This window comes from Protopterus annectens, chromosome 5.part0 (assembly GCF_019279795.1).
Source record: "Protopterus annectens isolate FY-2018-M chromosome 5.part0, PAN1.0, whole genome shotgun sequence".
NCBI lineage: Eukaryota > Metazoa > Chordata > Ceratodontiformes > Protopteridae > Protopterus > Protopterus annectens.
The window spans coordinates 1,046,082,060-1,046,154,148 of record NC_056735.1 but is presented as its reverse complement, the minus strand read 5'-3'; positions in this window follow the sequence as shown (position 1 = coordinate 1,046,154,148).

The window sequence follows — 72,089 nt, the reverse complement described above, 5'->3', positions numbered from 1 at the left end:
AAAGAAGTTTATCAGTTCACAAGGCAAGACTTGCCCTTCACAAAGCCAAACTGAGTGGAGTCTAAATTAGTTAAAGTGACTCCAGAGTTTAACATCAGTTCAGTTGCTTACACTTATGACTCTTCTTAAATGATATCTGCAATAATACCTCCATGAAATAAAATGAAAAAATATACAGTGCTCGCTGGTAAAAGCGGGTATATTGAAAGCAAACTACAACTTTATTGTTAACTCAGTATCGAATTGTAGAATTGGTTTTGGTTTCTATGCAGACTGCAAAAAAGGAAATGTGATTTATTTTGCTCAATGTATGGTATTTGATGTTTATTACATTGAGAAAACAAACCATATTTTGAAGAAGATGGCACATGAACATATAGGTTATATTATGAATAGGATGGAGACTAGCACTTCAGCTAAAATGTTATTCAGTGTGGCTTTGATCATAGATTTAGGTTTACTGTGCTAGAGATTATGAGTGAGAGTATTAGGGACTGGGATTTATGCAATAGGAAAGATTATAATGAACTGAAATGGATCGTGACTTTACAAGCTGAGAGATATCCAGAAGTAATTGTCAACATATCCATTAAGCCAGTACTTAGAGCACGTGGCTTAGTTCACTGAAATGATTAGCTAGATTTTTGTCAATGGATGTATGACTACATCCAGGAGGATGGTCTCTGTAGCATGTAGTGTAAAGCAAGTACTGTGATTTGTTGTTTTTAATTTTATGAATGGATTGTTTCTTGTACTTTTTAAATGATCTGAGGAAGCTGTGTTATGTAGTGAAAGTGCTTACCATTATTGTTTTTAGAGTTTTATATGTATATATGGGGTTATTGAAGTTTATTATAATTCACCCATGGTGGCCGGTTATTTGTTTTTGTTTTATGTCATGACTTTGCATATAAGACTGGTGAGACTGATAGGTTTATAGTTACCTGAATTTGTAGTGGGGCCAATCTTGTATAGGTGAATCATAGCTACTGTCTGCAAGGCATCAGGTACAAACCTTGAGGATAAGCTGAGGCTAAAGTTTAAGTACATACTCAGATAGAACATAAGTGGCAATGATGAGAACACAGCAGGTAAGTTATGTGGTCCCATAGAGGTAAAAGGTTAGTGCTGGACAGAAATTCTAAGACTTGTTCCAAGGTGACTTCATGGGAAAATACGTTTTCATGGCTAGTGTGCACATCAATATGGGTAGGAGGCATAAGGTTAGTACCTTAGAGTTTGTCTGCTAATATCTTATATCCTTGAGGTCAGAATGTATAATGTTTATAGATTAACTCTGTGCTTTGCTGTTCATTATTCCTTACTTTCCTGACCTAACTAAAGAATAATTAATTTTGGTAAACATTGCAACCTTAAGTTCTGCCTCTGTTTTACAATTTCTAATAGTTCTTTGCTGGCATGTTTCAGTATGTGGTGGGGGTAGCAGTTTCTAGCAATATTTCATTATTTTCCAAGAGAAATGCATTCCTGAGTTTACCATTAGATTTTGATTGAGTAGGCGTTGCCTCTTCTATGCAGTTATTTAGGTGATGAGAAACACTGGAGGTAAATTCAGCAGCCCTCTCCGTTAGGCCATTTCTGGGGTATTGTTGGGAGTTTTGCATATCTCTTCTACAAGCTAAAGTAGGTTTATCTCTGGAGAAGTCTAAAGATAGTGTCATTTGGTGGTGTTGTTGTACCACTAGGTCTGACATAGAAGGTGATTGATTTGTGGTCAGATATAACCAGAGATTAGAAGAAGCAGGATGGGCATAGGCAGGGGATAACTTGGCGAGGACCAGCTTAAAGACATTATTGCCTCTAGTGGGTAATTTTACATTTTGCTCAAGTGCATTAGCATTAGCAAAGTCAAGGAAACATCGAGCATATCCATTTTTTGAGGTATAAGTGTGTCAATCAATGCTTATGTAATCAAAGTCCTCTATCATGGAGGTATTTGGTTTGATATTCAACCCTTCAGTGATATTAAAGTAATTTCCATGATCAGTGGGGGACATTGATGGGGATATGTAATTAGCAATGAAGTAATAGCTAGACCTTTTAATAGGAGGGTGGATCACCAGAAGATCCAAATTAGGGTAATGGATAATTTGACTTGAGATGATTATGTTTCTGACAAATACAGATACTTTTTCTACAGATACCTAAGGGCCTGTAAGCATGATAGTCACTAAACCCTGGAAAAGATGGAGTACTGTCATTGCATTGAAACCATGTCTCTGAAACTACACAGTTATTCATGTGTTCAGGTTGTAGGAGGCCAGAGCTGTCGATGCTCATCTGGCACCAGTGCCATTCACTTATCTGGAACAAAAATATCTAGAAATCTCAGTTTCTGGAGAAAAGCCAGTTCCATTCTTCTCAATCTGTACCCACGAACTCTAAAAATTAATTTTACTCTTAAAAACGATATCGTAAATAAATACATTTGTAACAAGAAACTTGCTTAGCCTTATACCACACACAAAGTGGTGAAGGCCTTGACTGCAAAAGCAATATAAGCATTAACTTTAGTACCAGTATTCAAAAGTATTCAGAAGTATTCAGAAGTTCCAGTACAAACAGTACAGCACTACCAATTGTCATCTGCTGATCACATCACCTAACACCTTGCACCTAGGGCTTCCTACCCCATTTACCCACCCTAGTTATACCTCTACATTCAGGCATCCTTTTATTTAGACTCCCAGCATTGAGTAGTACCACCATGATGTTGTATGAATATAGGTTGAGTTTACTATGTTGGAATCCCTAGTATGGGGATCTGCCTAAAAAAGGTACTGTGTAGGCAGCAAATGCTTCAACTAATATATAAAAGCCCTGCTATGACAGATATAAGTCATCCCTGTCAAAACAGGAAGTTTTATAGATCATAAAATCCTATCATGACATAAACTGTATCCCAAAAGAATTACATGAAATACTTAGCCAATTATTAAGTCCTATTATCTTGTCTTGGTATCTAGGCATACTTTTGGTGAACGTAAGATGCTACCCAAGACCAGTGTCTATTCTGCCTGTAACATGTGCATAGTATGTTTCATTATGTCTGCCTGCATATCCATTTGCATGGAGCACCTCAGGTCATTCAGTTCCACATGGGCCACCACTAGGTCCTAGTAAATTTTCACTGGATTAAAGGAATTTATGACACCTTGTGACATCATGGATCATGGAATTTACAGTCAACATGGTGACATCCATTCTGGTGAGTGTGGAGTCTGTATGTTTAACTATATAGTCAGCTATGACTAAAACATTTCCCAAAGTTGAAGCAGGCTTGGTGGACTTTATGGGCTTAGGCCTGCATTTCTGGTGACTCCCTGGTGAGCTGTGTGGATTTTCAGTATATGAATGGAGAATGAATAGGTGTTGCCATCTTTCAGAGTGTGTTCCTGGATGTTTTAGCAAATGTTTCTTTATGTTCTCAGCATGCCTCTCAATTGTCCAGATTTTCTGAGAATGTTTAGATTTTTGCTCACATTTTTTAAATATGTGCTTAGTGGTGTGTTAGGATTGATGTGGTGCTGCAGAGATATGACTCCTACTGATAGTGGAATGAAAAGGTTTTTCTCCTTTTTCTTAAATATAGTTGTACTACCAACTGTTAGAAGCAGTGAACAGTCAGTATGTGTAAGGAAGTACCACACTGCTTTAGAACACTTAATACAGTCAGACTAGCCACATATAGGGGTCAGAACAGATTGCTGAACCATGTTGCCAGATATTGGAAAAATAGGGCTGGCCATAGTGCTCAGGGTTTGAAGTTTGACTGCTATAGAAAACCTTTAAGATTTATGGGTGATGTATAGATGGTAGCTTATCTACCAGTATTTAGTGAAAAGACAGAATTAGGTTTGTCAAGCATGATGAATAGTGGTGATTCTCCTATTGGCTACAGCTATTGCTATGTTATTACTGTTGCTACACCTAGTCTCAGCACATTTATTCTCAGCTACGAATACATGTACGTTGCTCCTTCTTTCATCAGAAGCAAAACAGTAGCATTAATCCAAAGTTGGCTCCTGAGAAAGAAATGTTCTATTTGAGGACTCTCCCTGATCTCAGTTCTGGAGCAACTGCTCTTTGAATTCTATATAAATTCATTTTCAAGCACTGTGGGGACCTCAAAGTAGTCCGACATCCAAACAATATAGCCCTTCTATGTGTAGCCAAAACCAGTGGCTGAAAAGAAGCTTGAAGCTAATTTCTCTGTACTAGAAACATGCCTTCATAACTCACATCTCACACTAGATGCAAAACGGTAAACATTACTGTTCTGACCTAAAAAAAAAAAAAGCGGTAAATAAACTACTCTGTATAAACCATGTTTTCACCCTCCATGTCTCTTCCAAACAAAAATAAACACCTGTGGAAATATAGGATGAAACATTTTCCTTAGTCAGTGAAGAGGTGTGCATTACTTTGCTATTATTACTAGATCTAGACTTGTGTTCCCTCAGTTACTGTCTATGTTACAGTTTGGATAAATACTCAAAACTGGCCTAACATTTGGACTTTTACTAAACCTCAGGATATTTTGTTTTTATTAATCTGCAAATTCATCTGGAACACTTATTATAGCACCCATCACAGTGATATTCAGGTATATTTTTTACATCTTGATTAAGGCATAATATTTTTTATTGTGCATTAAGGTCTACTTAATAGCCTTGCATCCCCGGCTCTCTGTGTCACCTTGTTGGTTTATAGGATGTTATGATTCTACAGGATATTTCATATCTGCAGACCACCTCATTGTTAAAAGAAACAGAAGCCCTGCATCCTTTGGAAACTCGGTTCAAAAACTCTGCAGGTGATACTTTGAACCATTTCACCTCCTTGTAAAGCATTCTAGTTGCTAATACTCTTATAAAAATAATTCACTCCTATGTCAGTGGGTCAGTGAAATGCACTTGAGCAAAAATCAATCAATAAATAAATCACTAACTCCGTTTATTTAGTATCTGTATTACTGCAGTCTGAAGCTGGTTTATTGCCTCTCCATACTTAACTTTCTCTGTACTGTGGACAAGGGTAATAGGGTAAGTCTCTATATATATTTTGTATCTTGATCTGTATAGCTATTTCATGTTAGTAACATCATGATGTTCCCTTTCTCTCCAAATTATTTCCTTGTGGATGGAATCAAACAGAACTTATAACATCATATTAACTAGAATGTATTGCTGCTTTATTTTAAATTATCCTTTCTTACTGTACCATTATCAAGGAAACTGATCTACTGTTCTCAAAAATGGAATTCCATTTCATGGAATGTGATTCCTGGATTTTAAGAGAACAGATCTACTCACCAAATAACTTCCCTCCTTACAAACCCAAATGCAGACATCTAAAAAAAAATAAGGATGTCGATGCCAAGTCCAGATCAATCCGAGGTACCACTGAATATTTCTTGTATGAGGTGTGGCCAAAGGAATCACAAGAATCATAGATGCCATGTATCAAGGAATCCTGAGAAAATCCTTGGAATATACCACATTTTGACTGGAAAAATCTCAAGAAGATCTTTTGGTACATCTCTGCTTGGTCTGGAGGAAGAAAAGCTCTCCCAGATTTGAATCTGACATACATTCCAGGAAAACTATTCCATGATATAGGATAAGAGATAAGAAGAGAGAAGATTTCTGTGTGTTCACTTGAAAACTCAGACAGAGTAGGATATTCTGAACTGTTGCTGAAGACTCCAGACAACTGGAGAAAGAGTCTGCAAATATAAGACAACCATCCAAATATGGAAATGTGAATGCCTGGGAGTCTGCAATAAACAATTACTAGAACCAGACACTTTGTAAATACTCATGGAGCAGTAGATAGTCTAAAGGATGGAACAGAGAACTATTATCGTAAGCCAGATTCAGAAAATTTTAAGAAACTTAGGAAACTTTTGCCAGTGGGAATGTGATAGTAGGCATCTTTTAAAACTAACTTTACCATGAAAGCTAGGGAGGAACAAGAGGGTATGAAGGGATAACATTTGAACTTTGGGACCCACACAAAAAAAATGAGAAAGGAAAGGTCTATCTCAGACTCCCAAGTCTCTTCTTTCATTGGCACCACAAAAGCAAAAAAAAAAAACTTAAATAAAATCTTGTGCCCATCTAAGAGGCAGATACAGGTTCTGTCACTACCTGAGATAATTGTTTTTTCAAAACTGGAGGAAATAGAAATATTTGGTTTACAGGGAAAATCAGAATTCCCTGGAAGGGAGGGATTCCCATTGCCAAATGTACTCTGTTGATTGAATTTCAGAATTAATTTGTCTGAAACCATCTGGTGCCACAGAGGAAGCTGTAAACTCTCTGAGATGGAAATATTGCTAGAATGCGGAGGTGAGGAAGCTTGAGGAGGCAAATTGTCATTCTGACATTTTGGACTGTCTTTGATTTTGAAATACTTTCTTTTCTTTTGGGAGCCTCCTTGTCATTGCATTTTAAAATCCTGTTTATTGGCACTTTGCTTCTTGAATTGCATTTTCACAAATGGAGCTGAGGTGGAAGAAAAATGTTTATTCTCCATAGAAAGGAAGTTTGGAATATTTGGATCTCCACTTGAATCAACGTTCCCCCTCTCAACAAACCTGTTAAGTACCTCAGGTGCAAAAAAGCCAGACAAAACTTGTGTCCGGGGAAAAACTTCAAATTTCACTTTAAACATCTTCAAGAAGATTTTAGAAATGTAGCCCAGTAAATCTTTTTATGACTGACCCCAAAGAAGCGGCCCCTGAGACAGTGTCAGTAATGTCACGTTAAGGCAAGTTTAATTACATGAGAAGCAGATACAAAAGAGGCATTCAAAAATCTTATTTAACTCAGACGAGTGGAAGTTACCAGTTTATTTTTATGTCCTCAAAAGATAGAAGTACAAACTTTAGCATGTGAACCTGGCAATTTAAAAAATTGAATGTTAAAGTGGCTGAAGAGTAAACTTTCTCAAATTTATCATAAACTTTCCCACCCTTGTCAGACAAAATGGAACTAGACAAATTAGCCATTTATCTAGCAGAAGTTTTGGATAAGGAAATCACTACAGTGTCTGCTTTTGGGTAAGAAAACAAGTATTTATGAGTCTGGGGTACCTTATATAACCTATCAGACCTATTCCATAAGAAAAACTTATTTTATTTTAGATTTAGGTTTCAAAAAAGTCATCTGTAGCAAAATCTAAAGTCACACTTTCCTGAGAATCTGACTCTTTAGCTTGTGAAGGTATCCCTGAACCATAAGATTCTCCCTCCTATCCCTGCTCTTCTGACTGAAAATTGATGTCAAAAAGAGAGGGCACTCCTCAGAAGAGGAAGCAGGTAAACTGAAAGTAGAAATCAATTTCCTGTTCATCTACAGTGTAATGTTCTCATGAGGACATTAAGAATGAGAGCATTAAGAACGTTAAGAATGAGGAACTTTGTGTTTTTGGATATCAAAGAACAAGAATGATTGTGAAATTTGTTGAATCCACAGACATGCTAGCAGCTCTTGTTATTCAAGCATACAAAGATGACAGACCAGTGGGGTGTGACATAGTTATTATAATAAGTTAGTATTAATAGTGAATGAGACTTTAATCTGTGTGCTTCATATCTGAGTTGACTTTAGAGCAACCAGTGACTGAGGTCTCTAGCCATAAATCTCAGCATAGTGGCACTGCTACCTTGCCAGGAAGAAAGCTGTGGGGAATTGAAGAATTCTGTGTAAATACCCTATGAAGTATGTGAAGTAGATGTGTGTGTGTGTGTGTGTGTGTGTGTGTGTGTGTGTGTGTGTGTGTGTGTGTGTGTGTGTGTGTGTGTGTGTGTGTGTGTGTGTGTGTGTGTGTGTGTGTGTGTGTGTGTGTGCGTGTGTGTGCGTGTGTGTGTGTGTGTGTGTGTGTGTGTGTGTGTGTGTGTGTGTGTGTGTGTGTGCATATGTATGCTTGTCAAAATAATACTTCATATGAAAGCAGTTACCATGGATAAAGGGAGTGCTGGAAGGCATTGGTGTACAGAGAAAGATGCAGACAGGAACTTGAAAGTATATGGCTAAAGACTTCACTCTGTAAGTGACAGTGTGCAGTTTAATCTGGGCGTGGAGGTTGCAAGTCCATACCAAGGATATCAGCACATATTTTATCACTGCTCTCGAAGAAAGTTGTACTTCGTGGATTTATTATCAAAACAAACTTGTGATTAACTTTTGAAAGCAACCTGTGTGCAATTTTTTATCCTTACTTCATCCTTTGTTGGCAGTGTTGGGATTCAAAGTTCATTGGTTGCAGTAGTGGTGTCATGTCACCTTTACATTTGATGTCCACTATTGAAGATACAAGAAATTATGTCATTCAGCCTAAAACAGTGTTTGTTTCCAAAGGTGTGTGTGTGTGTGTGTGTGTGTGTGTGTGTGTGTGTGTGTGTGTGTGTGTGTGTGTGTGTGTGTGTGTGTGCACGCTAACCATTGTAGCCACAAGATAACTGCACAACAGTTATTTTATGTTTTACACAGCTTAGTTTATAAACAGGTAGAAAGTGAACTCTGCTGACAAGTCTGCTTGAAAATCAGTACGTCATCTGACAAAGGAATGCAAATCCAGGGGAATGCAGCAGGCTAACATCTCCAGAGAAGAGATGGTGACAGCTATTTGCACAAAGGAATCATGCACAGAATCTGTAGGAGACTAAATAGGAATAGTCAGATTCACCCCAAAAGGACTTTACAGTCCAGCTGGAATTGCACAGAATGGCAATGTAAATAATGCACATGGTACTCAAGTTAGCTGAGGAAATGTAAAAACTGGAAGCACAGGAGAAAAGCAATGCCAGCATAAAAGCAGATGATCATCCTATATCAGAGACATGTTTGTTATGAAGAAGAGAAAATTACAACCAGGAAACCAAAGTCAATACAAAACCTTTTCCTTAATATAAGGAAGAGGAGGATGTGAATTTTTTGTAAGCGTGTGCACTCAGCATTAAATTAACCAAGAGCAGTGGGTGAGGTTTTAACTCACTTGTTCACATATAAAGCAATGTGTGCAGCTTCTAAAGTCAGTGACATTGACTGTTTAAATTATGTCTAAGTTAAATAATGTTTGCTTGCTTATTATAAGCTGACATCAGAGCTGAATAGAAAGAAGTTTAGAGAATACAGGAGAAAGACAAATGAAGGTATGATAGTATGTTTCTCAAATTACCACTTATTTTCTCAGATGGGTGAGTGGATATATCTTCACCACATTTAAAGTGCTTGCATATCTTTTGGCCATATCTTTAGGTCAGGGGATGGGTAGGTATGGTATTATGCAAAGGAATGCAGAAGGTCAGATGGTAGTGGATTTTGCGAAAAGGATGGACATGGCTGTGATGAATACATATTTTAAAAGAGGGAGGAGCATAGGGTGACATACAAGAGTGGAGGAAGATGCACACAGGTGGATTATATCTTATGTAGAAGGGCCAGTCTGAAAGAGATTGGAGACTGTAAAGTGGTGGCAGGGGAAAGTGTAGTTAGGCAGCATAGGATGGTGGTTTGTAGGAGGACATTGGTGATCAAGAAGATTAGGAGGAGTTTGAGGTCAGCACCAAGGATTAAATGGTGGAAACTGAAAAAGGGTAATTGTGAGGCGGAGTTCAGGGAAGAGTTAAGACAGGCACTGGGTGGCAGTGAAGAGTTACCGAATAGCTGGGTAACTACAGCAGAGGTGGTAAGAGAGACAGCTAGAAAGGTGCTTGGTGTGACATCTGGAAAGAGGAAGGAGGACAAGAAGACATGGTGGTGGAATGAGGAAGTACAGGAGAGCATACAGAGAAAGAGGTTGGTGAAGAAGAAGTAGGATTGTCAGAGAGATGAAGAAAGTAGACAGGAGTATAAGGAGATGAGGTGCATAGCAAAGAGAGAGGTGGTGAAGGCTAAGAATAAGGCGTATGAAGAGTTGTATGAAAGGTTGGACACTAAGGAGGGAGAAAAGGACCTGTACCGATTGACTAGACAGAGGGACCGAGCTAGGAAAGATGTGCAGCAGGTAAAGGTGATAAAGCATAATGAGGGAAATGTACTCACAAGCGAGGTGAGTGTGTTGAGCAGATGGAAAGAGTACTTTGAGGGGCTGATGAAGAAAGAGAATGAAAGGGAGAGAAGGTTGGATGATATGTGGATAGTGAATCATGAAGTGCAGTGGATTAGCAAGGAGGAAGTAAGGATAGTTATGAAGAGGATGAAGAATGGAAAGGCTGTTGGTCCAGATGACATACCTGTGGAAGCATGGAGGTGTTTAGGTGAAATGGCAGTGGAGTTTTTAACTAGATAAATTGTGTGGACTATCAGTGTTCTGCTTTGTTGAACTTTACGCTGATTCAGTTTAACTAGATTGTTTAATGAACTCTTGGAATGTGAGAGGATTCTTGAGGAATGGAGAAAAAGTGTGTTGGTACCGATTTTTAAGAATAAGGGTGATATGCAGAGCTGTAGTAACTACAGATGGATTAAAATGATCAGTCACAGCATGAAGTAATGGGAAAGAGTAGTGGAAGCTAGATTAAGAAGGGAGGTGATGATTAGTGATCAGCAGTATGGTTTTATGCCAGGAAAGAGCACTACAGATGCAATGTTTGCTCTGAGGGTGCTGATGGAGAAGTACAGAGAAGGTCAGAAGGAGTTGCATTGTGTCTTTGTGGACTTAGAGAAAGCATATGACAGAGTGCCTAGAGAAGAGTTGTGGTATTGTATGAAGAAGTCAGGAGCATCAGAGAAGTATGTAAGAGTGGTACAGGATATGTACGAGGTAGTGTGACAGCGGTGAGGTCTGCAGTGGGAGTGACGGATACATTTAAGGTGAAGGTGGGATTACATCAAGGATCAGCTCTGAGCCCTTTCTTATTTGCAATGGTGATGGACAGGTTGACAGACGAGGTCAGACAGTAGTCCCCATGGACTATGATGTTTATAGATGACATTGTGATCTGTAGTGAGAGTAAGGAACAGGTGGAGGAGACCCTGAAGAGGTGAAGATATGCTCTAGAGAGAAGAGGAATGAAGGTCATCAGGACTAAGATAGAATATATGTGTGTGAATGAGAGGGAGGATAGAGGAATGGTGAGGATGCAGGGAGTAGAGGTGGTGAAGGTAGATGAGTTTAAATACTTGGGATCAACAGTTCAGAGTAATATGTGGAAGAGAGGTGAAGAAGAGAGTACAGGCAGGATGGAGTGGGTGGAGAAGAGTGTTAGGAGTGATTTGTGACAGACAAGTACCAGTAAGACTGAAAGGGAAGGTCTACAAGAGGGTAGTGAGATCAGCTATGTTATATGGGTTGGAGACAGTGGCATTGACAAAAAGGCAGGAGTGAGAGCTGTACGTGGCAGAGTTAGAGATGTTAAGATTTGCATTGGATGTGACGAGGGTAGACAAGATTAGGAATAAGTATATTAGAGGGTCAGCCCAGATTGGAAGGTTTGGAGACAAAGCCAGAGAAGCAAGATTATGTTGGTTTGGACATCATATGCTGAGGAGGGATGCAGAGTATATTGGGAAAAATTTGCTAAGGATAAAGCTGCCAGGTAACAGGAAAAGAGGAAGGCCTAAGATAAGGTTTATGGATGTGATGAGAGAGGTCATGCAGGTGGTTGGTGTGAAAGAGTAAGATGCATAGGACAGGAAGAAATGGAAACAGATTATCCGCTGTGGCGACCCCTAACGGGAACAGCCAAAAAAAGAAGACTTTCTTTTGGTCAGGAAGTAAGCCTTTAGCACTATGCATGAGGATATGTGCATTTGAGTGACAAACCAAGAATGTACCTAGTTACCAGGTTGATTCTGCATAGGAGGGGAGGACCCAGCACTGTACATGGGTATTGGGGAACCAATGGTGAGCAGCCTAAGCCATCCAGAAGGTTGCACAGGATAAGGAGGAAACCATGGGTTTGAGTAAATGCCCAGATTTTATGGTTAGATGTTTGAAATGTAAAAAATAGAGCACTGATAATCTCATTGTCCACTTAACCTGGAAAGTACCTGTGACTATCAGAAAGGTCTGCATCCTGTTCTGCTTGAAATGGAGGATTCCATTTTCAAAAAGGACACAGCCTCAGACATAACCCTAATCAAGATTGCAGTCATCAGACAGAAGCAATACTTGCCTGGACGGACCACTCCCTTAAGTGCCTTTAGTGGGAAACCTTTTCAGGCATGATTGTCCAGGATCTATCTAGACTGGGAAGGAGGCAAGGAGGAAAGCAAGTGGCGGTGCTTTTTGGACATTCCTGATGATGCCCTAATAAGGAATGACTTTACCAGTCCAGTACCTGGATTCTGTGACATGCATCGAGGCAAAAAGACAAACCCATAGGGAATGCAGTAGAGGAAGTGAGCAAGCCAGAGCCCACACCTCTATTTTCAGCTGGTGGTATGGCTACTTCAGAGGTGGGGCCTAGTCACTAGCTTTAACCCAACATCTGAGTCAGGGTAAGGGAAAGTTAATAGGCTTCTCTTCAAAGCTGATAATTCTAGGGGAGAGGTAAATGATAGTAGTTAACCAAAACTTAAGGCTCCACTGTACAATGGTACCAGACATTGGAGAGGAGTTGATATTTATTTATTTATTTATTTGCCAGGGAATGTCTGACTGGGCAAGAACCCATATTCAGCAGAGGCCTGGGGAGAAAAGCTCCTCAGAATACAAATTATAATGTAGATCAATATCACTGCCAATAAATATAAAAGTGTAAGAGAAGAATATAGATAAGCAAATGTATAGAAAATATATAAGATAAATCAATTTGAGATAAATAAATAAGAATTAATAAAAAGAAAAAAAATACAAGATAAATGTAAAATAACTATGAAAAGAAAGGGAAAAAATGGTAGTAATTGTGACAGAAGGTTAAAGTTTCCCTCTGTTGAGTAACACAAGAGAGGACATATTCAGTTGAGTCTGTTGACCAGTAGTGTGGTGAAGTAGAAGAGAGATGCAAACCAATACAGGCCAATATGGGAATCAGAAATATGGTTTGAGACTGATTAAATAAGGGAGTTAATAATAAAGAATGTGAGAACATTGAGAAAAGAGCAACTTTGGATTTGCCCATGTGATACAGGAGCAGAGCCAAGAGCTGGAAATATAAACTTTTTAGTAAAGGCTTAAATAAACGAATGCTAGGTGATGACCTGATAGCAAATGGGATAGAGTTCCCAAATTTGGATACACTGTTGGAATATGAACTGCGCCCTGTAGATTTCTTTGGTTTACAAATGCCAAGTAGTTGTTTGTCAGTTGAACAAAGGGGCCAATATGGAAGATAGTTGCGGAGGATGTTTTTGATAGCTTGGCAGGAAGAAGGGATGTATGTTATTTGTTATGCTAGCAGTAGTAGTATGAATGCTAGGTGATTGGGTAATTTAAGACAGTTTATTGATTTAAGTACAGAGCAGTGTTGGGTATGGTAGCACTGATTGGTTGCAACTTTATTATAGCATTGTTCTAGTTTTGATTTTGAAATTGACTGTAGATTGGTCAAGATGGGAGAGTCATTAAGGAGAAAAGTTTAAAGATACATGTTGGCTAGAGTTGTTCTAATTCGGTTTGTAAGAATTATTTTAGCGTTTCAATGCATACCTAGTTTTTGCTTAGTTTTTATATATTTTTTTATATGGAGATCCAAGATTAGATTATCATCTGTTGTCTCACCATAGACTTTGGAATGATAAACAACTTCAATGTCAGTATTGTTTAGAGAGGAGATATTGGAGCTGTTCTTTCTGGGTATGAGATTTACGGGGTGTAGATTGTTTTTTGGGGGACTCAGCAGATGTTGGTTGTCTGGAAGCCAGCTTTACACTGAGTAAAAGAAATCTTGAGTAATAGTCTGTAGCTGAAGTAGGCTCAATGGAGCAGATCTGAGTGAAATAATCAGCATACTGAATAACTGATGCTTGCTGAGAACATGTGCAAAGATTGTTTATGAAAAAGTTATAAAAGAGATGACCAAAGATGGCGCCATGTCAGACAACAGTATTTACTGGAAAAGAAGGAAATATCACTTCAGAGCTATTTCGCTGACTGATATCAGTTTGACAAGTAGCTGTAAAACTATTTAGTAAGAGTGACAGAGAGGACAATGGAAGTCATCTTTGACAGACTTTGTTGAGGGAGACTGTACTGAAAACTTTGGATAAGTCTAAAAAAAGAGAGCGAGAGAAATTTGTCATTGTCTCTGCCCTTGCTGATGTTGTCTATAAAGATTACTAGGGCAGTCATACTATAAGCTGGACAAAAATGATGCTCTGTATGGATAAACACTTGCTGTTGGAGAAGAATTTGGAGAAGTTGTCTATGTACACATTTTTCCAATATTTTTGGAGAGAGGGTGCTAAATTACAATGGGTCTAAAAGTGGTGATTTTGTTGGTGTGCTCACCCTTGTGAAGGGGAATTAAATGGAATTTGAAGTACTGATTCTGAGCAGACTTATGAGGAGATGAGGCATGCCTGGCTGTCAGACTCTAGTTTACTGTAATTAATGGAGGTAATCCAGGAGTCTACAGATACTCAAGGGCAGAAGGAGTTCCTATAGTTGGGCAAAGGATTGTTGTACAGGGAATGGACCCCTAAAAGAAGTCTATATGGAGTAGTATTCAGGACCTAGAATGCCTGACCATGGCCCATGATATTACTTTTGCAGGCCATATGGGCATATGGGTACTAAAAGATGGATTATGCACAATGTTTATTGGCCTTGGATTGTAAATTATGTAACAGGGAACTTTGGGATCTTTGTGCAAAACCAGGAGGCTTGCAAGGCTGGAGACAAAGCCTAGGTTGCTTTGATGCCTTTGCCTGTTATTTAGGAACTATTTCAGAGGGTATGTAAAGATATTGTGGAGGAAATTGGTGTACCTTTAGTGCCACAGGTAAGCAATATATTCTGGAATTGGTGGATTATTTGAGTAGCTACCCAGAAGCAGTGGCTCTGTTTTTCACTGAAGCAGAAAAGATAGATAATGCCTTGCTAGATATTTTTAGTAGGGTAGGCTTTCCCTAGTGAAGTACTAATGGATAGAAATACCAAACTTATATCAGACCTGCTGGCATGTTTGTGAAAGTGCTATAGGGTAAGGCTCCTAAAAGGTAACTTCATACCACTCACAAAGAAATGGTCTAGAGGAGAGGTTTAACTCTGAATTGAAAACCATGTTGAGGGCAGGTTCATACCAAATCAAAGATATGTAACATGTGTCTGCCCCATCTTCTCTTTGCATACAATGCTACCTTACTAAGCTGGGCATAAATCTCTACATCACTTGATGGGTTGCCAGCTAGCTTACTGACAGAATCCAGACTGTAAAAGTAGCCAACTCCAAATCCAGCTCCAGACAAGTGACAAGTGGAGTACCTCACGGTTCAGTCCTGGGACCACTCTTGTTTGACATTTACTTTTCTGAAGTACAGGCCAACACTAGGACTCTGGCTAACAAAGTTCACAGATGACTGCAAACTGGGAGCCATTATTGAATCCCCAAATGATGTGGATATTCTACAAAAGGGCCTTACAGAAACAGATGCTTGGTGCCAGAGTCATGGGCTCAAGCTTAATGCCAAGAAATGTATAGTTATCCCCTTTGGGAAAAAACATGTACCCATGAATTACCACATAGGTGGCAGTACACTAAACACCAAAAGTGTGATAAGAGACTTAGGGATACAGGTGGACAGTGGTCTCACCTTTGATAACAACATCACCACAACAGTCAGGATATCTTTCTATGTGGCACACCTCATCACTAAGGGATTTTCATCCAGAAAAAAAGAGGTCATTGTCCCACTGTGCTCATCCTTCATTAGACCCATTATAGAATACAATGCCCCATTTGGTATGTACTTCACAAAACATCTGCAACAGCTGGAAAGGCCGCAAAAATACCTCACTTAAAAAATCACAGGCCTAAAGAAAAATGTCCTATGCTGACCATCTAAAAAAAAATCCAGCTATACTCTGTGGCATATCATCTACTCAGAGGTGATTTCTGCTTAACATACAAGGCCATGTCAAACCCTGAACTGTTGGACATGCTCCACTTAAATAAATCCCAATCCCCAAACCACAAACGAAAAAACTGTTGAACCAAAAGAGCGTAACAATGAACAAGAACACTATGAGAGACTACTTCGTAAAATAAACAGACGTTTAATGACTCCGAATTAATGTTAGCGCTTTCGGCTAAATCAAATATTTAGCCTTCCTCAGACAAACAGCAGAACAGGAAATGATAAACTAAAAAATATTTGTGTATATTTTAAATTGTTACCAAAAATATTTCCACAATTTGGAACATTATTTCCACATTTAAACATTAAAAATACTGATTAGTTTTGCCCGCAGAATTATCATTCACTGTTTTTATAACATTTTTAACACATCACATAAGTATGAAGCAAGTTGTATGATTAAATAATCCAGTAATTATAGAGTTTAACATCTGTGTAAATATTTTGATGAATGGAGTTACTTGCAACAAAGTATCACTTGCTGTTCCGTTGCAATGCCTATAGAGGCACTCTATCTTTACCTTTATTCAAGGCTTATGTTTGCAATGGATTATACTACTTTAAGGTAACCTTAGTTACAACTAATTACTAAATGCACTTTATTTCAATTGGTTCTATACATATATTTTAAGAAATGTCATTTCCTGTTCTGCTGTTTGTCTGAGGAAGGCTAAATATTTGATTTAAACATTAATTCGAGTCATTAAACGCCTGTTTATTTTACTCTCATAGTGTTCTTGTTCGTTGTTACGCCTTTTGGTTCAACAGTTTTTTCGCTTGTGGTTTGGTGTTTGATATGGCCCGAACCGAGATACTTCCACGGCTTTAGGAACGCAGCGGAGCAGTCCTGAAAGGGTTGTGAACAGTTCCAGCAATAATTTGACCACTCTTGTGGAACTGCTTTTGGGCAGGGTTGATGCCCTAACACAAAAAGTTGACGCCATTACTGCGGCAGCTTCTAACCAGGATAATAGATCTTCTGGTTTGATTTCATTGCAGCAGAGTGACAACGATGATTTTTTCATTCCTAATGGGCAGCAATCACCCATTACAGCAACATCATCTACTATACTTACATCAACGGAACGGGTTATACAGACTTGAATGAACAGCCCTGTCCTGTGATTACGCTATCTGGGGTACCAAATCCAGGTAACAATAACGCTAACTTTAATAATAACATTATCAATCAAAGGAACTGTAACCAGCAAGGAATACCAACAATGGCTGATTTTTAATGAACAATAATTTTTTCTGCCAAGGGTTCAGTCAGCGTAATGAACCTAACGTAAACCATATGACTGATACAAATGTATTAGGGATAAAATTGATGAATTTGACAATAAGTTATACAAATATAAAAACTGCAATTGGAAGTCGATATCTTACAGAATGTGTTAAACACAAGGTTGTCCCAAAAGGACTAAGACAATGGCGTTTTCCATCTGGGCTGGTGGAAAATTCTCTTTTCACCAAGAGCTGTTGGCATTGTTTGATCGACAAGGGATCGAATTCCTACAGGCTCTCATTGCTTTTATTCTAAAGATATTGCGGTTCTTGCAGCTGATTTGGATGCCCTTGAAAAATACATTACTTCCAGCGATGATTTCTTGCGTTTCATCGACTATTGTCGATCTTTTCTAGCATTGAGGCTAGTATGGAGAAATTACTATTTAGTAAAAAGAAAAAATTAAGAGATTTAACGGACTATGCGAATAAAACCGCTATCCCAGGCCTCAAAATAAACGCAGGTTATTCAAGGGAAGTGCCCAATCAAACTGGACAAAATACTAATGTTATCCCAGTAGATAACACCAATAATGACAATAACCAAGAAGGTTTTACAACTCAACGGCAGGGCTATAGAAGGAGCCCAAGGCTGAATAATAACAACAGTACCAACGTTAATAACACCAATCAGCCAAACACCTCAGCAAATGGACTGAGGGATAACATCCAACCACAAGGCCAGTCTATGGCAGATTTTGACCAACAGGACAACCAGGATTTTCATCAGGCCAACAACACCCGAGCAACCAACCGTGGGCCCAGACAGGGACCAATGAGGAACAAGAAAAGAGGGGGAGGAGGAGATGATCCAGGTTCCTTTTGGTTTGGAACCAAATATCCTGAAAAGTAGTAACAATGACTTTACAGTGTATAATTATACACTTATTGAAATCCATCAGGATATTGTCAACTTCTTTGCAAAAGATCTATCGTTTGTTCCGCAACATATGGACATAGGGAAAACACTGGTGGACCTAAAAGTTTTGTTAGAAAACTTAACTTACATTCATTGTTGGGTAACAACACAGAGTTACTGAACCCCTTAGGGTATCTAGTACATATAATCCACCCTCCATCCGAGCTTATTAGTGTTTGAGAAAATGTGAAACAGATTTGTGGGCAATTAAAAATCGGATTATGTATAGTAACCAAAAAGATAACAATATGACCACACTGGAATGGGATTTTCTCCATTTATTAAGGGATTGTAGGATCCGTGTCATGAAACCGGATAAAGGGGTGGGTGGTTTTAATGGACCACTTTAAATATGTGGAATACATGAAGAAGCATTTGGATACACCAGCTTATAAGGAAGTATCTCTGAATGAGATACATGGAGCCTACAGGAAGATTAATAACATACTATATGATTTACTTATGGAAGGTTTTATTATTCCAGAAACGTATAGATATTTGCAGATGCCATCCCCAGAATCTCAGCCTTCTTTGGAACACCAAAATTACATAAACAGCTTTACTCACCTCCGCTCAGGCCTATTGTTGATGGCAGGTTCGCCACTTACGCATGTGCAAGACTAGTTGATACTATTATTAAACCTTTACTAGCACAGGGGACACATATCTGAAAGGACTCTTGGTCCTTTCTGAAAAACATTAATTGAATATACCCGGACATAGTTTTCCTTACAATAGATATAAAAGATCTGTATACAGTTATACCACAGGATATAGGCCTTAATTGGGTGAGAGAATTTATGGTTGCCAAGAATGTTGACAATAACACCATTTATTTGACTGAAACACTCTTGGAGATGGTTTTGGTAAATAACTTTTCTTTTTGAAAACAATTTTTACCTTCAAACCTCCGGAGTAGCAATGGGGTCGCCATGTGGGGTTTGTTCGCCAATGCAGTACTGTCACATTGGGAAAAAGAACTTCTATTTAAGGATGAGGTTTTTAAACAGTATGTCTCCTGGTATACCAGATACCAGGATGACATTTTCTGTTTATGGAAAGGCAATAGTGAGGACATCCCTAACTTTATAGAATGAATGACCAACATGACAAACTTTTACAGTTCACTTTTAACATACAGGAAAGTGAGATCAGTTATTTAGACATTCTTCTTACAAAGGATGTTAATAACAAAAGACTGAAAAGTAACATACATAGAAAATCCACATATTCTAATAGTTTTTTGCATTTCTCCAGTAGCCATCCCTACTACCAAAAAGATCGGTTGTAAAAGGTCAGTTAGTGAGGGCGCCACGTATGGTTACTGATGATCTGGATTTCCAACATGAATGCAACAAACTAAAAATATGTTCTTGGCAAGAGGCTATCCACTTACTTTGATTGACAACATCATAGTGGAAGTAGTAAATAAACGGAAGTCAGGCCATTTTATTCCCCTTCTTAATAACAAAACTTTCGGGAAGAAGAATTGGCACTAATTCCGTTAGTCTGCCAACTAGAGATAGAAGTAAGGACACTAATTATAATGTGTCTTTTTACACACTTTCTCGCTAGATTTTCGAAAATTAGGAGATCCTGTATAAGAATTGGGACGTAATTAATCATGACAGTACTTTGTCTACAGCATTAGGTGAAAAACCCAACATAACATACAGGAGAGGCCAAAACCTTAAAGCTATTTTGGAAAGGGCACCAAAAGTTCATTTCTCAGCGCCCCAAAGGAATGTACAAATGTGGTGCCTGTGCAGAATGCAAATTTATTAGAGTGGGCACTCAGTTCAACATTAAAGATAGGACATATAAAATAAGCAAGCATTACAACTGTGAATCAAAATCTGTGGTATATCTGTGTAGCCAATGTGAAGCTTTCTACATTGGCAAGACAGAGCGTAGATTCAAGACCAGAATACACGAACACATTTATGCTATTAGCAGAAGGGATGTGAACAATGCCCTAGCTAAGCATATTATTAGCAATACAGGGCATTCCTTCAACTTTGTTATACTCCAACAAAGAATGCCAGATCCAATGGGTGGCCCCTGGCAAATTAGGTTAGAGATAGATGAATTGATGTGGCAAACTAGAGCACATTTATTACCTGGCATCAATGACAACCTATCAATAAAATGTGTATTAAAATGGTTATCGATAACAGATAACACATATAGGGAAGGTCTCTCACATTTGGATATGAAATGGACCCAACATCAATTATTCCCTAACAGAATGCACTAATGTAAAATTGTATTATTTTATGATTATTGTACAGGAATTAAACTAATCAGTATTTTTAATGTTTAAATGTGGAAATAATGTTCCAAATTGTGGAAATATTTTTGGTAACAATTTAAAATATACACAAATATTTTTAGTTTATCATTCATCATTCACTGTTTTTATAACATTTTTAACACATCACATAAGTATGAAGCAAGTTGTATGATTAAATAATCCAGTAATTATAGAGTTTAACATCTGTGTAAATATTTTGATGAATGGAGTTACTTGCAACAAAGTATCACTTGCTGTTCCGTTGCAATGCCTATAGAGGCACTCTATCTTTACCTTTATTCAAGGCTTATGTTTGCAATGGATTATACTACTTTAAGGTAACCTTAGTTACAACTAATTACTAAATGCACTTTATTTCAATTGGTTCTATACATATATTTTAAGAAATGTCATTTCCTGTTCTGCTGTTTGTCTGAGGAAGGCTAAATATTTGATTTTCTCATAGTGTTCTTGTTCGTTGTTACGCTCTTTTAAATCCCAATCCCTCAGAGCCACACGCTCCAGGGATCTAAACCTTGTCATCACAATGAACAAAATATCCTGGAGGGATAGGTTCTTGACCCAGAGACTCCCCATACTCTGGAATAGACTGCCCATACATGTCAAGCAGAGTGCCTCCTTGGCTCTCTTCAAAAGGAACCTTGACGATTGGATGGGAGATAGGAAATTCACCCCGGGATCACGTCAGTCACCCTGCTAGACAGGGGTCCAGGGAAGTAAATATTGTGGGAAGAAATATTTGGGGAATTGTTTGGCTAGGCTTGTATAGGCCCTAGGGCTGATAGCCTAGTACCAACCTATGAACCTATGAACCTATGAACCTATGAACCTATGAACAATGAGGTGCCCCTGAAATCCACAGGTTTTTCATCCTTTGAACTATTGTATAGTCACAGTGTAAGGGGGCCTCTAGATTTAATTTGTGATGATTGCCAGGGTGAGTGTGATTGTTCGTTCATAGAGGGTATCCACCTAGCCTAATCATTAAACTTATAAATGAAGTCACTAATAAGCGAGAGCAAGGTCACTTCATTCCCCTTTTAGGGGATCATTCTTCAGGGAAGATAACTACCTCCCAGGAAGATAATCTAGAAACAATTGACATGCTGGATACTGTTCTAGGGACTAAATCAGAATATACTATCAGTTTCCTACACACTTTCTCTTTAGATTACCAGCTAATCAAGGAAGTGTTATTCAAAAACTGGGATTTAATCAGAACAGATCAGTTTATAGCTAGACGTTTAAATAATGGCCCAAAAATAACATACAGGAGAGGAAATAACTTGAAAAGCATTTTACAAAACAAGAAAAGAAGCAGCATTCTAACAGACCACATGGCATGTTTAAATGCGGTACATGTGCCCAGTGCCAACATGTCAAGGTCTGTAGCCATATTAGTCTCAACAATATTGTTTATAAGATTAACAACCATTACAATTGTCAAACGAAAGGCATCATTTATGCTGCTATGTGTAATTTCTGTAAAGCCTTCTACATAGGCAAAACTGAGCGTAGATTCAAATCTAGAATCTACGAGCATCAGTATGCCATTAGTAGGAAGGATAGTACTAATGCCTTAGCTAGGCATATCATGGAGTATGGTGACCACTCCTTCAGTTACATAATATTAGAACATAGAGAACCTGACATTAGAGGTGGAGCTTGGCAAATTCTCCTGGAGATGGATGAGCTTTCATGGCAAATTAAAACGAGGGCACATATTTTTCCTGGTATAAATGATGTTACATCAATTAAGTGCATTTTGAAGTGGCTGGCCCTTAATAGGTAACCACTTATTTAGTTTGCAGTAAGGAAGGGTAATAGGTACCACATTCAACACTTCTTTTTATTTTCATTTATATTATTTATTCATTATTTATCTATTATCTATTTTTCATTATTATTTATCATTCATCACTTATATTTTATTTTTTATTGTAATTTTAGGTAATATTTAGTATCTGCACCTTATAAAAGATCATTGTTAAACAACAGCATAAGCATAGGAAACCATGTGCTTTTGCGCTTTAAATTTGTGTCAAGTTGAGGAAGAATGGTAAAAGCATTTTCCTGTTTAAGGTTGTCATGGTGAAAATTTAATTAGGAAATGCACTACATGCTGATTGGTTACAAATCTTTAAACAATGTATAAATGCTAGAATAGTAACTAGCATTCTGTTTGTCTGAGGAAGGCGAGATACTCATTTTGCTGAAAGCGTATATTTTATATACATTTTTAAATTGAACGCTAATGTTTTAACAGTATAATAAATACTTGGATGTTTCAACATACAGAAGAACTTCTCTTATTGTTCCTGGTTCGTTTTAACAGTTTTTTGCTTGTTTGTTTGCTGAAGTGGTTCTGAGTGTGATTTCCCATACAAAGTGAGTTGTGTAGTATGTCCTGCTATACAGGACCTAGTTTATGGTGCTCCTGAGGATGACACAAGAGCACCTGCCTCAGACAAAACAGCAGCAAAAGGCTTGTTATTTCAGCACAGCCACAGCCAGGGAGCACTCTGTAGTTCAACAAGTGGTGCTACTTATTCTTGTGAAACACAACAAGCCACAAGCATCCTGAGAGGGCACTTTAAACACTGCAAAAAATAGTGATGCGAACTATATGACAAAGTTGGCAGGCAGGAGGACAAAGTACAAACTCTACCATGTTAACATGATGAAGCCTTATAATGACACAGAGGCCCTGGTACTTAGTATCTGCTATGAGTTGTAGGAGAAACCAGAGTGAGATATGGAGGTATGCCTCTTCAGTCATGCTCAGTCTGACAACTCAATGGATTCGGTTGATTTCTTCATACAACTATAGAAATCTGAGCAGGACTGCAGGAATTTGGGGATATGCTTGCTGGTGAGTCAGGATGTGTCCACCTGGTGGAGGAACAAACAGACACTGGACCACAACAACTAAACAATGTCCCGAAAAAAGTACCTGAAACAGTTAGACAAGTCTGATAGAGGAATTGAAGGGCATGTTGGAACTGGGAGTAACCCAGCAACCCAACAGTACCTGGATCTCGTCACTTTTAATTTGGCTTCCTTGTACATGCCAAGTTATATATATATTTTACTCTGTATTTTCCTGAATATTTAAGTAATATTCAGCTATTTACCTGTGGATGATACTTATTTATTATATAAGTATATGTATGCACTGTTGCTTATCTGGCTAAAGGGTAATACTAATAACTATTTACACTTTGAAATAACATGCCATATGGCACACATCTTCCATGAGACTGCATGGATCTACTATCATTGAAAGAGATGTTAATTACTGGATTACATATTTGGCTTGATTTTTGAGCAATGAGTGACTCAGGGGTCTCTAACCCTAAAACTCAGAGCTGTTACAGTACTACTACTTTGACACGAAGAAAGCTGCGGAGAACTAGAGAATTATGCCAGTCTTCTAGTAAAGTTTGTGAGTGTGTGTGTGTGTGTGTGTGTGTGTGTGTGTGTGTGTGTGTGTGTGTGTGTGTGTGTGTGTGTGTGTGTGTGTAAAAGCAGTTACTGTGAATAAAGGGGCACTTCAAGTCATTGGTGTATACAGACAGAGCTGCTGATACGGAGTGCTGGACCAAAGACTCAGTTCTGTGCATGGTCAGTGTGTTTAGTTTGGGTGAAGCAACTGGAAGATCATACACAGGATAACAGTGCACATTCCCTTTATGCTCTTGGAGCAAGGTTGGACTTTGTTTACTAATTACTGGAAATGACCTACGTGCATCTTTTTCCTAATACTTCACCCTTGGCTAGCAGTGGTGGGATTCAGACTGAATTTGCACCAGTCTAGTGTCAAGGTATATGTCATGAGCAATGCTATTTTGCATGCAATCACTGAAAAATGAAAAACTGAGGGAAGGTTTTGGCATATGTAACATTTTACCTGGAATGTTAACATTTCATAATGGTTCTTGTTTTACCAATGCAGAATTTGCAAGCTTGGAGAAGAGAAGTTGAATTTATGAAGTAATTCACTCCACCACTGTAAGCTTTGCCTAACTGCCTTGCAGTAAAGACTGTATAGACATTGAAACGAGATGAAATATTGGAAAAAAGTGATGGCAGAAACAAGACTGTCACATTACTTTTTCATTTGCAAAATTACACCTTAGATGAGGAAAGGTTTACACCCAACAAATATGCTTCTGGCCAGAAAACTAAGATACATTTCCCTATATGCCTATATCCCTAAATATAAACAAGTAGCTGTTTAAAACTTATACCATGTTACCCTCCTTCCTTCACTCACTTCTTTACTTCATTCAGTTTTTCTCCCCTGACTGCCTTTCTATAGATAGCATAAGGCTGTTTTTGTGCTACTTTGGAGCTTTTCTCCCCCCGAGCATCTGCTATAAATGGGCATCTACCTTGTCAAACATTCCTCATCATCAAATGTGAATAAAGAATAAATAAAAACTTTTGACTTGCTTTAAAGGTGTATATGGCTACACCTTTTATTGTCCCTTGCTTAGTAGGGTTTCCACATTCCTATGAAAATGAAAATCTGTAAGAAGAGCAGGCTAATAAACATTTAAAAACCAAGCAAAATGTCAAGATTGTGTCCCTGTAAATGAGGTTTATTCAAGAAACTACAGCTATAGTCCTAAATCAATTCCTGATAGAAGTGAACATTTTCAGGCCCTCTGTCTTATACTGAAATCATTGGTCATGATTTATCTGTGAGGATGTATGCCAATGAAATCACAAGATTCAAAGTGACTGAACCAGTTTGTGAAACTGAAAAATAGCTAGGCCATTCACTGAACACTGCAGAGGTTCCAATATGTTTTGTTTTTATACCCATGTTATGCCTGTTGAAGCTGCAGTTGAGAAGCCATACCTGTACCTGTTATGGTGGCAAGACTGTGAAGAACCCTTATATGGGTGTGAAGAACCCTTATATGAGTTTGTGGTGACGGGCAACAGTACTTTCCACATTTGTTGTTTATTAACTTACAATGATGTTATAGTCAGTACAGGCCTATATCTACTTGACTGAAATACTGTAAATGGTTCTTTTTTTTCTGGTAAAGAACAACAAATACACTCTGGTTTCACTGAAGCTTTGGAATCTACTCATAACCTCTTAGTAAGAAAATTACTATGAAACATTGAAATGGTAAGCTAATATCCAGTGAAAAATGTCAAAAGCTTTTAAAATGTATAGTACCAAAGCAAATGTTTGCCTGCGCTGAAAAAGTACAGCTGCCATAAAAATAAGGTGAAGGTGGTATATTTTCTTTAAATTTTAACTTGCTGGTACACATTGTTAAGAGACAAATGTCTATTTGAAGTATAGAAGACTAATTTCCAACCAAGTTGGTTCGACATTCCTCTCCAATTCATGTAAGGTAGCTCTGTTTCCTCTGCCAAGGTATCCACGTTTCTCATCTACTAAACCATAAGCACTGCTCTTACTACTGCTGCTGTTTCTCGTCAAGTTAATATTTCTTGTTAATGCTAGAGAATACAATAAACACCCAGTATGATTGATTAAGTAATTTTGTGCAGCAATAGGGAAACATAACTATAGGTTTGTTTTTTTTTAAATAAGAAGTTGGGTATTCCAATATTTTCTGTCAGACTGATAAATTCTGTCTAACAGAAGAAAGCACTTATGGTGAGATTTTTGAATGAAATAAACTTGTGTTTTAGCAAAAATGTGTGTACCACTCCTTTGCATTCCTCCTTATTAAAATTGTTAAATAATTTTTGGTATTTGGACTTTATTTGAATTATGCAACAGAAGCAAGCGATCGATGTCAAACACGCATCTCAGATGATAAATCAAATCAGTTTAAGCAGAGTTTCTTAAAATGTAGACTTTGCCGGTATATTTTGTGGGTACTCCAGGATCTTTGCATGCTGTAAGTGTGAAAAGTCAAAGTATCTCTTTACTGTAAGTTGCACCGATGCCCACGCCATAGCAGAGGCTTTTGTTTTTATGTTCAGTAACATTTCTACTACTGATGAGCTTTCAGTTGTATACTCATGAGAAACAGTTATCTTCTGAATAAGCTTTTCTTTCATTTCTGGAAGTCAACAACAACAATGTAAAACCACAGTCCTCTCATACTAGCAGAAATGCACTAATGTCTGATATCTACCACCTATACCTTTATATCAAAAAGTTATCTATTGGCCTGATGGGTACTAGAATGAAAAACCTCTTTTTGTCTACTGCAGCAATATGTAAATGTAGGACATAGTGCCTGTGCCATACAAAAGAGTGAAAGACTATTGAACTATTGGTTGATAACTTTCTTCATCATTAATGAATCTTGGCTAAAACAAGTTTGAGTATCATCACAGGTGTATGCACAGCTTTATATCAGACTATAATAATTTATAACCTTGTTCACTTTGTTTAATAGCATTATCTCAGAAGTGGAAAGAGTTATCTTTTTAAAGGACTAAATAATTCAGTAAACCACAGAGAGTATGGATATGTCATGCTACCAAAGATGAGGCCATTTAGAAATGATTGCTAACATTTGTTCCTGATTTGAGAATTTTGTATTCTGGGAAATAGCAGAAGGTAAGAGTGACTTGAAAACTATTTCATCCAAAACTTTTTTTTTTTCATATCACATAGGAATTGAGACCACTCCCATTTATGTATTACTGACATCCATATAAGTGTTTTTCACATAATGTCTGTTAGGTCACACTTGTCCCTTAAGTTGAATATAATCACACTGAAGTTCTAGACTTACACCTCACTTGTGCTCAGTAGAAGGAATATGTACAACTTTAAAATACCCGTGGGCCAAACTAAAATCAGGTTATTTGGAGTTGTGTCTAAAGCTCATTAGTAGTACCTTCTATAGGTGTGTGTGTGCATGTGTGTGTGTGTGTGTGTGTGTGTGTGTGTGTGTGTGTGTGTGTATATATATATATATATATATATATATATATATATATATATATATATATATATAGGCTAATGCACTTATGTGTACATAGGCCATTATCTTGAGCTGCCATTATTAGCCTTTCATATTTCAGTTTTAATTTACCTCTCTTTAACCATTTCTGCATCAAATCTTGGGTAACATGAGGTTGTTGCAAAACATTTCTGTACTTGATACTGTATTTTGGATTTTCAATTTTCATTCCTTTTTATGGTTCTTTTCTTTTATCCACCCCTACCCTTTTTTAGCACTTTCAGTTGTTGTCTGAATTTTTGCCTACCTCTGGTTTGATTTCCATTCCCTCTTTGTTCTGAAATGTTTCTACTAAACCAAGCAAAGATGTCATATTAAATGTCTCCTCTTTATGTTTTAGAGCTTTCATTATGTTTGGATCTGATGACGTCAGCAAATAGGTATGCCATCCCACAATTAAGATCTATAATGTAGTCAGTTCTGAGGAAGGCCATACCTCCTTTAGCATGAGGGATGTATAATCTTGGTTTGAACTGGTTTTATATATCATTAGATAAGCATGAAGCATTTTTCTTTTCTTTTCTAACAAATTCAATGATTTCTGTGACCAGTCACTCACACCAAATCTGTAAGTTAGAGCAGGAAGTGCAAATTGATTTATAGCTTTGACTTTATGCATAGATGTCAAAGCAGTTTTCAATATTATTTTTAGTCTTCTGAAGTATTCCAATTAAAAATTGTTCTTATTTGTTCATATTTTTATTGCCAGCTGTTCATCTATTCCCTCCTGCTCAAGTTTCTTTATATTCCACTTCGGTCCAAAGTTGTTATTTTCTTGGTGCTGCTGGTTTTCTATTATACATGATGCTTTTGCACATTTATCAAGACCAAACGTCATTATAATATCATCTCAGAAACCATTTTAGTTGCATTTTCAGATCCTCATCTGATAAGATATAGAGTTTTAAAACATGCTCAAAAAGTATATGAGATGTCTATAAATCCATTGGTTTCTAGAAGTTAAGTGTAACTATATAGCCTAATGTATTAGTAAACACCTTAACAGATTAAGAGCAAGACAAAACAGCACTGGTGACAAAGAATCACTTTGGAATATCCCTTTTGAATTTTTATACCTGGGATATTAATTTGCCCTCTATTATGCTTTAGCTGCAAAGTGGTTTACCACTCTTCCATATTCAATGCAATGTAATTAATCAATGTAAGGTGTATCTTATACATCTGCAAGCACTCCTTTATCAATGAATGTGGGATTTTGTCGAATGCTTCATTTTGCAATCTATCCATGCCATACTTAAGATTCTTTCCCTTTTTACAGCTCTCTATTTTGGATGCAGGTTGATCTATTTCCTGAAAGAATTCAGACAAGGAACATCACATATACTTCTGTTGAACAAGAAATAAATGCATACTGGATGTAGGCTCTGAGACCACATTAGTGCTTACATTAACTTGCATGCAAGGATACATGACGTATGATTTCAGTGTCAGAGATCACTGCTGTGTTCCCTCATTTTATTTCATGTGCATTTTTAATTGGGATAGAGCACTAATCCACATGGACCTTTTTCATACTAACCTTAGGAGCATTATCTGATTAAATAACTTGCTCAGTCACATAAGCAAATGAAGTCTAAGGGGATCAAACCTTGAACCACAGAAAGTAATTTGGTAACAGCTCATAGTCTTAATTCTCTGCCATTGCATTGTTTGCTAGTAGAAGTGTTAGATGCTCTGATGCTTCTGTCACATCCTCATTCCCTGCAGTTATTCAATATGCTGTTGTCTCTGAGGCCTCAAAAGTGAGGTCTGTTCCAGTGATGAAACAAATCAAAGATATTCTTTATTGCCAAAATCTGTGGAAAGATTGCTTTGATCTATAAATTTGCCAGCCCCTCAAAATACATGCACACAATATCTATACCATCAATAATACTCAACCTGTTCAATCTACAAGGTAGTCATTCTTATTTAAAAAGCTGCAGTTTACTCTAACCTGCACTATACTCTCTCAGTGATTACTTTTCTTCAACACTCACAGAAGTGCATGTCTAGTAGTTAGTAGATGTCGAATAAGAAATAAATTATTGTTTCTTCATGTAACAAGAGACATGGAGGCCTAATCCAGCAACTGGTTTTAATAAAAATGTGAGCATATTAGTCTGAATGATATCCTACAGAACTGACCATTGTAATGCCTGTGATATTCTCCAGAATTTCCACACTTCTGTCTATAGCTCATTGGAATTGCTAAGGCATGAAACTGGCAAAGTTCTACTTATAAGCACAACACTACATATATTAAATATATAATTCTATCACTAAAGTTAAACGTATTGATGGCAAAATGAAATACATGCTGAGTAAAACAGCCGTACTCTGCAAATACTTGATGACCTAGTTGCATTGGCACTGATTTGTTTTATTATTTACTTATATGGTTGTTTTTTTTTGTTTGTTTATTTATTTATTTGTGTAACCATCCAACTAGTAAGTGTTAAGTGATTAATAATTATATTTCACAAATCATTGTTCTGTTAGTGTGCTACTGTTTTTGCATTTTTAAACACTTTGACATTTGGTCTTAATGTATTTCAACATAATAAGTGTAATGAACAATTGCTAAATGCAGTCTTCTTCCTGCTAGATTATGTTGCAAGTTATCGGAAACAAACTTGAGTTGATACTGCCTGCACCTTAATGTAGTCTATAGGAATATATATATTTTATGACTCTGCTTTATGAACAAATATAACAGCCAATACTGAATTAGTCTTAATCAGAGCCGTAGCCATTGCCGACGATACCCTCATAACCGGCTGCTCTTATTGCTAATGTAATATTTGTGTTACACGAGTTCTGTCAGCATAAATAATATTAAATACTGAGGCTTATATAACACTGAGATAGGATTCTAACATATTAGAAGCAATGGGAATCAACTCTGCACTGTAAGATATGTTTTAGCCTCAAATAATCCTTATTTTTCAGTGGTTAGTGAGCATTGGTTACAATTGCGCCACAAACGTTGCCATGTTAGGGATACAAGATTATAAAAGTCTCCACACTGCAGTCTATGGGCTTCTCAGCTTGGTATAACTTGTACTGTCGGTGTTTAGCTTCCATTGATTTAAAATACGCCGTACACATTGCTGATATATAAATATAGCATTTTGTATGGCAACTAAATGGCTTTAGCTTGAAGTAACTAATTTATCTGTTCTGTTTAGTATTTTTGCTGGCTCTGGTGACAAGCATGCCATTTCATACCTGCTGTTCCATGCCATATTTACTAGTGGACATTGTAGTTGATATTAGCACAGTATTTTTATTATTATACAGTAAGTATTAGTGGATAAGTGTGTCAGCTATGCTTTTTTCAAACTATATTACTAAAGTGGGTTTATATCTTACACTGTTAGAAGTTGTAATTAAGTTTAGATAGTACTGTAATTTGTTAAAGTTTACAACCTGCAATATTGCCTTTAAACTTATTTAATATATTTTTCTAACTGTCTTTACCTAAACATGCCTGTATAACTAATTGATAGAAACTGTTTATATCCGTAATTAGTGTTTGTATCTACAACCAACAGATCTTTTTAAACCAATCTTTTGCTTTAATTTTCCACCTCCTAATGCTCACCATCTAACCTGCCATTTTTGTCTTTATAGCCTTATACCTTATACTACTACCATCTCTCTTATTTGGCCATCGTACTAGTTTGGACCAAGTATAATATAACTCAAATCCTGCCATCCACCAGTATTGTGGACATCTATAAGTAGCCAGCAACCACTTTAAGTATGTGTTAAGTGACCCCTCTTGTAAGGTGTTGTTTGTAATAATCTGTAATACTAAGTGGTTGTTACTGTAGCATTACTGGAACCCAGCAGCCTAGAAATCCTTATCCTGTGTTCCTCCTTTAAATCTTATTTCCCCTCCCTACCTTACAGTACTTTTCAAAAGCCCTTACTTAGCACTCCTGAAGTCTTGCTCCTGACTTTGCTTTTTAGTACCATACTTTCCTTACCTTCTACACTTAGTTCTCTAGTATCTTCCTCCTAGCCACTGCTTTTTCCCTTGTTTTCATCTCTAGTTAGTCACTACTCACTATACCTAATCTTTCCCCATACTATCCAAACCTTATTAGTTTTCTGATTGTCTTCTTGGGAGATTTCCGGACCTGGGTGTAGGCCCCGCTATGCCCACCTACTCTACTTCCATTCCCACAAACTCCCAATATCCTGCAATTTAGACTTATCCATACCACACCCCTCTGTGACCACACCCTATCCCAAAGCCAATCCACTAACTCCTTCCATTTGTCAATCAAAACTTAATTTACACATCACTCCTCCCACCAACCTTAATTTTTTTTCACATCTAACACATAATCCTTCTCTCTCTACACTACAAGACTGTAACTCTTCCACCCTACTTTACTCATATTTTTTTTCTCCTACACTTCCTTACTACCTTTAAACCCCTCCTCTAACTATATACTTCCAACCATGCCCTCTTTAAAGCTACTCTTCCTACTCACAATTATTTTAGACATACTATCCCTGGTCACACACTTATCTTCATACCAGTCACAGCACCTTAGTCATTACCCCTTTCCAGCTTCACCCATTAATGCTACCCTCAGTCAAAAGAACCCACCCATCCTCATTCCTCCTCATCTATTCCTCCACTCTCAAACAGAGCTTTTCTCACTAAGGTACTTCCAAATACATAGTCCCACTAATAGACCTTATATGCACAACAGACTTATCTCCAAGATAAAACTTCTTATCCTGCACTCACTTACCTACATTAAACTTCAGTCTGACATCCATCCCAACCCAGGCCCTAGTACTACCACTCTACCTAACCTACCCCTCAAACCAAACACAGGGACTATAACACCCACCTTACCACTAAAAGACATATCCCAGATCTTCTCTTTATAAATGTCAAAATTAGAAGCCTCCTACATAAAACAGATGAATTCCATACAGCCATGACAACATATTCCCCAGACATAGCTATTGTAACAGAAACTTGGCTTAAACCCCATATTTCATCTGAAGAAATACTCCTTAATGGGTATAGCATCATTAGAAAGGACAGATTAGTTACAAGTGGTGGAGGTATAGCCATCTGATATATAGAAAACCTCAAACTAGTTCAGCATAACTGTAGTACACCTAACCTCCCCAACTCTGAAATCCTAAGTGCCAGGCTAAATATAAATCAACACAAATCAATAGTTCGACCAAGAATGTATAACAAATGAAACCAAACCAAGAATGAACACAATCCACGGCACACAGGATCCGAACCAAAATAATCCAATAGCCAGCAATAAAATAGAATTCCTTTTAATTATCTGTGTTTGCTGTTCTGATTATGAACTGTTGAGCTCTTGATGCTTCGGAATTAAAAGGAATTCTATTTTATTGCTGGCTATTGGATTATTTTGGTTCGGATCCTGTGTGCCGTGGATTGTGTACAAATCAATAGTTATCATACCTATCTACCTCCACCCTGCTAATAATCTACAAAATGTCAAAAATATACTGGAAAGGGCTTCCACTAGCTTTAACCAGGAAACAATAATACTAGGTGATCTGAACCTGGACTGGCTCACATGCTCCTCAAATACACCAACAAATGGTATAAATCTTTATAACTTCCATCAAAACATAAAAGTCCCTACATGCATAGACAAGCATACAAATAGGCATTCCACCTTGATTGGATTCTAACAAATAAAACTAACTTCAGCTATGAGTCTGGCAGCCTACCAGACACTTTAAGTGATCACTACCCAGGATACCTAATAAGAAAAAACCTAAGTAACTGTGGTAAGATCACTTACCGCTACATCCAAAATTAAAAACAATTCTCACCACCTACCTTCAAGATCCTCCTAAATCAACAGAACTGGGCTCCCCTAAAAACCCTGCAACTAGATGATGCAGTGAAATACTTTAATGACATTTTCTTGTAAATCTTAAATAAACTTGCCTCACTCAGAAAAATTTGTTCTAAATACAAAAAACTCCCGTGGTTAGCAAAAGAAACAATCCAACTACTTAGACTAAGAGATAAAGCATGGTCCCTCTATATTTCTAACAAAAGTCATGACAATCACATCACTTTCCAACAACAAAAAATCAAGCTAAGAAATAAATCAAAATAGACAAAAAAATATACTAACTTGCCAAACAAAATATGCAACAAATCCACAAAACATTTGGTAATCAGTTAACCACCTACTAAAACCAGGTAAACCCACTACCCCAGTTCCAACTACCAACAATACCACAGAACCTAATGAATCTCAGTTCGACTCCCACTTTATTAAATCAGCAACCTCCCTGCTACAAAACACTTCCACCCCACCCATGTCTGTACCGACTCCATCTGGCCCACCAGAAACCCAATTTAAACTTCAACCCATTCAAACAAGTTACATGCAACACTTGCTATCTAAAGTACAGCCATGTACCCTCACAGCTGACCAATTACCAGGTGAGTTTCTGAAATTAGCTGCCCCATCTATTTCATACCCCATATTAATCCTAATTAACTGCTAGGTTACTGAACAATATGTACCCACCTTATGGAAGATATCCCATATCATTCCACTGCATAAAGGAGGTCCCACCAAAGACATATCAAATTACAGACCCATAGCCATACTTTCACCCCTAGCAAAAATCCTAGAAAAATGTTTACATAAACAAATAATTGACCACTTCCAAAATAACCTCCTTTCTGTTACACAACATGATTTTAGAACAAAACACAGTACTAGTACAGTACTCATTAGCTTTGCCAACTCTATAAACCACCTAAAAATTAACAACCAACTTGTCTCTGCTACATTTATTGATATGTCAAAGGCCTTTGACACCATATCACATCAAATCCAATTACAACCTTTACCATGAGACCCTATATTGGTTACATAGCTACCTCTCAAACAGTTAACAAGCTACCCTATGAGACAATAAACTCTCCTCCCACCTTCCCATCTCTGTAGGGGTCCCCCAAGGATCAATCCTAGGACCATTACTGTTTACAGTCATTACCAATGACCTTACAACAGCTGCTAGTCCAGCTAACATCATTCCATATGCAGATGACTCTTCACTCATCTGCTCAGCACCCACAGTTGAGAAACTTCAAAAGAAGACCTAGACTGCCCTTATTAATATTGAAAAATACCTAGCAGCCCATCAAATGATACTAAATCCTAATAAGACTAAGCTTATGGTCTTCTCAAATCCTTCCTCACTAGCTAATTGCCACTCCCTCTCTATTTTCTCTTCAAATGGCATTAAAATTGAACCAGTTGAACACACTAAACTCCTTTGTGTTACTATAGACAATGCATTAACATTTGATAAACATATAGCTCAAACTATTAAAAAGACCATATTAAACTCGGCACACTCCACAGAGCTAAACCCTATCTCTCAGACCATGCTAGACTGGTTACTGCAAGAACCCATTTATTATCCTCACCTCTCTACTCTTCTCAGATATTCACAAACCTCCCTAAAACTGAACTAAGTAAACTTGAATCCTGCTACAACAAGATAGCCAATTTGCAACCAACCTACCACAAAAAACACATCATTGCACTTCCCTCAAACAACTAGAATGGTTAGAACTCCCAAATGTACTTACACTAAATCAATTATTGATCACCCATACAGTGATGTATAAACCTGAGCACGGCCCAGCCCTAACTAACCTAGTCCAGCCCTTCAGAAATCTTAACTCTCTTAGATCAGCAGACAAATTCCTACTTAAAATAAATAAATCACTTAACTCATATGGGAACTCCTTATACTGTAACAAGATTGCTAAAGTCTGGAACTCACTCCCTCAACAAATCTTATCTATTGACCATACAAGATACTTTAAGCAGGAACTAAAACAATATCTCATAACACATTGGCTATGCCCATGCTCTGTTCCAGACTAACCTTTCCCCAACCCCCAGCCCCATTTCTCTACTACTTTGGCCATAGCTTCCTGTATCCTTTGTTGTTGGTCCCTCTGCACCAAAAAAAAAAAAAAAGTTTTTCATACTAAGTTAAATGTTTTTTTTTTTGCTAAATAATTTTTATTTTTTTTGTTTGTAGACAAATTATGATACAGTAAATTTAAATTACAATTCAAAATAAAAGAAAATAGTTAATAACTGTAACAATATGTACAATATTTACAGGTGGTCCAATGAAAAGGATTAACCAATAAGGTTATAAAGAGGAATAATCTCATAGAGCTAGTATAACCTTTACTGCCATATATTCACATAAGTCCATCTTAGTTTATGACATTTCAATTTCATGTAGAAGAAATTCTATCCTTTTGTAATGTGTCTATAAGTATTAAGATTTTATTCCAAGGATTGTCTGTCCAACGTCTGGGAAAAATTCTTTCTTCTTTGACTTTTATTTCTTTTTGTGCAGATTCCTTTAATAGAGATATGAAGTCTTCATAACTTGGAGGGACAGTGGATTTCCATTTTCTTGTTATACATTTTCTAGCTACAGCCAGAATAAACCATAAAAGATATTGATCACTTTTACTCAAAGTTACTGAGTCATCTACATTCAAAAAATTAAAGATTTTGTTAGAACAAATTTATCATTATAAATGGCTTGAAGAAATCTATTAATATCTTACCAGAATTTTTTAATGCAATCATAAAATATATGTATCCAATCTGCCTCGCAGTTTACAATACATCTCCAGCATGTGGGCTTTTGGGCAGGGTCAAATTTGGCTATTTTATATGGTGTATAAAAGGCTCTATGTAAAAATTTCCATGTGAAGATTTTCCATATCTGGAAGTTTGATGTTAGCTTAACTGACAACAAAAGGTCATTCATACCTTCAGATGAGAGATTTATTGTCAAGCCCTTTGTTAAAATGTTCACAACATTTTGACCTATTTTGGTTTTATACACTATTAAAATTTTGTATAATTTAGATATAGAAATTAGCTTATTATGATTTCCATAAATCAATTCTTGCATATATTTTATGAACTTAGGTATAGTATTAAAGTTTGAATCATTAATAATTCTACATAAATCACTTGCATATTTTAGTATTTTTTGAAGTTCTGTTCTGTCTATTTCAAATATACTAAACTCGTTTATTACTTGTTGGGTGGTTAAAGTACTGTGATTATTTAAGCATTGAAACCAGTAAATAAAGTTTTTGGATTCCCAATTAATGAGTATTTTTTCTTGGATTTTTTCTTTAAAATTCTTTGATGTTTTAAATGGTATTAAGAGTTCGAACCATAATTTTATGTCTGGATTTGTAATTATAAATTTTCTAAATAGATTATAAATATTATTCAGACATGATAAATTAGTGGGCTTTGTTGTTTTATTTTGTAAGCTATGACATAGTACATGTCAAAATATGTTATTATAATTCTCCAAATCCATATTTTTTAATATTTTGTTTTCATTTAAGAAGAAAGATAAATGTAAAATTTTCCATGCGGATGAATAATTTGGGTTTACCCAATTTAGTATAAGTTTAATGATGGAAGCTTTAATATACGTTTCCATGTCTGGAAATTTAATTCCTCCCAAGTCCCAGGGTCTAATATGATGTGAGAAAGCAATTCTATTATTTTTTGGATACCAAAGAAAATCCATTAAAAGTTTCTGTATTGTCTTTATATTTTTTTTATCTGGTAAAATAGGGATTGCTAATGCTATATAGTTTATTTGCAGTAGTAATATCATTTTTATTAACTGTAACCTATCTTCCAAGTTTAACATTAATTTATTCCAGCTATTAACTTGTTTTTGAATTAAATTTTGGATTTTATTATAATTTAAGGTCATGGTAGTATCTATGTTCTCAGATATAAGAATTCCTAGATATTCTAGTGAAGAAACCTTTTCTCCAATTATTTGATATTTATTCAGATGCAAGTCATCTATTTTATTTAGAAGTATATGTTTTGATTTGGATTTATTGAAACAAAGACCTGAAATGGAAAAAAAATCTTCTACTTGTTTCTCTAATTCTTGCATGGACTCTTCATTTGGTCTTAAAGTCAGCAATATATCGTCAGCAAATAACATGATTTTAGAATTAAATTTATTGTAAAAGTTAATTCCTTCTATTTTTAGATCACTTCGTATTGCAGACGCAAATAATTCTATCGCCAGGGCAAACAGTATGGGAGACATAGGGCAACCTTGCTTAGAGCCTTTAGTTATTTTAAAAGCTTCCGAGGCAAATGGGCCTAATTTTACATAAGCCAGGTTATCTTTATATATATTCTTTATTAAATTTATAAAGTTTAATGGGAATTCAAAAAGTTCCAAGATTTTAAATAGATACTTCCAGTTTATCGAATCAAATGCTTTCTCTATATCTAATGTGATTATAAGAGCTTCTGAATTATCTCTGTTCAATGCTTCTATAATGGTTAAAATTCTCTGAATATTGTCATATGTGTGTCTTCCAAATATAAAGCCTGTTTGGTCTTCATTTATGACTTTAGTCAGGGATTTCTTAATTCTATTTACTAAGATAGACATAAAGATTTTATAATCATTATTAAGCAGAAAGATAGGTCTATATGAGCTACATTGGGATGGATCACTTTTATCTTTTTTTATAGGGGTAACTAGTGAATATTTCCAGGATGGTGGAGTAATCATTTGAGTTTGAATATCATTTAGCATGTTATAAAGTAGAGAAATTGCTGAATTTGGAAGAATTTTATATAATTCCATTATTATTCCATCCATTCCTGGTGATTTGTTGTTTTTACTTACTTTAATTATATCTTTTATTTCTTTTATGGAGATATGCATGCCCATTTCTACTTTTAATTGGTCAGGTAGTTTTTTTATTAAGGAACTATTAAATTTCCAATCTGAAAATGAAATATTATTATCATTATTTCCATAATGCTTAGCATAATAGAACTGAAAAGCTTCAATAATATCATTCACATCAGATACTTTTTTTCCCTTTTCCTTCATATATTATATTTATGATGTTATTTTCTAAGTTCTGCTTTTTAATTCTCATTGCTAGATTATGTAAGTGTTTTGGAGAAGTTAAAATTGAAGCAAATTGTAGTTTTTCCAAAGCTAGATTTGTTTTATGAGTGAGGAATTCATTGTATTTTTTATTTAAATCTATAATTTCTTTTTTTTCCTGAGAATCTATTACATCATAAGAACTTGTATTTATTTCTGTTATTCGTTTTTGTATGTTGTGTAATTCAGATTCCCATTCCTTTGTTTTATTTTTAAACCATCCTATAATCTTGCCATACAAAAAAGCCTTAAGTGTATCCCAAGTTATTATATTATTTGTATCGTTAATAGGATTTGTTTCTAAGAAATATTTGATTTCTGAATCTAGCCAAGGTTTAAACTCTTTTAATTTAAGGATGTAAGCTGGTATTCTAGTTATAGTGTTTAATCTTTTGAAATCAATTTGTACTTTAAGAATTAAGGCATTATGGTCTGAGAGGGGACATGGAATAATAGAAAATTTTGTTATCCTACTGTTTAAATCAGAGGAGACCAATATTTTATCTATTCTTGTTTTAGTATTAAAGCGATAATCGCTATGTGTGTAACTTAATGAGTTAGAATCTTTAAAATTAAATGTATCTATTAGATTTAAGCTTTCTAACCATCTCTTGAAATATTTACTTACGGGTGTGAGACGTAACTTTCTTTTATTAGTTGCTTCAGAGTTATCTAGAATACAATTGAAATCTCCCCCCATTATTATCATACCTTTATTTACTTCGTTAATTAATTCTATGTGTTTTTTAACCATAGACAATCCTATTCCAGGAATCCAGTAAATATTTATTAAAGTCTAAATTCTATTTTGATATTTTATTATTACAATTGATATTAACCCTTCTTTATCTTCGTGTTTGTAAATGATCTGAGGAATAACCACACTTTTTTTCCATAAAATTATAACTCCTCTTGTTTTTTTTTTGTAAAGGGAGTGAGAAAGAATTAGATATTCACTAGGTTTCCATGTGAAATTATCATCTCTTTTAAAATGAGATTCTTGTATAAATATGATTTGTGCTTTTTGTAATTTCAAATATCTTAGAAAATTCTACCTTTTTATAGAATTATTTAAACCATTAATATTTATAGATAATAAAGTTGTGTCTGTCATTTTTTAAGTATTTATTTGTACTTTTGGATTGTTTGTTCTTGAAATTTTGTTTTACCTTGGAAGTTAATGTGTTTTGAGTATTAGATTTATCCTTTCTTTTAAAAGTTATTTTGAAATGAATATATTTATTTCTATTTATGCTTAAAAAAAGTTTCAAATTGGACCACTGAAAAATGAAAAAGCTGAAAAACATTGCGTTAACATATTTTGAATAAACAATTAATGATTTTACCATTCTAAATCCCAAACATGAAGTGTCTAGCACCTCAAATCTGTTTGGACTTAAAAGTTCAAACAGATTTACCCTCAATAATAATAGTTGCATTAATGAGGAAATGTTGCTTTAAATTGAGCTCCTCAAAAAAATGAAAACTAAAACCAGAGAACAAGATACACTTATTATGTAAATAACATATATGCCTAGTCTGTGAAGTTTTGTTCATTACTAATTAGATTCTAAAATGTGATATTATTTCAAATTGAAAATAATTTTAAATAAGACATTTGTTAATTACTTTAACAATATATTAGATGTTCATTTTTCATTAATATTATGAAATTTTTGCAAATTACCAATTGTAGATAATATATTAGCAGATGTCAGATCATTAATGTTCATTAGTGATATTTAACATTGTTATTAATAATAAAAAGAAGTAGAGTGAGTATGATAGATAGATACTGTTTAAAATAAAAGAGATTTTTTTTACATATTTTTAGATCTATATAAGGTATTACATCAGCATAGTGAAGTTAATTGACATATAGCTAACCACTTATCAAAACCAATTAAAGTCCTTACAGATAATAATATTCATTTATAAGATTTAATATAATAACAGTTAGAATTTAAGCAATATTTATAGTGCTTTACATTAAAGCATTTTCTCATTCTTCAGTTAATGTCAGTTTTATAACTCTGATAATTCCACAATCTAAAATTAATAAAATGTGTAAAGATTTCACTCCTAAATTACTTATATGTGATCTTTTGTAGTTCTGTTATTAGTAAGTTATTATTCATAAGATTTTCTCTATTAAGTTCAATTTAAAGATCACACATATCAGATATTGTCTTCTGCTTATCACAAATGTAGTGAGCGTCTGGTAACTAGTAAAAGGTCTCAACTTATATGTTAAAACTATAAAACAGAAAGGAGAAAGGTCAAAATTAGAATTATACTTGCAAAGGAAATCTACCTTGATAATGGTGCAATAGCACTCTTGTCCCATAACTAATCATTTATAATAAACATTTTACGTATAGTACTTCTTTTATACAATAACAAGTATGATAAAGCAATCTTTAGATAAATGAAAGTTTAATTCCCAGTATTTTTTTTTTTTTTTTACTTTTTTTTCACCTTCCCTTTTCCTTCCCTCTTCTTCCATTTCTATATAACTTAATAACTATAAGTAACTTATAAATCAAAAAAAAGAAAGTCCAACCAGTAAATAAAACACGTCCGGGAAGGCAAAGTGGATCTGCTGTAGATAGAATACTACTGAAGACACAATAGCGTATACAATTTTATTAACCGCTTTCGTACAAAAACTTCATCAGAATAATCAATAAAAACAAACAACCACTTATATACCGTATAAAAATCATGTGACTGATTAAACAATTAATGCCAAAATTAATAATAAATCCAATTAAAAACTCCTAATTAAACAGTCATCATATACCATTTTATGTTAAAAAAATAATTAAATAAAATGAGAAAAAATAGAACTTCCTGTTTTATTTACATTTAATCTATGCTGGTTCAAAAAACACTTGATGTTAATGGTCTCGTTAAGACCGGGGGGGGTATCAGACTTTAATTTTATTTGCCAATAGGCTTCCCTCTGTAAAAGAAAATTCTTATGGTCCCCTTCTCTCATATCCTTCCGCCCCACTTCAAGTATAGAGAAAAGAAATTTGTTGAAAGATGGACAATTCAATGAATGTTTAAACAGGGCGTTCTTTTCATCCTTGAACTTAATACTATAAATGTGCTCCCTAATTCGAATTCTAAGTTCCCTGGTGGTCATCCCAACGTAAAAGGCATCACATGTTGAACACAGGGCGACATAAACAACTCCCCTGGTTCCGCAATTTACAAAACCTGGGACCTCCAGGGTTCTATTGTGGGTGCTAACTGAAATATAGGGTCCAGTAAAAATAAAACAACAAAAATTACAGTGGTTACAAGAATACATTCCCCTTTTTTGAATACCTAGCCTAGGGACAATATTTTGCTGATTCTCAAATAACCTCTTTAAATTAAAACCACTCTTTTGAACAAAAACTGGCTTCTCACCTAGAACCTGAAAAATATCTTTGTTACCCTTAATAATACCCCAGTTTCTCCTTATAATATTTTGGATCTCCTTACAATCAGAACTCATTTCCAAAGAACAAATTAAGTTGGCCTCAATCCCATTTACAGTCCCCCTTCTACATGTAAAATCCACCTCAGCATTTTTAAGGTTTAGCAATGGAAAATATTTACTTTCCCTATTCGACCAAACATCTTCCTTGATTCGATCTAAAACAGAAACTTCATAGCCTCTTTTAATAAATAAGGATGCTATGAAGGCAAATTCAAGGGACAGGTCCGTGTCTTTAGAGGTCATACGACTTGCTCGTATAAATTGCCCCCTGGGAATGTTGTTGGTTATATATTTAGGATGACCACTTCTGTAGTGTAAATATCCATTGTTAAAGGTCTTTTTCCGAAAAATAGAGCTGTGCATTCGATTTTCCATAAAATCCCATTTTAAGGTAACATCCAAAAAATTCACGATAGACCCCTGACACCCTTTAGTAAATTTTAAATAATCAGACAACTTATTAATTTCCATAAAAAATTAATCTATAGTCGTGTTATCCCCGTCTATGATGAAGAATAAATCATCCATAAATCGACAGAAAAAACGGATGTTGAATTTGACCGTCAGGGCAGGCAAAAATTGTTTTTCCCACCAGGCCATAACCAGATTTGCAAATGCTGGTGCTGCTGATGAGCCCATAGCCACCCCTCGTTTCTGTCGATAATATGTGTTTCCAAAAAGAAAAAAATTGTTTTCCAAGGTGACCTCCAATAACCTACACAAAAGAGAAATTATGTCATTATTGAAATTGGGACAACTAGTAGATAGAAAGCCCCGAATAGCCTCCACTCCCTCATAATGAGGGATACAAGTAAAAAGGGAAACTACATCCAAAGTAAACATAGTCTGCAAATTAGGATTAAAACCATTCATACAAATAAATTCATTTATTCTCTTGAGAAAATGCCAAGAATCCTGGATAAAGGATAGTTGCACTGAAACCACAGGTCCAAGGATAGCATCAAGGACCAATGAAATTCCCTCGGTAACTGAATGGGGAGCTGAAACTATTGGTCTGAAAGGTGGTTTTAGTAAAGATTTATGTACTTTGGGAATCCCAAAGAGTACCCCTATCCTAGGGTGATCAATGTCACAGAATTCATATAGTTCTAAAGAAATTTCCCCATTCATAAGGGCATCGTATAAATAGGTCTGAACTAAACGGTAACGTCGTTTAATTTCAAAAAGTGGAATAATTTCATATCCGTCAGTGTTACCTAAAAGATCCAACATACCCCTTTCATACATTTCCTTTTTCATAATAACTATATTATTCCCCTTATCACTTTTCATAAAACGGAATTCACCAGTCATTTGTTGTAAATTTTTCAAAGCCAACCTTTCTTCCCTTGACAAATTACCGTTTAAGTTAGAGTAATTACTCAAAAGACTATCAACCTCCTGAATGCAGGTTTCTTTAAATACTTTTAAGGTATGATGTAACTTAGGGCAGTAGAATGAAGGTTTAACAAAGGTACTTTCAATAAAAGGAAGTTCATGTAATAAATAATGCAAGTTTAACTTCCTAGAATATTTCTTGATATCTACAACAGTTCTCACATAGTTAGCCCTACTATCTGGAACAAAATTTAGACCTAATTTTAACACATCAAGTTCCTCTTTACAAAAAACATGTTCAGTTAAATTAATAATGCTGAAATGTTCATTAGTAGCTACTATGTCTCCTCCCCTGACGACTGGGAGCTCAAAAAAGTCCTGCTCCTTGTTGAAACCATTTTGGTTGCAACTTGGTTTTTCCGGTTGGAAACAGTACCAAACGATGGTAAAGGAACAGAATTCACCGTTCCTGTTACTGCAGTAGAAATAGCGACATTATTCTTATTTGAAATATCTGCAGAAGGCAATGGTGGAAAATTTTCAGTGTCAGTGAACGGATTTCGTTCACCCTGACCATCGTCCTGGTGAATATTATTACTAAAAGGTGGCTTAGGGGCCGTCCGATCGCTCAAGGTAGTTTTAAGGTGGTCAGAAGACTCGATCCCCCTTGAAAAATTCTTTTTTGACCAATGGTCGATACCTGTTTGACTAACAACTTTAGAATAAGGTCCGTTATCACCCTTCTGATGTCCTTGTCCTTTGTTGTTAAAAGTTTTGGTAGGTTTGTTGGGAATACCAAAATTGACATAAGCGGAGTTATTTTTATAGGATTCCACATCACGCAACAATTTCAGATGCTTTCTATTAATATTATCAATGGAAGACTGTTCCGTTTCCTTGGAAACAGAATCAAAAAAGTCACGAAACTTAGCGTCTCCTAGAGTCTGTTTAAAGAAAGACTCTAACTCCATAATTTCTTTCTTAAGGAATTCTTTTTTTGTCAAATTGTTGTCATAAAGTAACTTTAAGAACCGGAGTCCCGCATCATTGAAAAAGGAAACAAGAGCGCTAAAAAACGCATCACCGGATTGAACCCCATTGGGGCATTTAAAAAATCTTAGCCCCTTTGGAACAATTTGAAGCTCCAAACAACGGGAAAAATAACAGTTTTCAATGTGAATAGCATCGTACCTTTTAAGAAGTCGTACTAACTGCTCCCGTTTTAAATTGAAGTCCTCGTTAAAAAACACATTTGGGGTCCCTTCCAAAGTGCCCAGCTCCTTGAATGGATTGTCCGCACGGTCGATAAACTCCTGGAACGTCGCCCGACCTATAATGCGTTGACGAACTGGAGCCGCTGAATTAGAATGACACAAAGCTCCTTCTGCTGGAACTGCTACCTCCGGTTCGAAATGGAGCCCAAGCGGACTGGAGGCCCTGATAGTATTAGATAGATTATTTGAGAATCAGCAAAATATTGTCCCTAGGCTAGGTATTCAAAAAAGGGGAATGTACTCTTGTAACCACTGTAATTTTTGTCGTTTTATTTTTACTGGACCCTATATTTCAGTTAGCACCCACAATAGAACCCTGGAGGTCCCAGGTTTTGTAAATTGCGGAACCAGGGGAGTTGTTTATGTCGCCCTGTGTTCAACATGTGATGCCTTTTACGTTGGGATGACCACCAGGGAACTTAGAATTCGAATTAGGGAGCACATTTATAGTATTAAGTCCAAGGATGAAAAGAACGCCCTGTTTAAACATTCATTGAATTGTCCATCTTTCAACAAATTTCTTTTCTCTATACTTGAAGTGGGGCGGAAGGATATGAGAGAAGGGGACCATAAGAATTTTCTTTTACAGAGGGAAGCCTATTGGCAAATAAAATTAAAGTCTGATACCCCCCCCGGTCTTAACGAGACCATTAACATCAAGTGTTTTTTGAACCAGCGTAGATTAAATGTAAATAAAACAGGAAGTTCTATTTTTTCTCATTTTATTTAATTATTTTTTTAACATAAAATGGTATATGATGACTGTTTAATTAGGAGTTTTTAATTGGATTTATTATTAATTTTGGCATTAATTGTTTAATCAGTCACATGATTTTTATACGGTATATAAGTGGTTGTTTGTTTTTATTGATTATTCTGATGAAGTTTTTGTACGAAAGCGGTTAATAAAATTGTATACGCTATTGTGTTTTCAGTAGTATTCTATCTACAGCAGATCCACTTTGCCCTATAAGTAACTTATCTAACAAAGTGTCGGTTAGATGTGTTCACAGAGCGCATGTATTATACTTTTACCAGACACTCACCCATTAAGACACAACAGTATTTAAATGATTCACTATCTTTCTTGTTATAATAGCGCTGTCTTCAAAGCAGATCTAGCGCTATACTTGCATGAGATATTAGCTGAGATTGATAATAAACCATAAAATTTTTAATAAAATACGAAAGAATATTTATGAAGTGTGAAAATAATTGAAGCAAACGCTTCCTTTACTGTAATCAAAACAACGGTGTTAAGGAAAGAACTCTGCGATAGTGCGTGTTTACATGCCATCTTGTGATCAGTAACTTAAATTGCATCTAAACACGCTAGGATATATCGCGTGCTTATGAATGTGGACGGTGAACAACTTTTCAGACAAAAAAAACTGAAAAAGCCGAGCAGAAGGCTCATGAATACTGTCCACTCTCAGATAATACATTAATGTTCTAGATGCTTCCCAAAATGTTCACGAGTGGTTCCATTTTATAATATTTTCATGAATATACTTTACATTAATTCAAATTAACAAATTGTAAATGTGTACCTCTAAGCTACATAGAAGCATTCACCAAGAACAACAATATTTATTCAGGCAATAATAGCGCACTATTCTAGTAACTAAATACTTGTATAGGGAAGAAACAGCAGTGTTAAAGAGGAAAACTCTGCAATAGTGTGTATTTACATGCTATCTTCTGGCCAGTAACTTAAATTACATCTATGTACAGTTAAATATATCATGTGCTATGTATGAAGCGGTAAACAACTTTTTAGATAAGGAAACTAAAAATAGCTGAGCAGAAGGCTCGTGGATGGTTTTTTTTTTTTTACTTTCAAATAATACAGTAATATACTGAATACATCTAAAATGTTCATGAGTGATTCTATTGTATAACGTTTTTATCACAATACTCTACATCAAATTAAATCAATGAATTTTGAATGTGCACTTTTGAATAAATTATTATTTTGCACTGTTCTAGTAACCAAATACTTGTATAGAGAAGAAACAGCAGTGTTAAAGAGGAAAACTCTGCAATAGTGTGTATTTACACGCCATCTTCTGGCCAGTAACTTAAATTACATCTATGTACGGTTAAATATGTCACGTGCTATGTATGAAGTGGTGAACAACTTTTTAGATAAGGAAACTAAAAATAACTGAGCAGAAGGCTCGTGGATGTTTTTTTACTTTCAAATAATACAGTAATATACTGAATATATCTAAAATGTTCATGAGTGATTCTATTGTATAACGTTTTTATCACAATACTCTACATCAAATTAAATCAATGAATTTTGAATGTGCACTTTTAAATAACATAAATGTGATTACTAAAAATGATAATATTTATTCAGGCATTGAAAGTGCCTTAATTTATCAACTAAGTAGTTGTATAGAGAAAACCATTTAAAAGGGCAGTTTATATTAAGAGTTTAGTGACAAAATAAGAAGAATGTCTAGTAGACTTCATTGGTTATTGTTTTCAAGTATTTAGAGAATAAATATATACTTCAGGACTTTAGTAAGTTATTAATTGGTGCTAAAATTTAAGTATTATATTAAACTAAACAATTAAGTAAGAAAAGAAAAAAGAAAAAAACTGCTTTATACTAGTGTATTAAAGAGGTTAGTTTTAATATATTATAATCATACCTTAGTTGATACTTTGAGAGAAATAGTATCATCAGAGTTCTTTTTGTCAGTCTTTTGTTTCTTTTTTTCTCTTGCCTCCGACCAAATATTTTTTCCTGGAGCCCTTTTTAAAGAAGATGAATTTAACCATGAAAGATATGGCTTCCTCTATGCTGTTGAATGTTCTCATGTCGTTGTTATATTGGATTCTTATTTTGGCTGGATAAGAGAGCTGCGCTTTGATTTTATGTTGTTTTAAAAGTTTTACTAATGGCCATGTTTTCTTCCTTATATCCAGAACTCTTGTTGAATAGTCATTATCAAATCTTAATAATGACTGTTTATACATAACAGGACTTTTCCTCCATGCAGATCTCAGTATAAGCTCTTTGTCCATAAAAGAAAGAAATTTAACTACTATGGATCTTGGAGCTGATTTAGAAGAAATAGAAAGTGGCTTACCGATAGCTCTGTGTGCCCTTTCTATCCCATAAGATAAGCCTTCTTTTAGTCCGAGAACTTCAGGAAACCAAGAGTTCAAGAATGAGATAATGTCGTCACCTTCGATTTCTCTGGAAGACCAAAAATCCTTATGTTTGTCCTTCTTTCTCTATTCTCTATATCATCAACTTTATTTATTAACCAAGTGTTCTGTTGTAGCAGAAATTGAGTATGTAGTTCACTTTCTTTTAACCTCCCATCAACATCACTTAAGGAAGTCTCAATGTCTGATATTTTTATTTGTTGCTGTTGTAAGATTTCTTTAAAACTTCTGTTTTGTTTTGGCAGTTATCCTTAAGACTTTCTAGATTTTCAGTAAATCTGTCCATTTTTAGTGATAAGTCCAGCAAAGTAGCAGATATCTGTTGCATCTCTTTTTTTATAATAGAGTCTGAGTGTGAATTCTTGGAGTTACTCATCTTCAAACAGTTTGGAATGTCCTCTGTAGTATTTGACAGGAAAATTTCAGAATTTTTTCTTCAAAATTGGTAGTTTTGTTATAAATTACTTCATCTTCAATATTTACCCAATTTTTTTTAAATATATTTAGTTTTTCCTGTATTTTCTAGTATGAGTATGAAGTGCTCAAAATCAAGCTGCTCTCAGTTAGCCATTAGGCTCCACCCCCCCACTAAGTTAAATGTTGATATCATATTTAGTGCATGCTTTTCGCTATTGTCATTTCACCTATGTACTATGTTGTTTACCTTTTTTACTGTCTTATTATACAATACCTGTATCTCTTTGCATATCTGACTCAGTTTATGCTATTGTATACTATGATCATTTGAGCTTTTCTCCCCGGGTCTCCACTGAAAAAGGACTTCTTGTCCAGTGGACATTACCCGGTAAATAAATAAATAAATAAATAAATGTATTTATTTATTCATTTATTTTGTTTTTTTGTTTATTTGTTTGTCAAGAAAGTCGATCTGGACACAAAGTCTCTTTCCAGTAGAGGCCCAGAGAGAAAAATTCCACATATGTAAAGTTAAAGAAGAATACATTTTTATATCATGTTTTCACTTCCAATGAAAAATAATAGGATGCTATACATTAATACATAATAGTAAGATAAAATAGCACTTATGACTCATGATTACATTTACTACATTATAGGAGCAGTACATAATAGGAGTGTTTAGTTTATGCTGCAGTTTCAGTACTGTGGTAGAACAACAGAGTTTTAAGTAATGCACTTATCACTGATTGTTGAAGACAATGCAGTGTTGTCAAGTTATGTAAGTTTAATTGTTTCAGTTTGAGAGAGAAAACTTGATGAATGAGCACAACATATTGGACCTGGTTATCACCAACATGGGCTACAGGTGTTCCGCACCGGAGGTCACCCCGTCACTGGTTAGATCAGACCATAAACTAATCACTCTGGATGTCCACACCCAACCACCACCCCCAACCAAGGAAACCACAGTAAAAAACTTTTCTGAAGCAAACTTCACCTTACTTAAGGCAGAGGTGGTAAGTTTCACAGCTGCCACACTAAAGGATAATACTGCCCAAGATGCAGAATCCTTTACAATTGCACTCTATGAGCACCTACAAGGATGCATGGATCGTGCCATCCCTAGCAAAAACCAAGACTAACTCCCCTAAAAGAAGAAAACCAGTCTGGTGGACCCCTGCCATAAACAGGTTATACAACAAAAGAAGGAAACTAGTTCAGAAAAAAAGCAAATCCCAAGAAGGAAAGACATCTGTGATCAGTATCAGTAAGAAACTAAGGTCCCTCATAAAATTATCCAAGGCTAACTTCAAAAGAAAAATAGCCAAGGATTCGAAAGATAACCACAAAGCCTTCTTTAGCTATGTCAAGAATCTAAGTGACAACTCACAGATATGCTCTGAGCTAGTGCAAAATAGCACAAAATATACTGAACCTACTGATATTGCCAACATCCTGGCAAATAGATTCAGTGCAAACTTCACCTCCCTCTCACCTTCAAAAGGGCCCACAACAATACCGGAAAAGTGTAGTGTCCCAGAAATCACAGAAGGACAGGTGAAAACAGCTCTTTCAAAAGCCAAAAGCACAGCATCAATGGGGCCAGATGGTGTCCCAGGCTGCATCTTGCACGAACTACAGAACGAATTAACACCCCACCTAAACACACTGTTCAACCTCAGCCTCTCCACAGGCTACGTGCCTATAGAATGGCACACAGCAACGGTTATTCTGCTCCACAAGAAGGGGCCACAACTGACTCTGGTAACTATCGCCCCATAAGCCTGACTAGCCTGGTCTGCAAGGCTAAGGAGCGCATCATCATGGAACTCATTAACAAAGAAATTGGGAACCTCCAAACACTTGACCTGACCCAGTTTGACTATGTTAAGGGCAGATCATGCCTACTAAATCTGAATAACTTCCTCGAGACAGTCACCAAGGCCATAGACGTGGGAAAGGTGGTTCATACAGCCTACCTTGATCTCGCCAAGGTGTTCAACATCATTCCTCACTTGGGTATTATAGAAAAACTCACCAGCCTTAACATAAACCCCTATATCACAAGATGGGTTGCCAACGGGCTTACAGAGAGATCTCACATGGTAAGAATAGCGGGCTCCAGGTCTGACTCTAAACCAGTCACAAGTGGTGTCCCACAAGGCTCATTCCTGGGACCCCTACTGTTTGGCATATACTTCTCAGAAGTACAGGCAAACACAGGAGGACTATGGCTAACCAAGTTTGCAGATGACTGCAAACTGGGATTCATAATTGACTCTCCGGCTGACACAGACATCCTTCAAAAAGGCCTTACTGAGACAGACACCTGGTGTCAGAGTCATGTCCTCAAGCTAAATTCCAAAAAATGCATAGTCATCCCGTTTGGGAAAAACAAAACACCCACGAATTACCACATAGGCGGCAGTCTCCTTAATACAGAAGAGGTAATAAGAGATCTGGACCCAGGTAGATAGTAATCTCTCCTTTGAAAATCATATTGCCAAAGTAGTTAGGAAATCCTTCTATGTGTCTCATCTAATTACTAAAGGGTTCGCATCTAGAAATAAAGAGGTTATAGTGCCCCTCTACTCATACCCATCATAGAGTATAATGCCCCATTTCAGATGTACCTCACAAGACACTTCCAACAGCTGGAAAGACCACAAAAGTACCTCACCAAGAGGATTACTGGCCTCAAACATATGTCCTATTCAGCCTGACTGAAGATACTCTGGCTGTACTCAGTGGCATATTGCTTACTCAGAGGTGATCTCTGCCTGACTTGTCCAACTAAGAATTGATGGGCATGCTCCACCCAAAGAAATCCAAGTCACTGTGAGCTAAACCTCACCACAACAATAAATAGAATATGCTGGAGAAATAGATTCCTGAAACAGAGACTCCCCATGCTTTGGAACAAAATTCTAACTACATTTGGCAGAACCCCTCACTAACACTCTTCAAGAAAAACCTTGACGAGTGGATGGGTAACAGAAAATACACCCCTGGGATTACTTCATTGGCTCTGCTTGACAGATGCTCAGTTAATTAATCAATGGGACGGCAAAAGCCGACACACTCTGGCTAGGCTTATAAATGCCCTCGGGCAGATAGCCTAGTGCCTATCTATGAACCTATGAACCTATGAATGGAGTGAATGACGGGGGTAGTGTACTAGATGATGGAGTTGAAAAGTCTATTAAGTAGAAGTGCTATAGACATTGTAAAGGATAGATAGCAGTTTTATTAGTATACAGCATGAGAAGAAAGGTCATTTAAAGGATTGATGAACAGCAGCATATGCCTCTAGTTTGAGTAACGTTCATGTTTAGTGGTTTAACAGTGGAGTAAAGAAACATGGGGAATGAAGTATTCTCATGGTTATGTTCAGGACAGCATTTATTAGCTAATAGTGTATAGTGTAGCAGCAGCTGCATAGACAATGTGTACAGAAATGTGACAATTTAGGCTAGGGCAAGAATGGCACATGAGAAGGGCCATCATGCTGTCCATCCAACTGTATGACATCATTCAGACCCCAGGAAGTATCAGCTGGTGGAGTGTAACTGACTGGAAAGGATATGTGGCATTAATCAATTAGTTTGATAATTAGACCACTTGAAGCAAAGAAAGACAGGGCAGTGGCAGCAGCAAATAGAATGCTGGAACTGTATCCTCAGAGGGATATATCCCAGAAGAAAATGATAATTCCTTTACTCTAGAGGGGCTTGGTTAAAACACGCTTTGAGTACTGTGTGCAGTTCTGGAGGCCATATAAAGATACAGAATCAAACTGCTGGAAGAATCCAGAGGGAAGCTTCCAGAAAATTCCATGAGATGGAGGAGATGAGATATAGCCAGAATTTATTGGAACTAGATAACATTTGAAATGAGGACAGGTTTAAACTGTCTTTATTTTAAAATCCAAAATATTCTATTTGCTGTACATGCTAGAGGTTTTGAAACTAGGTATAATAAGGAAATGCCATATATTTCTCCTATAATTTGTCATTCTTTTTACCAGTTAATTATTTTGTAAGCTATTTGGTTACCAAACAACAGATAAATTAAAAATTAATAAAATTTGAGTAACTTGATACACAACATTTCTGCTTCATGGTTTGTTTCAGTGACTAATCTGCAGCAGCACCCAAAATCAAAAGAGTATAATGTAAAATGTCACACTCAAAAGGAAATTCATATGAGATAGATACACTGAGATTTGTCTTTCAAAGGCTACATCTCTGCCAAACTTTGAGATAGCATTATAGAACTTTCAGGTAATAACAGCAGGTTATCTAGCTACAAAACACAAAGACTACTGCTCCAATCTTGGAACTAACACAAAGACTACTGCTCCAATCTCAGAACTTTCAATACAGTATACTGCTAAATTTCACCATAAAGCTTTACCTGCATGAAACCATTCCCCGGATTTACTAAACTTCCATGCAGGACTAATCTAGTCCTGCATGGAAGTGGCAGTTTAAGAGGAGGATGGCAGCGCACCATGCATATTAATGAAGGTGCGTTGCCTGAACTCCTATTTTGTCACACCCAGCAGAGGTTTGACTCATGGGAGTGTTACTAAGCTGTATGCATAATCATACCCCACAACTGTACAGATTTAGATACAATGTTCAGATAGAAAGCTGTATGCATAATTACACCCAACTGTACGGAATTTGCTAGAATGTTTAAATTGAAAGTTGTATGCATATTCATACCCCACAACTGTTCCAATCTGTCCAGCATGTCCAGATAAATGGCTCTTATCACCAGCTTGGTACCCTGTTCCCCTGAAAATCCAGTGTGATGTTCCAAGAAATGTAGGCAGCTGTCAATCACATATAACTGATATTCAAACATGTACATAGTCAGAGATTGTATATGGAAACAAACCTATCATTCTAGCACCTCACCCAAAGTGTATGAGAGCAATTCTCAGCATATGTTGCATTAACACCTGCAGCCTGTCATGCCTGTATGTAAGACACATGTCACGTGTATAATAATATATAAACATACCAGTGTACAATATAAGGCCATTGTGTAGTGTAATAATACATGTAAGGGAAAGACCACTGCAGTGACTTAAGAATGTTGTGAAAACTACAAGGACATATAAGTTGTTACTTGAACTCTCTCTCTCACCCCTACCATATCTGTATATTAACCCAATGACACTCCTCAACTGGTATGTGTACGCTCTAACCTATTGTTGGGACATATGTCCTAATTGTTTATAAATATTCACATTTGTTTCTATGCATGTACCATGTGAAAATACACCCATATTGGTGGCCTCTTGCCATCAATGAAACCTACATGCTCCTGTAATGGCCACTGTTGTTCCATATATGCATGTGATCTGCTTGCTCTGCCACTGTGTTAATTCTGGTGTGTCGGGTTAATAGGAATACCTATGCATGCTGTTATAACAAATCCTGAATGCTGTTGACTGTTACTAACCCATATCTGTCATAAACCTGTGACAACACAGCTCATATAGGAAGGCCGGTCACAGCAGACCCACCTGTCCCACCTCAGCTGGCCATGGCACCGGGCACCAACATATCTGGGGCCCAGCCTGGGACCTCCTTCTCCGTGGGCCCAGAGCCACCTTTGGGTGGAACCACTGCAGGGAATGGGGCTTGCCCCCCCTGAATGGGTGTGGAGGGGGAACCTGTCACTCGTCAATAGGTCCAGGCCAGGGTGCATAAGGAGCTCAATCTGGAGTATCAAGTATCATCCCATACATAGCTGTCCATTTCGCACACGTGCCCACTGGACACATGTAATCTGGTCTAATTGGCATCACAATGAATATATGTTGTCCTCCCCCCTCCCCCCAGGGGTTTGAGGGTCCAAATGTACCTGTAAATATAGTGTATATGCACAGCTGTTGCTGTAGAAGAAATGGGCAGCTATGGACCTTTCCTATACCCTTCCTGCACATGCCTAGCTAATTTCCCTACTGTTTTTCCAACTATGTGCCCCATTTTTCACCATTTTCCTATCAACCCTTTTTTCTTTTCTTTTAAAGGAATTAGCATGGAGGTAAGCTGCAATAAGCACTTTTAAGCAGCAGTAAGCAGGTTTGCGCGGGAGTAAGCTATGCCTACACAGGTTGAGAAATCTGCAGCTAACTGATTGTAAGTGTGCAAACTCATGCAAACCCACTTACAACTACTTAAAAGTGCCTTATTCTCTATGTAGCCAACGTCCCTTGCTCTGCTCAGCAACAAAATAACCTGCCTCTCCAAGGCTCAAACCCAGGACCCTGCACTCCATACACAAAGTGATATACTACTAAACCATAGCAGATATACATAACCTGAAGCTTTCACAAACATATCCTGCAGCACAATCAGTCAAGCAGTACAGGAAATGTATTATTATCACACCACATAACCTGTTAATGCAAGAAGTCTGGACAAAGTATGCCACACTGTGGGCACAAATAGGGATATATGTTAACTAATGCTCTGTTACACTTAAAATGTTGCTAGTTACACAGTTTAATGTATCAGAACACACATGTAGAAGGAGATGAAGTCTGAAACACAAAAGTGTTGCCACTAGTTATTGACTTCAATGCTGTGATCATCCATGACAATTGCAAGTGAATGAGGAACAGGCTAAAATATGAGGTGAACATGCATGGACATGGACGGATACATATCTGTAAATGTAGACAGATAGACAGCTATATCTAGATATATATATTAATGTATGACTCACAAATAATCATATAACAGCAATTGTATATAGATACATACATATGTTCATATGTATATATATATATATATATATATATATATATATAGATGTATATATCTATAGATACATATATATATATATATATATAGATGTATATATCTATAGATACATATATGTTGTTGTTGTGTCTTTCGGCTTTTCCCAGTTAGGGGTCGCCACAGCGGAACTCTGGTCCGCTAATGATTGGCAGTTGATTTTTACGTGCTGAGTTGCCAGCCCTAACGCACAACCTTCAACGAAGATACGCCCATTCACGCATGTCTCCACGCAGAAGACGCTCTAGCTGAGAGTCGAACCGGTCAGCGTCTTACTGTGAGGCGACAACGCTACCACAGCACCACCACCGCAGTCTTATAGATACACACACACACATATATATATATATATATATATATATATATATATATATATATATATATATATATATATATATATATATATATATATATATATATATATATATATATATATATAGCTATAGCCATATGATATATATGTGTATATATATATATATATATATATATATATATATATATATATATAGCTATAGCCATATGAGATATATATAGATACATACACATGTACACACACAAAAGGTATCAGTAGCCATACATATGTAGAAGTAGTGTGGAAGTACTGGGTGCAAAGTATATCTCCCAGCCACAAGCCCTTCAACTGGCACCTGTGAAATGTGTAGTGTCGCAACCATTCCCACAAATGAGAATACTGACATCAAACATATACCCACCCACAATTCAAAGGACATGACATGACATACAGGTATGCATACATAGATAACCTTTATTCCTGTACTATACAATAATGTATGCCAGTACTGACACCACATAAAGTTTGAAATATGTAATCAGTCATGAATGCAAGGCCCACACAAAACAGTAGATGCACGCAAATGTGTATATATACCATACTATGCTGTCCAGGCCAAGGCCTTCAATTAGTATGACAGTAGGAACAGGATTTGCCTTCAGGATGCGTTACAATCAACAATTACAGATGTAGTTCAGCAGCCTCCAATTACACCCTGTATTCAAGCCCTAGGGGGAAAAGTAGCATGTGTTAATGTCACAGTATCTTGTACATAACATTGCTTAACACCTCACTATCACACTGAATGAACCAATTCTTAACAGTTATATCACTAAAAAGGTGCCATAGCCTAGGTTAATGGCATAGAACCCCCCCCCCCATAAAAGGCTGTACAAGGGCAAGGAACACTATGTACCACACACTTACCTCAGGAATGTACAAGGGCACATATCTGTTCACCAGCTCTTGCCCCCATATATATGGACATGGCCCAACAGTTGGTGTGAGAGTCCATGACATGACTGGGATGATAGCAGTAATGCTAGCGGTAAATAATGATAGACCATTACCTAATAGCCCTTCCTGCATCACAGCAGGACAAAGATTGGCATATATGTGGAGGACAGAGGCAGGAACATAGGGCCATATTTGCATTATTGCTGTTACAACCCCTAGAAATTGCTGGTGTTACAGGATTTGTTGCAGCATACTCTTATGCAGGGATACAACATTGAAATACAAATGGATGTAGCCATGTACACTCAACAGACAGAATGCCACAGATATATTTGGGACAATGCCTGTGTGGTGCACAGACAAAACCTAACAGCCAATCCCCCTGGTATCATATGGACAGGCCCACAGTTGAGAGCTATGCAGACAGACAATATTCCATGAAAAGGTACCATGTACACAGAAACCCTGTAAGAACAGCAAGATACATTGCACACAACAACACTACTCACGCTGTCTGTAGGTCTGGAACCTTACCCAAATGTGGATTTGGCTTGTGTCTGCAGGTTCTGCTGTAAGAGGTATTGCTTCCTCCTGTCTGTAACAGATGTCCACACACAGGAAGGATGTCATCCATACTGTAAAGGTGGAGGGACAACGCCCACAGAAGGCAGCAATTTATAGTACAGGGTTGCCATGACAGTGGTTATCTGAAGTACTACACAGCAGGCTGCATGCAATTAACAACTAGTGCAGAGGCCACCATCTGATCATGTGCAATACCAACAAAAGCATGCTGCAATCTATTTAAACCAGCTCAATCACTCTACTGGAGAGACTGAGAGAGAGCGAGAGAGAGGGAGAGGGAGAGTAAGAGAGAAAAAAAAACATCAAGAAAATTCACAAAGCTCAGAGTTGTGTAACAGCGGAAGCAACATAACAGGTATGGAGAACAGATATGCATTTACTGGCATGTAGTATATGGCATAGAATAATAGGATGTATACTGTGAAAGGATGTATATGTGCCATCAGTACTTGTTCCTGTAATGATGTTGTGCTCAACAGCTGCACTGGACAGTAGTATCAGTTCCTGTGGACAGTGGGACATACCTGTCAAATGAGCTGACCAGCAGTGAATGGCAAAGATGTGACCCATGATATCTGTGTCCTGTAACTTCCTGTGGCCAATGGCTGGTGGGGGTATTAATACTGCCATGATAGACACATGGGTGAGAGCCCATACCACCTGCAGGACAATTATGTTAAAGTGTAGCATAGCATGCCCAACTGCCATAGCAGTATAATATGCTTATCTAAAGTCTGTCACCATATATACCCCCATAATGTTAGTCTGTGTTCACATGTGACACCTGTCTGTTGCAGCAAGGCAGAACAGTTCAGCTGTGAAGTAAAGTGGGTACATGAGTGTGGTCCAGATGTTCGTATGCACCCCACATACAGATACATATATGTGTGATACATATTCACAGCTGTGTATGTGTACAGAACCTCGGACAGTTATACATTCATATAGGTAAATAAACAAAATGATATCTACACATGTATGCACATATGTATATATACATACATATAAATAAATATATACATCTATATCTATATATATATATATATATATATATATATATATATATATATACACAGACAGATATGTGTGTGTATATATATATATATATATATATATATATATATATATATATATATATATATATATATATATATATATATATATATATATATATATATATATATATATATATATATATATATATATATATATATATATATATATATATATATATATATATGTATATATATATATATATATATATATATATATATATATATATATATATATGTATGTATAATATATATATATATATATATATATATATATATATATATATATATATATATATATATATATATATATATACACATGTCAATACATTTTCCCTGCCATGACATGTGTGAGAGAACATCACACACCAATACACAACATACCTACACATCAGTACATGGCTGCAAGATGGAGTGTGGAGTGAGGTGTGTAACCCATGTTGGGCACACATTGCAATTTTATGGGATGGTGTGTTATATATGTTGGTGAAGGGTATTAGGCACATATTGGTATGTCGGTCTGGTTGTGTGACAAACAAGACACCATACAGGGCTGGTATATGACACATGTGGTGATTAAACACTGTGGACGAGTAGTTACATTTGGAATGTGGAGGCCATTAAGCCCCCACATGGGAACAAAGGGAACATGGTGCCCACCCGTGGACAGTCACAACAGCATCTACATGGACATAAAGGTGCCTGGGCTGTGCACTGGGCAGGAGGGACTTACATGTCAAACCTTGTGTATGTGTACTGCATGCCTCCAGGTGATGTAGCTCATTCCTCATGTCACTGTGGACCTCCCCATACTCAATACTTGTGACCTACCTGGCTGACAGACACATGTCTGTGTGTGCTCCATGGGGGGGAACACCATCCCCTGAGGTGGTCCACATGAAGGTAGTGATGGAACACTAGGAAATGAGGTTCCATGGTGGGCCACGGATGTGATGTGGACTGGTAACATGTGCACATTAGGTTGGAGTGGTTTTCCTGCTGGAAAATAACCCCTACACATACTGGTGTGTAACTGTCATGGAACATATGTGGGCTGTAATAGTCCACACAATCCCAGAACATGTACAACAGCATGCATAGATATCCCCAATACTACAGAATGGCAGATGTGTAGCAATCACATAGCAGGCCTACCACATGCATATGTGGAAACATAGTGGCAGTGACAATGGCATGCAGGTAAAATACCATGTAACAGCCCTGCAACTCTAGTGTCCCCACAGGGGGGCATGTCTATAACCACATAGCAGAAAGTGTTGTACAATACAATATATGGCCCAATGGTACACATACCGGACACATACCACTAAGCGTAGTGTGAACATTATGTTGGAGCTGATATGGTGGCGGGAGACTGATATGTGTATTGTATTATGGTAAACTTGACATATGAGTTGCTCAGACATATTTCCATCATTATGTCTTTCAGGGAGTATGGCACACCCAATAAACCCTGCATACAGTGTCGCTGAGGAGGAGATCATCATCACCAGCATCATCCACAACTATCAGCTGCTCTTTTCATGGACAAGCATGGACCAGCAGGAGAGAACAGCCATGTGGATTGATGTGGTCCACAGGGTGAATGAGGTAGGGTTGCACAGCCGAACCTATGAGCAGGTCCACAACCATTGTAATGACCTGCTCCAGCAAGTAAGACGTTGTGCCACTGCCATGCAGGGTGACCACCTTGCATCGGGGGGGGCATAACATCCACCCCTCCTCACCAGAGTGAAGGATCTGCTCATCAGCCTGGTAGCACCTGCCCGTCCACAAGAGCTCCAGACTTATACGGTCATGGAGGTGGGTGCTACTCACACACCACACATTGAGCATGCAGGTAAGGTTCCATTGCATATCAGTAGGCTACTGTAGTGTATGCATCTGTATAGGTAGACTATGCATGTGTGAGATGTGGGTCATGTTGCTGTGTAGTGCCGATAAGCAGTAATGCATAAACTGTAGTACTGTGGACTTCAGCTGTTGATGTACTGTAATATTGCAGCCACCCTGTAGCAATGCCACAGCTGTGGCTACTGTAATCAACTCTATCCCGTCTCAATGTAGGTACCTCTGGGATACCAGCAAGGCAGCAGCCAGATGCCAGTGAGTATGGTTTAAAGTTATGCTTGGCAATTCACTGTGCATGTCATAGCTAAGGTGTAGGCCATGTACACATCTAACACACCTACCCATAATGCATGCTGTACATCTGCACTGACACAGCACATACCTCACTAATGGGATTATCAGCCTAAAACACATGCAATACACAGTCCATCTCAGACAACTGTGGATACACTCCAGTGCACATTGCCCAGGCACAGCTCACATCTGCCCGACATACATGTTTATGTCATATACAGAGCAGTTGAACATGCTACATATAACAACATCCCACTCCCTCTGCTAACACATGCTCCAGGGTCCTAAACCTAATCAACACATTACACAGAACATACTGGAGGGATAGGGCCCTGTCCTGGGAAGTCACCACACTCTGGAATGGACTACCCATACATGTCAGGCAATGCTACTCATTGGCCCTCTTGACAGAAACACTTGGCAATCGGATGGGGAATATACCCTGGGTAGCATGTGTGTGCCACAGCCTGACAGGGGCACGGGGGAATAACATTAGTAGGTGGTGCATGGCAGGGAAACCCTGTGGCTAGGCTCATGTAGGCCCCAGGACCAATAGAACAGTACTCACCTATGAACGTATGTGTACCACAGGCAACATCAGTCAGGGCCCAGTCATGGTCAATAATCATCTCTACACTCACCATAGTTACAGTACAATGTCTCTGTAGTTGGTCTAATGGTAATCTACCACTCATACATGCACCACTGATGATGACTTATGTGAATACACATCAAGCAGTCACTAAACGCATGTGTCCACACGTGATCCAGGAACACATAGCAGCTGTGAGCAGCAGCAGAAATACACCTGACACACACAGACACATCCTGCAATGGTGTTCACACCCGTGAGGTATGGTGCACAGTACATGCCAGGGTGCTGAAAAAATGCACTGCAATGCTGTGGACATGGGTGCAGTGGGTTTCAGGGGGAGGGCCATCACCTACAAACAGAAGCCATGTATAATGTTGGTAATGGGGATTGACTACAGTTGCACTGCATGCTGTTCAGCTCCACATGTCCTGCATGCTGACGTGTGTAATTACAGGTATGTGTGTGATACTGTACTGCACCATCACCTGCTATTGTGTGTGCTATGGGGTTGCGGGAGCTGTCTGTAGGTGCTTTCTGGTGTAGTGTATGGATTGCCATGTATGTCGACTGCATGTGTGTATGTCTGTATGTGTGGCCATGTATGCACATGTGTGTGTGTGTGTGTGTGTGTGTGTGTGTGTGTGTGTGTGTGTGTGTGTGTTTACTGTTTAGTGGTGTTGTACAGGTCTTACAGTCTGTTCCCTGTTTCCCCCTCACAGGTGGCGAGGTGGAGCTGGGTCCCCCCTGCAGGGAATCTGATGTCACTGATACAGACAGTGACTATGAAGCTAGGCGTGTTGAGGCACAGGAAGGGTCATCAGGGGCTGCAGCTGGGCCACCAATTGACAACCCACACATATCCACATCATCCACGCACACAGTCACACTGCCTCTACACACCTCATCACCATTGGCCCTAGCTGAGGGACAGCCTACGGTTGGCATGGGCTAGGACAGTGTGGTATCTATGGCATGTGTGTCAGGACACAGCAACCAAAGCCAGATGTCTGGTGGGGTATCACATAGGCAGATGTGCAGGGGTGCTCGTAGGAGCACTGCTGGTCATCATGCACCTGGCAGACATGCAACATCTATTTCAACCACACGCATGTTCCAGACTGTCATGGAGGCCCAGGCACAAATGGAATGGTACACCAGGCAGGGTCTAAGGGTGCAGAGAGCTCATCACACCTCTGTAACTGACAGCATCCATGACCTAGCAGGTGCCATCCGTAATTACACTGAGGTCATGGATAGACAGTGGGGTGAGACATTGGAACTCATCCAAAATGGCATGTCCATGCGTCAGGACAGGGTGGGATGGTTGCGATGGCCACGTGGACATATGTCAGCAGCACCAGCAGCTGGAGGTCGCTGTGGATGTCCAAACAGTCATAGCCGCTCCCGTAGTGGCAGTACCAGCCCCAGCACTGTCGGGGCGGGCTGTCCACAACCCGTCAGAGCAGACCATGTGCACATGGCCCTGGCCAGTCCCAGGAGGGACCTGGATCCAGTGGATGACTGTCAAACTCGGGGGACAGTATTCGGTCTGGCTCTATACCTGATACTGCCTGTAGCACCCCTGCTATGCACAGGTCCCGTGTCCATGGCCGGAGACAGTGAGCTGAAAACCCTGTCAGGTACAGTCTGCAGCTGTCCCACAATTCCTTGTGTATGGCAGCCACATGGAGGAACTGTTTGCATGCAGACACACAGACATAAACAACGAACCTAGGGCAACCACATACCTGCACACACAACATCACCAGTGGCCCATAACAATACTCAGCCCCCTCACACACACACACACACACACACACACACACACACACACACACAGACACATGTCAATTGTATGGCTCAGCCTAGGCCTCTGGCAAACCAACAATACACGCTGTGCATATGATGATACCTGTGCCACTGCCTGACATCTGTAACATTGATGCAGGGACAAGCTAACATGGTTCTGATGCACAGGGTGACTGTACAACAGTGTAGCAATGGAATGATGTGTAGCATGTTGTCAGCAGTACAGTGAAATGCTAATATCTTGGAAGGTGTAGCTGTGCAGCCATGATGCATCATAGCTTTAATTAACAATGTTGTATTGTTGTCACAAGTATCTGTTCAGATTGTGTTGTATCTGTCCATGTGCCACATGGCTGATGGGTGTAGTGGTGTCAGCAGGCCTTCTACAGTGGACACCAGTAAGTGTAGTGGGTGGTACACATGCCATGGCTGGGTACAACACACTGTGCCTTTGGTTAGGATGCAGTACAGGTACAGGACTGTACACATAGAAGTATGTCCCCATGCAGGTAACACATCTGTTGCATATGTAATCCCACCAAGACAGGATAGGCACAACCACACAGTGCTATATATGCAGTCTGCAATGTGGATGACATTAAACATGCTAACAGCAGGGTGTATGTCCCTCTCCCCACTCTACTGCGATCCTCACCTAAGTAACATGTGTGTGGCAATGTCGGTGGCATAGCCCTACCCTTAGGAGGGTGTAAGGTGCTCAACTACTGTGAATGGTGTAGACAACAACTAATAACCTGATTACATACACTGTACAGTATTACAGACAGCTATGTGGGGGGACAGATGCAACAGTAAATGCAATTATGGCAGTTGTGTCCACAACAGCCACACCTAGTGAGTTATAGCAACCCCAATAGTGCTGCACACCTCATCAGTGTGGAGGAGGGCATTGACACATTTATGACCTGTGAAGGACTGTGTACCCACGGGATGGCACCTGTGGTATGTTGGCATATGCCAAGCAGTCCTGGTGGAAACATGTCCTGTGAACAGAGGTAGATCCCGTAACAGCTACACACATTCCTACAAGTGGGATGGTGTACAAAAGCCTGCTTCTACATAGGCATTGTGCACCTCCTAACCCTCATCCACACCTGTCATGATTAGGTTGAGGAGGTATTCCAGGTTCAGGTTGTATTCTCTGCCTTTGACAATTCCAACATTGGTGGGGCCCCATGAGTTGAGATAACCAGTGACATTGGCCATGGGTTCATTGTTGGTATGTTCCATGTCCGTGCAGACCACGGTCATCAGGCTACAGGGTGGTAGTTCCCAGCTGACATGCTGGGTTTGTGGATGTCCTTGCCAACATTGGTGAAACCATTATCAGGTGTAGGGTATTGGATTGTATGAAGGATCCCAGCTACTTACTGCACCTGCCCAGGGGGTTTCCCCAAGCATGACATGTCACTTGGCTGTACTGCATGATATGTTAGTAATGCCAGCTTTACTTCCTACAGGTGGGATGGAGTACTGTTAACACGTACTGCCTTGTCGTGTAGGGTCCTGCTTATGGGGTCTGCTAAGGTTGGTATTGTATAGCAGGCCAGATGAATTTGAATGGGGGGGATAACTATCCATGCCAGATGTATGTTGTTTGGGTCTCTCAAACCCATCAATGGTGCATGTGGACATATATGTTGTGGTTACACTTCCAGTTCCATCTACAGATGTTATGTCCATATATGCCTATATTGATATATATGTATTCACCTTTGACAGGGGGACAATCTTTCATTCGAACAGCACTTTCTGAAAACTGAAAGGACTAACCCGTCATTTCTTACTGCACCACAGTTAAGAGAACTGCAGTTCTACAGGCACCTTCGCTGACAGTCGAACTGCAGGATGGAATACATATCATAATGGCGGGGGGGCATGACTCCCTGCACCCCCCATCTGGGGGGCTGAGCCCCCCAAAACCCCCCTACTGTGATATATGAACTCCTAGTGTGCACTATAGTGGGGATAGGCAATTATTCCCCATACCCACTATAGTGGCATCCACAACCAACTCGCCTAATCTGCAATGAGTGACTGCATACTGACATTCGCACATTGCACATTCTATGCATGTATTGCAGGATTGTGCAATGTTGAGAACATACTTTAGGCCTACCAGCTTCCGGACACATGGATTTCTCCCTTTGAATGGTGAGCCATATATATGCTGACATATATGCATTCCTAGTGTTGTCTATATGTGGACAGGTGGATATATACATATATATCATTGTCTGTATGCATATCTATGTATATCTTTTTGTATTAGCTTATATATATATATATATATATATATATATATATATATATATATATATGTGTGTGTGTGTGTGTGTGTGTGTGTGTGTGTGTATATAGATGTCTATACCTATATCTACATATATAGATATGTTATATTCATTCAATGATGAATATATAGACACACACAAATGAATCTACATGGTGGAATACATTCCCTGTAGTGTTGTATACCTGGGCTGGATGATATGTATGAGGAAACATCATGATTATTCATATCTGCCATGGCTTAATGGTAAATCACTTTGTGTATGATGTGCAGGGTCCTGGTTAGGAGCCTTGCAGGACCTGTTTATTTTGTTGCCAGATAAAACACACAGACCTGCTTACAACTGCTGTACAGTGCCTTAAAAACACTATCCAATGGGCCATGTTCTGGCCAGCAACAAATTAAACAACTCTGGCAAGGGTCAAACCAAGGACCCTGCACACCTTAGACAAACCGATGTACCACTAAGCCATGACAAGTACACAGATATGCAATGTTTCAGAAACATATCAGCCAGTCCTCTCATGCAACAGTGCAGAGAATGTATACCAACATATAGATGTCTGTGTGTGTAACTATAGTGCAACCTTAACAGATACAACATACCCATATATGTATAGATACACATGTATTCAAATATTTATGTTGTTTTACTACCTCTATATACATATATTTAGCTATCTATGCACATATACCTATATATCTGTTAACAGATAAATATATCTATACAGGTATATATGGCCATACATCTGTAGATAGCAATTGCAGATTAACAAATACATCAATGTCCACTTACATCGTTAATGGGCTTGAGAGGCCCCACACACTATATGTCTTGTACAAATAGGCATCCCCCCACAGCCAAACACCTGCACCCTGCGATACACTACCAAGTACAGTCTGCCTCCCACAGGACATGTAATATGTGGAAGCCGTCAACATCCCCAGGATACAGATACACATACACATATATGCTGATACAGATATATATATATATATATATATATATATATATATATATATATATATATATATATGTATACATACATGCACACATGTGACTACACATACACATGCAGATATATGTACAGTCATATATATATATATATATATATATATATATATATATATATATATATACACACACACACACACACACACACACACACACACACACACACACACACACACACACATGACTACACATGCACACGCAGATATATGTACAGTCAGATATGTATGTAGGAGGTGCACACAATATGGAACAGCCAATATTCCTACAGTTAACACCTGAACAACTGGACACTGTATGGGCTAAACATACAAACGTCAATCACTGCCTGCAACATATACCCATAGAAAGGTCATAGTAAAGACACCACACACAGGTTTGCAGAAATGGGACTCCTTTAATTGTGTACCATAATGGTCCTATATGCCATATCATATAGCTGTTCAAATACTGACAACCATATAAACGGAGTACTGCAACTGTGAAACAGTTACACTTATACAGTAGTCTGGAAAGGTTCACAACTGTTGCAGTCCAAGCCAAGCCCTTCAGAATGTACAATAGTGCCGACAGACTGGGCCACATGGTACCACACAATCAACAGTATGTACTGCAGGTGTGTAGTTCAGCAGTCTTTATCTACACTCTGTACAATCTCCGTAGGAGGTAAAGACGTTTTGTGATCAAATGGGTTGTAACCGGAACATAACTAGGCATAACGCACAGAACAGTCTGTATTGTAGGAGGCAGTAGGCATACAGTACCCCAAGTCATGTTAGTAGTTGCTATATAGGTGGGGTATATGGTACTGTAGATCAAAATACCTTGTGGCAGATCACCCCTGATACCCCCGCATTTGTAACAGCCTAGGTCATTTATGGTGCTTCCCACCTGGACTCAATAATACAAGACCATATACCACTGTTACATACACTGGCCTCTGCAGTGCATAAGGGTGCACATGTGTTGTGTAGGTGATGCCCACACATATATGGCCCCAGCCCCAGTGTATGTGCAGGGGATACAATAGCAGTGTATTAATGGCAGCAATGGCAGTGTGATATACTCACAGCCCACTACAGAACAACCCCCAACAGCATGACAAATGTGCAGAGCTTGGTTTGTAGATGGGGGACAGAGGCTGGAACACAGGCATATATGTAGAACACTGTTGCCATACACTAAGCAAGGTGCTGGTGCTACAGGATAGTCTGCAACATACCCTTAGTCAGGGAATTGAGGTTAGATATAGACATTGATGTAGCCATGTACCGGTAGCACACAACACACACATTGCCAGTGTCATAACTGACACAGGGCTTGTTTGGTGGATGGACAGCACATGATAGGCATACCTCTGCCCAGCAGGAGGTAGGTCCACAGTAGTGACCTATGCAGACAGACTGCATTCCAAGGTACACTTGTATGTACACACACACACCCTGTAACACCAGTACTATGCAAAGCATTACACAACTCTACCCAAAGTCTGTCTGTAGTTCCTGAACCTCCTACAAATATGTGCCCACTCTGAATGTGCATGTTCTCCTGTAAGAGGTATTGCTACTTGCTGCCTGTATCACTGATGCCCACAAACAGGACGGATGTCCATCACACAGGAAATGTGAAAGGACCACAGCCACATGCTGTAGGGACTTATAGTGGGTGGTTGCCATGACAGTGGTAATTCAATGTAGTACACGTGTCATTATATATATCTATATATATGGCTATATGGCTAGGTATATGTACATATATTTCCACCATATGTCCTGGATATGGAGTGTAGCTGTACCCCAGCCCCTACAGTTTCAATATCGTAGTGCAAGGGGATGTCAGGTATGTATAGCAAGTATATTACTAGACTGTTGCTACTGTCATTGGGATTGTCTTCACAGACATGGTGAGTGTGGAACCTGAAATCTGCTTATAACATGTGTGCCATTGGCTACTGACAGACATCCTAAGGAAATCATTGTAAAGTACTGCTGCTAGCATGTGGAGTGCAGCAGAGATACTGGCCATTATTTATGGCTCTTCGGACATGCCCTGTACAGTCCAGAGGTATACACATATTCCCTTAGCGCACCACATGTGTACCAGGCCTGACAATATGGATGTAGACAGTCATGTAGATGGGTATAACACATAACGACTGGTATACATTTGGCACCATAGGTGTTGGATTCACACACTCCTGTCTGGCCTGACACATAATGACTGCTGGTACAGGGGTGCCATGGACACATACTACCCACTAGATATTGGCATACATCTGTACAGCATCACACTGGTCTGTCTGACATACATGACATTTAAGGGAGACCCTGCAGCAGTACATCTGGCAAGTATCTGTACATGACATCCCACTGGTTAAGTACACTAAGCTGCTAGGCATGTAACAATGCACTGTGCAAGCTACAGGCAGACTGGCTCAACACTGGCCTACATCTTGTATGGGGGAATGCACATGCACCTACATATATAGCAGGCTCAACAGCCATGTCACAGCACAGAGTAAGATACACCTGTGTGACAGTGCATAACCACAACCAGTGTGAACACAGCCACAGCCACATATGGTAGGCTAGCATAATATTACAGTATATGGACTATCTGTTCTACACATTCCTCATATGTGCCAGTCACAGAATGTCCCTACATATACTGGGCTATACTGCTACACAGTTTGGTCTGATGGCTGTCTGTGGTATGGGACATGTGTGTGTATGGCCCTACAAACATGTACGGCAAAACGGTACCATACAGTGGGGCAGCATGTAACATCTGATAGAAGGGGAGCTAGGACAATGACATCTACCACAGTCTATGCACAGGCTACAGTACATATTAACAATACACACACTGCCAACATTCACCATCACTACACAAACCTCAGTACTGTACAAGCATCCACAGAATGTCCAGCATATGTCATGAAATGTAACCCTTTCTGTACATGACATGTGTAGCAATCTGGTATATCAGTGGCTTGTTATCCGGTATGATGACACTATTTATGGTGTACAGCACATATGTACCACTTCATGCACGTCATATATACAAATGCTGACAGTGGTATGGCTGACAGCACATACACAGAGCCAGTATAGACATGTTGCTGTGATAACCTTGTATACTTTCCATTGTAATGGTGTTTCTTGCAACATATGTCCTATGAGGGATATGAAGTCAGTAACTGGCACAGCCTTCATCATCTACAGACTGCAATCCTCACACTACCATCTGCATTCCACAGAGAGATGCACTGTGGATAACACATGAAACCATAGGCACAACACTGCCCAGTCTGCAGATGGGGATTCCTCATATACATGGAACTGACATGACAGAAATTACTACATGTATGACAGGCATATCCAGACAAACACTATTAAACCAACATTACTCCAAATGCAGTATAGCAGCACTTACAGTCTGTAGTCAGGTCAGGCACATCCTCCTCCTCCTGTTTGTTGCTCTCTTTCCACAGTGTATGTTGTTGGAGGTAAATCTCCATTCCATCTGAAATGCTGTTTGCCAAACAACATATCTAGTTCCTGTTCACAGTGACTGAAAAGGCACAACACCACCATGATGTTCCTAGGTATTGGAATGTGTTTCCCTCCAATTGGCTATGGGATTGTTACCACAGCTGTTCCACATGCAATCAGCTAGGGGAGGGCTGCATTTCATGAAGAGGCCATTAGCTGATCATGAGCATCACATAAAATACACATGCTGCTACCTAAGCAAGGCAGGTGTGGGTCTCCACATCCACCAGGGTGATAGTGGGGTTGCTAACTTGGATTGTCTGACCTTGATGTCACATGTATGGGTATGGCTTTGCATCCCAGCCTCCCAGCTAATTTACATCTGTTATCCTTGTATGGTTGACATTGTGATATATATAGTAGGGCCACCATGAAATAAATTAGCAAAACCCCCTCTACGATGCCCACACACACACCTGTCATGTCTGGGAGTAGAACCCCTTCCTAACTACTTTATTGCATGACAGCACTACACAATTATAGTACACACCATGGACATTACTAGAGTACTATTCCCCAAAGGTGTATTTCACAGTGAATAACATCAGCAGGATTACCAAAGCAGGGCATTTCAATTGTACTGCAGGTGAATAGCCTAAAATTCATTGCTCCCTACATAGACAGTGAGACACACACAAAACATCCACAACTGACATGGGTGGGTATAGAACCCCTGATCAAGGTCTATATCCCACTACAGCATAGAGCTGGTATGGGACACACCACAGAGATTGCTCAAGACACCTTTCCCCAAAGGTGTATTTCACATTGAATGACATCAGCAGGTTTCCCAAAGTAGGGCATTTCAACTGCACTGTAAGTGACTAGCCTAAAATGCATTGCTCCCTACACAGGAAGTGAGACACACACAAAACATCCACAACTGACATGTGTGGGTATAGAACCCCTAACCAAGATCTGTAGCACACTGCAGCATAGAGCTGTCATAGGCCACACCACAGGAATTACTGAAGTACTTTCTCCCCAAAGTTTTACTTCACAATGAATGACATCAGCAGGATTGGCATTTGAAATGTACTGCGAGTGTGTAGCCTATAATGCATTGCTCTATACACAGACATTGCAACACACACAAAACATCCAGAACTGCCATGGGTGGAGATGGAACCCTACCACAGTTCTAAACACACTACAGCAGTACGCAGTTACAGGATGCCCTATAGAAATTAATGGGCTATGACTTTCCCACAGGTATATTTCTAGGTGTGTGACATCAGCAGCCTTGCCAAAGTCGAGTATGTTTATTATACGTGGTGTGAGTGGCCCAAAAAGGCATTGCTTTCTACTCAGACACACAAGATCACCTACCTCACTACTTTATCATACTACAGCAGTACACAGTTATAAGGCATGTTACAGAGATTACTGGGCTATGATTTCGCCAGAGGTGAATTTCTAGGTGAGTGACATCAGCAGCCTTGCCAAAGTTGAGTATGTGTATTGCACGGGGTGTGAGTGGCCTAAAAATCATTGCTCTTTACTTAGTTAGACATACACACAGTTGCCAGGTCTGGGGTTATAACACCTACCTCATTACTTTAGTGCACTATACAGTTACAAGGCATGCTACGGAGATTACTGGGTTATAGTTTCCCCAGAGGTGTATTTCTAGCTGAGTGACAGCAGCAGCCTTGCCAAAGTTGAGCATGTGTATTGTACGGGGTGTGAGTGGCCTAAAAAGCATTGCAGTCTACTCAGTCAGACACACACACAGATTCACACACCCACTTGCCAGGTCTGGGGTTAGAACACCTACCTTATTACTTTATCACACTACAGCAGGAAGCAGTTATAAGGAGTGCTATGGAGATTACTGGACTATGACTTCCCCAGAGGAGTATTTCTAGGTGAGTGACATCAGCAGCCTTGCCAAAGTCGAGTATGTGTATTGTACAGGGTGTGAGTGGCCTAAAAAGCATTGCTCTTTACTCAGTCAGACACACAGACACACACACACACACACACACACACACACACACACACACACACACAAACACAGTTATCAGGTCTGGGGTTAGAACACCTACCTCACTACTTTATCGCACTACAGCAGTATGAAGTTACGAGGTGCGCAATGGAGAATACTGGACTATGATTTCCCCAGAGGTGTATTTCTAGGTGCGTGACATCTGCAGCCTTGCCACTGTTGTGTATATGAACTGTACTGAGTATGAGTAGCCTAGAAAGCATTTCTCTCTACACAGGCAGAGACAGAGACACGCACACATACACACACACTCACACAGTTGCCAAGTCTGGTGTTGGGACTACTACCTAAATAGTTTATCAGTACAGCAGTACACAGTTATGGAATGTGCCATGGGGATTACTGAGCTACAGCTCCCCCAAAGGTGTATTTCACATTGGATGACCTAAGCAGGCTTGTCATGATACTGCTATGGGGAGGGCAGTGTGTGCATGGGCCATAACCCATACATGTAGGGGTTGACATGACACATGCAGGCACACACAGGGTCATATGCCACATGTATGTATATACAGCTACTAGGTGACATCTTCCTTGTACAGTCATGTTGCACAGCTGGCACGTGCAACACGACGTCATGCTGACAGATACTGGTGGCTAGTATCTGCAGTGGGT